Here is a 72,089-nt window from a genome sequence, read left to right on the forward strand (position 1 = left end):
GCAATCCTCTGATGAATGTAACACATGAAGGATTAAATTTGCCTATGAGATATACTTTGATGCTACAACATTATTACAACATGGATGATCGTAACCGGCCTATTAGGGAGCATGTTGTGACAACGCTAGACAACTTATATCCTGGCATCGTGAGACTTACTATCTAGGCTGCCAACTTTGAGTTGAAACTGATAATGCTAGCAAATATGCTCTTGGATCTTCAGTGAGTGAACTACCGACATCAAGTTTTTGCTGTAGAGCATCACGATTATGTCACTACAACCACCGACAAGCATAAGAGAGTATCATTTTACTAGGACCTAGGAGAAGTTGTTCTAAACTACTATTTCACTATGTGAAATCATTTTTTTTACTTGCTTTCAATAGGTCATTTATGACATTAGGTTAGATTTGTTTTTTCTTAGTTTTATTTCATACTTTTCTCTTTCGATTTTTTTATGTCAGGTTCCCACATCGATCATCGCACCATCATCCTTGATGTGTTGCTCTTACTTAATAGCATATTTCAATTTCCATATTGCCATTGTTGTGCAGCGTCTTCAACGTCATCATGGGAGTATTGTTGTCCCGTCTCCCATGTTTATTTAATTTCCATTTTTTTTATTTTTGTTTGCATGCATTGAGGGCAACACACATCTTAGGTTTGGAGGTGTGTTATTCATTTTTCATGTTTATGTTGCATTGGTGTTACTATATTTAGGATTAGGATGATGCTTTAGTTGTTGCTTTAGTTAATGAAATTTCTAAAACTCTTTTTGATGAAGTTTGATGATGTGAAATGTTAAGGGAATGTGTTAGATTCTTATTGGAGTTAAGATTTATGGAAAAAGTTTACACAATAGGTGTATGTTTTCAATACTTAAAGACATTAAAATAGTTGAACCCTGTAAATCTCATAGCATTAGTAGGTACTGTAGCTAAAATTGGAAATAAAAAATACTAAAGGTGCCCGAAACTGGTTCAAGTAAAAAAAAGATTTGAAAAAAGAAAAAAAAAACAAGGGATAAAAATGATGATTTTTCAATATGTTAGAGGTGCCCGTCACTAGCTCTAGTAAAAAAATGGAAAACACATTAACGTTAAAGGTGTCCACCACTGACTTCAACATTAGATAAGAAAATACTATAGGTGTCTAACACTGGATCTAACAATGAATAGAGTTAGAAGATGTTGCTACAACATTGAAAGTTTAAATAAGTGAGAATGATCAATTTTTTCTAATTTATCTAAGTATTGATTAGATACACCTTGCTTGCATACTACATCACTCTATGGATTCTGATTTTCGTGAGATAAAATGCATTCCTACTTTGAGATCAATTAATGCTACCACATCTGTGGAAGCAATGAAAAAGTCTGAGAAATGAAAAATGAGCTAAGAATTTGAATTGACTTGGCAACATTGGTCAACATATTTTTCATTCTTTGAATTGTAGTTTCTTGAGGACAAGCAAACATTTAGGTTTGAGGTATGATAACTATCCAAAAGAGTTATTATTTAGAGCCTTTTTACTTAGGTTAAGCTTGTACTTTAGCATGTTTAGGGTCACATTAAGAATAATTTTAGCATATTTTACATTATTTACATATTGAGAGATATTGTTGATACTTGGGCTGATTTGGATGATTTTGCTGTAAATTTGCTACTCTGATGTTGTAGGTGTTATTGTAAGCTGATACGAGAAAAAATTGTTGAGTCGTTGCTGTAGCAATCGACACATCACTAGGCAGTTAGAGAAATTTTAGAAATTGATAAACTGATGAAGAAAAGGCTAGAATTGAATTTATTAACTGCTAAAGATAAGGTTGGAATTTGAATTTTATTAGCTACTGAAGATAAGGTTGGAATTTAAATTTTAAACAAAATGAATTTTATATAAGAATTAAACTTTTCTATTGGTGAAAAGTTTAACCCTATGAGGCTATAAATACAACATTTTCTTCATCCCTTAGAACCCGAATTCTTCCACAACCCCCTTTTACTTTTCTATTTATCATCTTCCATGGAAGTTTAAACCCACCGTCGAGGAGTGCACAACAGGTGACCAATCAGGATTCAATCGAGTTTTGTAGTTCTTACTTAAGAATGGAATATACTATTAGATAAGATTAGATGTTTAAATTTACTGTTTTTATTTGGATTTGAACACAATGTTTGAAGAAAAGTTTTTCAATTTGATTTTGCTTTTATGATATGATTATGTTGCTGGGATTTCATGGAAATTGTTTTTAGAAATAAAAATAGTCTTATATGTGTTTAATTTTGGTTATTTTAGAGATAGAAATATTGAGATTGATGCTACTTATGACAACATCGACTATTATGAGATTAATGTTAATGCAAAGAGATTTGTATTGTCAATTTTTATGCTTTAATTGACAACTTAATTAATAGATTTGATGTGAGTTAATTATGTTGGTTAATTGATTAATATCTAAGAAGAATTAATGTGTTAATCATTGCATGAGGCACAATCGTATTTTGTAGGATTATTATGTTGAAAGCTACCAGATAATGACATCATTATTTGGTCCATTGGTCTCATTGTTCCACTGTTTGCTATAATATTCCCTTGCTTTATCATTATGAATCTATACTTTCTTTTTTCCCTCTTATTTCACTATTGTAACCATATATTTTCCTAACACTTTTATACAACTCTATTGTAATTTATTTTTCTCTCTCTATGGGTTCGACATTCGAAGCATCTTGAACTTCCACTTTATTATTTTGATTTGATAGTGTATGCTTCTACTTTGTTGTAACATTATTATTATCAGCCTCAGATTCTATATATACATCACAATGATCTAATATAAATGTCTTCGTCAAAGAAACTTATGTTAATATTTACATAATTCATTCATGTATATATACTAAACATAAAAAAACATGATATTGAAAACTAGAAATAATATTTAAATGAGCTTAAAGGTTAAGTACATAGTAGCATAAATAAGAGAATATCAATAATGATACCCAATAATGTCCATTCTTATAATGTGTTTTAGTTTACCGTTGTAGTCGTTAACTTTTATTGTAAATTTGTAATTTGGAATTTTTTTTCTATTTTTAATAAAACTAGTGACTTTTATATTGTCGCAAAAAAAAACTAATCGACATTTGGGTGATTTTTAAGTATTTTATTGCCAACAAACTTCAATATACTCAAGACAAAGAAATAACATCATGTTATCTCATTAATAACGTCAAATAATCATGAATAATTTAATTTTGTTTAATTTAATATCTATTAAAAAAATTCTAATTTGGCAGTCTTAATTACTAACAAATTATTCATACTATAGATATTAAGCTTCACGATCTCTATCAGTCTAAAGAAAAACCGTTCAAAACATCTAATGAAACTATAGAATTACTTTGATTGTAGTGAAAAATAGGTATAACCATATGAAACCTTACATATTTGAACATAAAGTCTCTTTTATTTATATCAACAAAATCACTTCTCAATTGATATCATTATTATAAGAGACAAACATAAAACATCTGTTTATAGAAAAATCACAAGTTCTTAACATGACTGTGATAACACATAATATCATTACTTAATTGATGTAAAATAACCATGCATACTAATTTTAGGATCTTAGAACATTATGATTTTCACAATTAAAAATAATAATAATAATAAATATATTGATCCATCAAATTTATTTTGGAGAAAATTTATGTTGAAAAGAATCGATTAGAAATGGATTGGTTTATCTCACTTAACGCCTTAATATTTAATAATTTTCTGATGGAAAAAAATTGTCATGCTTTATAGGTAGAGAGAGGACATTTTAAAGTACTTGTATATTGATTAATATTATTGTTATAATAGATAATTATATATAAGTTTATGGTAGAGATAGAGTTCTAATGTACATAAATAAATAGAGACATAATTATAAACAAATCATAGAGGTCCAATTAGATAAGATATATAAGAGGTATTAATTAATTAAAATTACTATTGCCGAGCAAAAAAAAATTAAAATTACTATTGACGTATCATAATTGGTTTTATCACATAACTAAATGTCTCAAAATAGTCTCAGTTAGTTTATTGAGAGTATACATAGACTAATAATCAAGCTTTGTATTGATAAACAAAACCACCAGGATGACGTTTCACTCGAACCACCTATTTACAATCAAATGAAAAATTTCTTGGTCCATAAAATAAGATCCCATGTGTGATTGTGAAATAGTGCAACAAATTCATCTTCTATATATTGCTTCCATAATGAGTTCTTTAAGGCTTGAACAACGACTTTAGGTTCTAATATGTAAGGTATATGATGACTTGTGATTGCATTCACAAACTAGAAAAAAAGTATTTTAGGTTTGAGTGACAAACACACAGTGGTTGAGGACTAAGTAAGGAGGAGATTACCTTAATCGAGGGAGTTATTGATAAGGACACAATGTAGTAAGTATTGATAGGGATTCAGATGTATTTAATAAGGTGGGTATGGATGATATTGAGGGGATGAAGACATGAACTGACGAGGAAGAATCAAAACCCTTGATGGAATGTAAGAGCATCCAACGGGTTGTGATAAAGTAGATGGCACAGTGGGTGCACGTCATGTAGCAAAAAAAAAAAATTTGTGAGAACAAAACAAACATGGTGAGAGATTTCATATGTGATTGGTAATTGGGTCGTGACATTAATATGTAGGCTGAGTAACAAAATACCCAATGAAGATACATTCAATATACTGTAGTTCAATCTTATGACTCATGTATGGCCGTATCCCAAAAAAAACGAAGGCAGCCATAAGATTGAAGCTTGAGATAATTGGTTGTTTGTTGGTAAAGGAAAAATATGGTGATATATAGTTTAGTAATGATATAGGTATTCAGTTGATTAGGTAGACAATCGTTTGAAATGCATAAGGCTAATAGGTTGTGGGGAGAGATGCATAATGTAGTAGAGATAAACTAGTTTTAACAAAATGACGATGATGCCTTTCAACCGACCCATCGTGTTAAAGAGTACGAGGCGAAGAAGTGAAGTGAAAAATTTCATCTAGACTTAGAGTAGGTAAAAGCTTAACAAACTCACCCTCATTATCAGAAAAGAGAGACACAATGATTTGGTTAAAGTAACATTCAACAAGCCTCTTGAAGTGGGGGAATATGGTAGCAACATTATATTTTCATTTCAATGGATATAACAAAATATATTTGATAAAACTATCAACAAAGGTGACATAATAAGAATATTCATCATAAGATGTTTACTAAGTGCTCCAAACATTAAAGTAAATTAATTCAAGAGGATGAGAATAAACAATTGTATTTGAACCAAAAGATAACTTGTGACTTTTATTAATGAGACAAGAAAAACAATAAAATTTGTTTAAAATAACTGAATCAAAAGGTATATTACAACTGTGTAATATACATGCTAAGACTTTATTAGAAGGATGACTAAAGTTGTGACGAAACTAAGCTACATACAAGTTAGTGGTTGACTGTACTTGAGGGAGCAATTACTGTGAAGCATAATAGATGCCGTCAACATTATTACCCCGAATAAGAGTTCTCATGGGTTGGTCCTTAACATGAAAATGAGAAGTAAAAACAATCAACAAATACCTAATTGATTTCAACCTGGTGTTGGGGTCAGCCTACTACCATACCTCCCCTTACCCCATTGCATATGAGAATCAGGGTTTTATTGTTGTTGTTGTTGTAAAGAACACATAGGACTTTATCAAGGGAGAGAGGTTTAAATGACGTGGAACTACCAATATGACATTAAAAGTGACTTACCGTTGCCTAGTTGAACAACATCATGACCATCATAAAGAGAGAAATCTTAAAGAGGTGCAGTGTTCATCGCAGTGTAATGCAATGCACCACTATCGAACATCTAGGGGTTTTGATCGGATGATGGACGAGCAACGGTAGTATTGATTATTGTTGTAGAGAAATCGAGCAAGTTTGCGATAATAACAAACTACATGTCTTAAGAAATTGAAAAACTTGTACATATCTTGTCGATTGGGATTTCCACATTGAGTTGAGGAATTGTGCCTACCAACGAATTAGTAATTATCATAACGAACACTTTTTCCTTAAGAGCCATGAGTGGTACGATAAGTGGAATAATCAAAAACGAAAGTAACCCGTTAAGTCGCGTTTGTTGCCTTGTAAAGAGAAGAGGTCTCAATCTCATTAAGTAAACGCTCATGATCAGTTAAGATAACAAATAACTCGAGCATTGTTGTTGGTATGTTACGAACACACACCGCAACAGCTATGGGTTGATAGTAATCGCATAGTTGATTAACAATATAGATCAACAAGATGTATCTGAAATATGACAACTAGCTAACGCTAGATATGATGTAATAACTTGTATGTCTTTCATGTATTCAGGTATAGATCTAAAACCACACGGATTGTGAGCCAGTTGTGATTTGAGGGCAATGATACCACAAAGGGATACACTGGCATAACTCGTGACTAGCGTATCCCATAAAGATTTAGCAGTGATAATGAACAATATAAGCGGTTAAATAATATTGTCACAACTGTCAAAAAGAGCATTTTGATGATTTGATCTCAACAATACCATAGAAGGTACTCAGAATTAGTCGTCATGGTCACAACATCGAAGAGTTAGGACAAAATATAGTGTGATCCATCGCTATAACCTATCAAACCAAAATCAATGAATATGGCCTCCACTTACTCGCGCCATACAGGGAAATTGACATACGTAAGCTTGATTAGGAAATTTATTGGTGCACTAAGAACACAAAATCGCTGGTGGCAGACAACGAAGTCATAGAAAATATGTAATAGAGGATTTTTTTTTTGGGTAGAATCTGATTACCATGTAACCATGTAAAGTATTTATATATTGATGAATATCGTTATTGCAATAGATGATTATATGTAAGACTTTGATACAGATAGAGTTTTACCGTACATAATCACATAGAGACCCAATTATAACAAGTCATAAAGTCCCCAATTATATAAGATATATAAGAGTCATTAATTAATTAAAATTACTATTGTTTATGACATAGCTTTTAGAAAATATTCACCTTTTCAAATTAACATTATTTCTCTTAATGTTAACATTACATCTCTGCATCTAAACATCATATCTCTTTATTTTTAACATCACATATCTTCAAATTAACATTATATCTTTCCATGACTCATCAAGTGATTTTAGTGATAGAAGAGTGTTGTTATTTCTAGAGGTCACGAGTTTGAGCAGTTGCGTCTTTATGGCTAATAATCAAGAGACTCAACAAAGCGACGATCTATAGTCAGCAAATCATTTTGTAATTTTTAATAGTTAAGGGACTCAATAAAATAATATCTTATAATTGGGGAAGTATTTGTATACTTTACTGTTACATTAATTAAAGCAGTTAGACATATATTTTAATATTTTTAAACACAAAATATTATTATTTACGAGTAAAACAAGATCTAACTGTTTTCGATATTGTTTTAAAAAAGGAAAGTAAATATATTAAAAATGTAAATTAATTAAAATATGTTCATAACATCAAAATTCATTTAAAATTATGCATTTAATAATTCCAATTTTTTAATATAATTAAATTATTTCTTATCATTATTTTAGACGTACTCAAAACAATGAGATACAATAATGTAGTTTCTATGAACTTTCATTTTAAAATAATGAAAAGGTGCTATTAATGTAATAGTAGTATCTTAAAGAATGAACAAACAAATCTTAGAGATAAATATAAAATTAGCTTCTCAACCACCTCTGATTCTTGATAATTTTAGTTTTTCATATTTGAACCGTTATGTCCGAATTCCTTGAGTGATTTCAATAGTAAAAGGATATGTTATTTTTTGTAGAGGATTCGGAATCGAATTACTGTGTCTGTATGGTGTGTATATGTCAATTAACTGAGAAAATTTTTGAACAAATAGTTCCTAATAATTTCTTTCAGTTATCCAGCTTTTTTTCAATTTATGATTACTGCTATATATCATTGTAAAGAATCCATACTAATAAATGATTATACCAATGCAAGGCAAGTGCAATTAAAAAGCCAAATTCTAGCCTGCATGGTAAATCAATGTGACATACGAATGGAGATGGACAGGCAACAAATATTAATGAATCAAATCATGCAATTCTCATTTAGCCCTGTATTATCCAAAACATGGGCATCAACCAACTGCTTAAACCAAATTCTATCCTGCATGGTAAATCAATGTGACATACGAATGGAGATGTACAGGCAACAAATATTAATGAATCAAATCATGCAATTCTCATTGAACCCTGTATTATCCCAAACATGTGCATCAGCCAACTGCTTAAAACCTAATTTTGTGGATTCTCTTTGATTGTTATTATACGTTGCTTTCTGGTTGTAATCTTTGATGAGCACGAATTCAGCTTTTATGGCGGCAACACATCTCATGTTTCAGCAATATCTTAATGTTTATGAGCTGGGTGCTCCCCTAGGCTACATACAACCAAACTGACCTGATGAACCGATAATGTCAACGAATGAGTAATATCACTAGCCATATGCCCATACATGTGTTTGGGAGCAGTAAACTTCTATGTGATTATCCTTTCAGAAATTCCAGGTAAATCTTGAAAACTAACCACATGAGAGATCCAAAATCTATAAAATAACTTTGCATAAAAGAAAAACAGAACAAGCAAAATGACACTAAGATGTTTTTTGTTTTCCACCAAGTAACTTCCAAACTCTTTACTTAAAGGCAACTCAAGTTCTTACTACAATTCCTGATTATATATGCTATATGCATAAACTCATAATATTGATCAAAGGGTCTCATTTCATACTATAAATATGAATCACAGCTGAAAACCAAGTGACCAACAGTTCAACAAACCTGGAGGCATGATTTATCCAAGGAAATTCATTATCACTAAATGGAGCACCAAATTGCAAAGAAAAAAAATCTGCAAAAGCTCGCTCGGGTGGGAGATCCTGCAATTGATGTGTGCATTCTCAAGTTAAGTATTTAACACGTTGAGTTAAAGATATATAAATACCCATCACCCAATGCCCACCTCAAGGAGACAATAAGTTATTTTCGGAGGTCGAAGGCAGTTCAAAAGCATTGGTTTTAAGTCAACAAAGTTTAGAAAGATTAGCAGTATCGATATCATTAGAATTCAGAAATATTATAAGAACATTCCATTTTGTATTTATACCTGTTAGTCGTAACTCATGTAGTAACACCGGATACACAAAAAACACGAACAACCTTACCTTGAATTCCTTGTTTTCTTTGTTCACTTGAATACGAAGACAAACTATATCAAGTGAAACCAAATCAGTGTCAGATGCTGTCATTTACCTAGCAAAGAGGTACGATAGAAAGTTGACTTAGCAGCAAAGACTGTTGTTCCAACACAAGAAAGCACACCAGAAAGAAATGTGTTGAAAGGAAATGATCCCACGATAGCCATGTAAACTACTGTGGTCCTCAAAATAGAGTACAAATTTTTGAACATATATGCAATTAAATTAAATATATTAGAATATTAGTATAAAACTAATTGAACAAAAAAGAGCGTTGCATTGTATCAATGGGTGTAGGCAGGGATGGACAGAGGGGGCTGGCGGCTCCTTGTAAATTTTAAATTCTCTTATAATTTAGATATTTTCTTTGAATTTTATCAACATGTTTATATAGTTTACATCTAAAGTAAAATCTTGCATCGTCTTATGTGCATGTAAGAAGAAATATAAAGTGTACGCGAGCAAGATCAAAAGATACATTTCCCTTAATCCAACAATTAAATGGTTCCAGGGAGCACTATATTATATTTTGATTCTCATGTAGTTTCAAAATACAATTCAGCATACACTTGCTTTTTCTAATTCGTTATAAAAAATTTCATTGTTTTTAAAAAATTAAAGTTTGAAAGGATGAAATATAGTACAAAAGCAAAGATTTACATAAAGCAATTCTGAAGGCGAGTGGAAAGTACCTGGATCAGAGCGGTGAAGATTGCGTTACCCGGATATAGATCAATGATCTGTAAATAGATAATTTTCCCGAAGACAAATAAAAAAAGGGTTAAAAATTGAAGATTTGGAACAAAAATTTGAGAGTTAAAAGGGAGAAGGGAGAAGGAAGAAGGAGGGAAACTTTGAGATTTAGAGGAGTTGCAGCATAGGCAGATCGAAGATAATGGAAGAGGGCTCCGGTGTTTTCCTCGTTCGATGATGTTCTCCCTATGTTTTTGCCCTAATTCAATTGCCCTCGATGGCATCTTCATTTGTACCGATAAACTTCCAATTTCATGCTTCATCAGGTTTTTTTTTTTCTTTTTTTAATAATTTTATTGTAAATTTTATTGGGGTAAATTATAAAAATAGTCAATAATATTTAAGTAAATTTTTAATTTTTTCATTTGTCACATCATCAACCACTATGGACCGTCATATCACCATCGTTAACTATCATGTTAGCAATGTAAACAGTCACGTCAACATCGTAATAATCAACGACGAAAATCGTTAGTCAAAAATCTACATTAAATTTTTTTTTCTGAGTTTGAGGACCACATTAAAAATAAAATTAGTTCGAAGACCACATTAGTCACATTAGAGCTAGGGTGTATACTATCTCATTTTGCATTCATCAGGCAACGGTCAAGGCATTGCATAGATTACCTCTTCTCTAAGTGAATTCATGGACTTGAAAGTCGACATCCATTAGAGCATTGTTGAATACAAACAAAGTCATTAAATAATTTGTTGCATCCTTTGTTGTTCGTACTTCCTCCGTGTCTATCTTCGTCCCTTAGGAAGTAATTAAAGTCTCCTCCTAAGATCCAAGATTCATCATTTTTTGGTTTTAGAGCTGAAAGCATATCCCATAAGTGTTTCCTGGTAGATATATGTGGACCGGCATAAACGACGGAGAAGTGATGCCAATTAGAGCCTTTATCTTCCTTGAATTTTCCATGTATGAATTGGTTTGCGACTTGTAAAACTTTAACTTTGATCAAAGTGTCCCATAGGATCCAGATATCTCTGCTGAATCCTTGAGCTTCTACTCGAAATGAACTTTCGAAACAGAAGGAACTAATAATTATATCGGCTTTGAGTCCACTAACATGAGTTTTTAAAAAGTGCCACGATTTTGGGTTTATGAGTCCTCACCACTTCTTTGAACTATCTTCGAAAAGTACGGTGAACAACACCTGGGTGTTCCAAAGAATTATATTCATCATAAGGTTATATTTAATGTGACAAGGAGGTGACCCTCTCGCCTTGAACCATGACTTCAACCATTTCATGTGTTGTTTTTATCAATCATTTCGTCTTGTGTATCGACATTAGTCATGCTCTCGGGCGGGGACATAACTTCTATTTGAGAGGAGAATGATTGGATCCAATTTGATAGTAGGATGCATTGGGGATTCTGAATTCCCTCAACTTATTGACTTTCATATTTTATCTTTAAGGATTGGGTTTGAAGGTTTGGTTTTACACCATCTTTGAATGTAGGTTGGATTCTCCCGTCTATTAATAGAGAGAGTTGCATGGTTGCCTTTCTCAATTGTTGGGTGGTGGTCTGTAATGCTCTTTTTTTTTTTAGCCAATATTTGGACTTCTCCTCTGTGTAGGGGTTTGTGATATATTCTCCTTCAACTTGCCAGTCATTATTGGGACATCCACCATTACATATTTTCCTTTATCTAATTCCACCACATTCTTCTCCTTGTGTTATTACGATGGTTGCTCTTTTTTTTTTGTATAACCTCCTATTAGCATCCTGATTATTTCTAATTCATCAGGTAGATCCAGATGATTTTTCCTGTCAGTAAACCACCTATTCAAGGAAAAAAATTTATTATACACTGGCTAAAATGATTAATATACGAAATCAGTTTTGTAATTACCTCAATAGTAACGGAAATACGAACGAGTTCTTCACAACAAGACATAAAAAGGGCAAGCGATACCATGTCCAAGACTGCAGCAGAAGGAGACATCCGCCGATAGCATTTTTCCTGTAGTATGTCGCTCGACACATCTCCCTATACAGGATGCCAAAATTGTCGAGCCCCAACTCAGTGATCCGACCAGATGAAAGACGCCAAGATGTCGCAACCACATACAATGAACTTAGTTGCGCGATTTGTTTGGCATCAGAACCCTCCTATTAACTGCAATATGCATGCTCGTGCATACATTTTAACTTGATCCTCTGAGGCATCCTCACTCAAATTCCAAAAATTGGCATCTAACCAATTTAACGGTATCCGACCACTGTTAAAATTTCGAGGAACACCTCCTAGGTAATCCTAGCACAAAGTAGTCCAATTACCGTGCGTCATCCCTGAAATCACATCTACATCCACCGGAAGCCCAAAGTGCATAGAAATATCCTCAAGCGTAATCGTGCACTCTCCGCACGGAAGATGGAATGTGTGGGTCTCCGGCCTCCACCGCTCCACTAACATAGAAAACAGGTTTGGTTCTATCTTACAATGGCCTTCATATCTAGCTATGTGACTGAATCCAACCTCGACTAAATACGACCAGACACGGGTAGATATCGCTAACTTAAGGTTCATAATAAAAGGATCTAATATACAATCGCTCTCCTAAAATATTAATAATTACAAAAATTAATTCATAAACTAATAATCATGCATTAAATAAATAAATTATTACTAATAATTTAAATTAAATTAAAATGTAAAAATGTTATCGTATCAACATAATGACTCGATATATGATTTCCATCCAAACGAAGCAGACCACCTTCCATTTTATAATTGCAAAAAAATTAATTAAATAAAATATTAGAATAATTAAATAATTAAATAAAATACTAATAAAATATAAAATAAAATAAAATATACCTTAAGTTGAGAGGATTTGAGAGAAGTTGAGAGAATTTTGTGTGATGAAAATGATTGAGAATGGAGGTATTATAAGGGTGGGAAAGGGGTGTGAACGGTCTGAAATTAAAGCAAAGGCGCGGCCCCTACACCGCGCCTTTCTGACGCGTGTTAGAATTAAAGCAAAGGCGTGGCCCCTGCACCGCGTTATACACCTACATGGCAGAAGGCGCGGCCCCTGCACCGCGCCTTACCCAGCGTGTTGCCATGTCAGCGTAATGCCCAGCCGCGCCTTACCACATGTGGTGCCACATCAGCGTAAGGCGTGGTGTAGGGGCTGTGCCTTCCTGCAAAGGGTGTTAGATCGGAAAATAAAATCTAAATGGTGTCTGACAGGAAAATAATGATTAAAAGGGTGATTTTTCAGAAATTCGCCAAAGTAAGTGACTAATTTGACGTTTATTTTAATAGGTCAAAATAGATTTTATTTAATAAAAATGTTACATCAGCATTTATTAGACGATGTAAAGGTAAGATAGTTAAAATAATAAATTTCTACAACAATGATGATTAATTTAAAAAAAAAACTATTTTTGGATAGAAAGTTATTACCCTTATAATTGAGTGACAATCTAGGTAGTTTGCCTAATTTTTTAAGATTATTATGATTTTAATTGGTTTTAAATTTATATTTTCAATTTAAATTGTCCTAAATTTTTGTCTCAGCTTGTTCTAAATTTTTTCTCTAATAATGATAACTAAATTCTAATAAAAAAAACTATTTTGGATAAAAAGTTAGTACCATGATAATTGAGTGACAAAAAAAGTTAGTACCATGATAATTGAGTGACAATATAAGGTAGTTTATGTTAGGAAATAAACGAGTAATTTCCCTATAACCAGATTAGTGAGGATGCGAAATAAAAGCGGAAAAATAATACCCGAAATTGATAACGGAGTTCGGCCAATTATACATACGTCTCTGGGCTGCTGCAGATCTTTTACTAAAGGGAGAAAATTTACAGGTGTTTACAAAAATACTTGTGAGAGACTAGAATGATTTGAGGATGATTTTGAAGCTAAATGAGTTAGTGTATTTATAGTTGAAGCTTAAGAACTAATCTTATAAATACCTTAAAGTCTAGGGACTAAAATTTATAATTTTCCCATACCTAAATTCAACAAAATCAACTACCTAATTTTTGAATTCCTATAGCCACCGACTGCCATCTAGAATGTCATGAAAAATTACAACAATTGTTGGTTGCCATCTAGAATGCCATGAAAAAATTCAACAATTGTTGCCATGCAATTGTCAACAATCTCTCACTTGAAGACTAATTTTAATATGTCTTCACACCTCGATCAATGCAGCAATATTTCTAGTCTTGTTACTAAAGCATGCCAACTGAAGCTGAACACAACTTCAGTTTGTCCGTAGTCACCGTCTTTGTTAACATGTCTGCTGGATTTTGAGCTCCACTAATCTTTTTAAGTTTCAAAATCCCATCTTCCAAAAGAGACCGGATAAAATGATATCACAATTGTATATGCTTCGTCCTGGAATAAAAAAGATGGATTCTTCGCTAGATGGATAACACTTTGACTATCGCAATAAAAGATATTTTTTCTTGTTTCTTGCCTAACTCTTCCAAGAAACTTTGGAGCCAAACCATCTTCTTGTTGGCTTCCGTAACAGCGACATATTCTGCTTCAGTTGTGGAGAGAGCAACTATCTTCTGTAGTTGAGAAACCCAACTCATTACAGTACCTCCTAGAGTATAGACATACCATGTAGTTCTCTTTCTGATGTCAACATTTCGGGCTAAGCCAGCATCTACATAGCTTGTCAATATCGTATCTCCACATTTGAAACAAAGTGTTTTGTTTTGTGGTACCCCGCAGATATCTGAGGATCCATTTGACTGCTTCCCAGTGTACCTTGCCTGGATTATTCATGTACCTGCTAACAACTCTCACTGCTTGAGCAATATCTAGTCTAGTACAAACCATGGCATACTCAAAATTGTGTTAGCCCTTCTTACTCCATTGTTGAGTTAATCGAATGACGAAATTGGCCAAGAGGGGGGTGAATTGGCAATAAAAATTTTGTGGAAGCTTTTGCAGAAAATTGAAAGCAATTGCACAGCGATTTACAGTGGTTCGACTTTCTCAAACAAAGTCTACGTCCACTACCTTAGCTATCCACACTAAGGATTTTCCAACAAATTCACTAATTTGTTCTTTCTTTTGAGGCCAAAGAGATAACCTTACAATTTCCTCAAGAGTATACCCCAACTCTTGAGAACACTCTTTTCTCAAAGAGAAGATTACAAATTTGCAAACTTACAAGAAAACCTCACAAGGTAAGATGTTTGCACAATTCTAGAACAAAGAAAAGAACACTCAAAAGATACAATTGAGCACAAAAAGTGTTCTTGAAAGCAAAATGAATATTGAATGAAAATGGGCTTGAAATGCTCAAACTTGAGGTTTGATGCTTTCTCTTTGATTCTCTCTTGATTCTAGTTGCTTGATGTTTCTGTTTTTGATCAATGGCTTCTAGCTTGCTTAAATACACCTTGGATCACTTCTAAACGTTGGGGATAATTAGAGAAGATATTATAGCCGTTTAGTGTGAAAACATTTAATAAAACAGCTTGGACAGTGGGGGGAATCGGTTCCCTCTCATAGGGAATCGGTTCCCTAAGTGTAAAATTCAAATATTTCGACCGTTGAACAAGGGGGAATCGGTACCCCTTGGGGGGAATCGGTTCCCTCCGAGCATTCTGGAAATCTCGGAGCCAAACATTCAGGGGGGAATCGGTTCCTCCTATGGGGGGGAATCGGTTCCCTCTGAGTAATCTGGAATTTTTGGCTTTGAATTGGTTCGAAATACTTTATAAAATATTTGAAATTGTTATGATTAAAACTTAATTTTACACTTAAGTAAGGATAAAAATGATTTTTGAAATATTTGGAGTAATTTTTGATATCGAATAGTTATATCGAATATACTTAGAAAATCATTTGGAAATCTTAAAATCCATTTAACTTAATTTGTTATATCGAAATATTAAAATGTTTCAACAATCTCCCCCTTTTTGATATAACAAAACATTTTAGTAATTTTAAGATTTTTGAAATCAAGTTTTGAAATTAGAAATTATTAGAAATTACTCCCCCTTACTTTAACACTTCTTCTCCCCCTTTTGTTAAATCAAAAAGTCATTGTAAAACAAGGTTTTGTAAATCATTTAGACATTGATTTTAATTATAAAGCTTAAGCTGCTAAGATCATAATCAAAAGAGAGGTTAGCCATTAGTTCATAAATCAATATTCATAAAATAATGTGATATGGCAAAATTGGTCATATTGCTAATGATAATGTAAATGATGCAAAATGAATAAAACAAACCAAACATATAAGTTCACACCATTCATATATCCAAAATCCAACAATCCACAAAAAAAATATCAAAATGTTGAAACAATATTCATTTTGTTCAAAGTTTTAAAGCTAAACATAAAATCAAGCATCCGGATCGGTAGGAGGAAAACGGGCTCGCATAGCGGCATCTCGTGTGTGAGTTCATTGATACGAGCGTTGGTTGATTCATTGTTTGCACGATCTCCCAAAGAATCTCTAATTGTTGAGCTCCCATTGTGGATAAATGAGACTCTATAGAGGAAAAAACGCGAGTCCATGGTAGCGTTCGGTAATCGAATGTCTCCATAAAGGATTGAAAATATGGAGGCATTTGATGCGTTTGTTGTGCTTGCTCCTCGGCTGCTCTTCGGGCTGATCAGGTTCTTCTTCAACTTCATCAAATCCCATTAATTGTTCAAACTCGGGATCTTCGTCAGCTTCGGGTGGAGCTTGTGAAGAACTAGCTCCCGGAGTAGAAGAACGAACCATTCACCGGTTTCTTTGTCCTTTACCCATCCCGCTCTCGTTAAGGAAAGAAGATTTATTTGTTTCTTAAGAGGAAAAAAGGCATCTAGACGACTCTAAGCCCAGCTTTGGAAAACAGATTACTCAAAAAGCAACCGTAAACTAGAGATGAACAGTGTTTCTTGTAGGAACAAGATTTTCGGTTTCAACAATTTCAGCAAAAATAATCTGAGGTAGGTTAATTTTAATACGGTTTTCAAAACAATGTAACCACAAAGATCCAAAGCTCTAAGAGTAGAATACGACCTCCGGATGGTCGAAACCACCAAGAATCATTAGATGAAGAAAACGCTCATGTAGGTCTAAGACACTCGCACTATCCTTCTTTTTAACGAGAACCTAAGATTTGTTTTTCATTCGAAATACCATCATTATCTAATCCAAAAGTATTGGCTATATATGCCGGGTCAATATATAAGAATGTCCTAGAAGGTAGGAACGAATTCCTATGGTTTCGGTTTCAGCTTGGTTTTTAACAATACGGCATTAGAGTAGAATATACGAACAAGTTGATGGTAAACGGGTTCAAGATCAAATAGTTTATCAAATTTCCATTCTTGTAAAATGGGAAGATATTTAAAATTGATAGCTAACATAGCTTGACGAGAAGGAATACGTTCTTCCGGATTTTGTAAGAATCGAAATACTGATAATACCAATATCGGTGATTTCTAGACCAGGATGATTGAAACACGAATTTGGATAGTCAAGTTAGGATCAGTGGATGGGATTAGAATTGGAATAGAAGGAGGATTTGAGGTGGATTTGGTGACGACTAGAACGACTAGATGAAGACCTAGGACGTTTAGGATTTGACATGGTGAAGAAAATCGGAATAGATATAATAACCTGCAATTTTAAAACAAGTGTATGCAATTCAATTAATCCCAAAACTCAATGAGTCCTCAATATTTCAAGATTCTCTAAAACAATCCTAATGGGCAAAAGTTTTTGAAAAACTTTTGAAAAATATGGTTTTGAGAAACAATATATGTATAGTTTTCATAATAACAATATAATTTGATCAAAACACAATAATTGAAAAATAACATTTTTTTTATTTCGAAAATTTTAAAAAAATTTGAAAATTCTTGTGTTTTTGATGAAATTGTTGTAACATCTAGTTTCTAACACTAAATAATCAATGCCCGATCACTATTTCAACCTAGAACTAATTGAAACTATCCTATGTTCAAAATAATGAAATAAAGAGTTTAGAAAAAAATTTACCTTGAAATATGAGATTGAGGGGATTTAGTTGATGTTTGCACGATTTTAATGATTCCAACAGGTTTGGAAGATGATTTATGAAGCAAATTCCTTAATATCGTTGATTTGATTAAATGGAGATTTGAGGGGTTTAGAGGGTGAAAAAATCTTAATTGATTTTTGAACATAAAATTAATTTCATTAAGAATCACAACTCCCCTAACTAATAGCAAGAATGCAATCAAAAATATAAGCATTTTTCAGATTTATTAAAAGTGCTAAAATTATTTTAAACACTAAGTGAAGATAGGTCAGTTAAACCTAATTCTCTAAGTGTCCAAAATCTTCCTTGTCTAAGGGTTTTGTAAAGATATCCTAATTGGTGCAAAGTATCAACAAATTCTAGAACTACATCTTCCTTAGTGACATGGTCTCTAATGAAGTGATGTCTTATTTCAATGTGCTAGTTCTAGAGTGTTGGATGGATTTTTAGTGAGACAAATAGCATAGTATTGTTTTTCAAGATTTATTAAAAGTGCTAAAATTATTTTAAACACTAAGTGAAGATAGGTCAGTTAAACCTAATTCTCTCCTAAGTGTCCAAAATCTTTCTTGTCTAAGGGTTTTGTAAAGATATCCGCTAATTGGTGCAAAGTATCAACAAATTCTAGAACTACATCTTCCTTAGTGACTGGTCTCTAATGAAGTGATGTCTTATTTCAATGTGCTTAGTTCTAGAGTGTTGGATGGGATTTTTAGTGAGACAAATAGCACTAGTATTGTCACACTTGATAGGAATAGTACCTACTTCAATTCCATAATCAAAAAGTTGTTGTTTCATCCATAAAACTTGTGCACAACAACTACCAGCTGAAATGTATTCAGCTTCAGTGGTATAATGCAACACAATTTTGTTTCTTTGAAAACCAAGAAATCAGCATATTTCCAAGGAATTGGCAAGTACCGGAGGTGCTTTTCCTATCTAATTTGCATCCTCCATAATCCGCATCAGAAAAAGCATGCAAGCTAAAACTAGAGTCTCTAGGATACCAAAGTCCTAAACTAGGAGTGTCCTTAAGGTATCTAAAGATTCTCTTAACAGCTAGTAAATGTGATTCCTTAGGACATGATTGAAATCTAGCACATAAGCAAACACTAAACATAATGTCCGGTCTACTTGCAGTTAGATAAAGCAAAGAGCCAATCATTGACCTATATAGTTTAACATCTACACATTACCTCCTTCATCTAAGTCAAGCTTTGTTGAAGAGCTCATTGGAGTGTTATGAGGTTTCCCATTTTCCAGTCCAAACTTCTTGAGCATATCTTTGACGTACTTAGCTTGATTAATGAAGATGCCATCTTTTCTTTGCTTGATTTGGAGTCCCAAGAAAAATGAGAGCTCCCCCATCATGCTCATCTCAAATTCACTTTGCATTAGCTTAGAAAATTCTTGACAAAGAACATCATTAGTAGAACCAAATATTATATCATCAACATAAATTTGAACTACTAATAAATCTTTACCTTTCTCTTTAAAAACAATGTAGTGTCAACCTTTCCTTTTAAAAAACCTTTTTCAATTAAAAAATTTGACAATCTTTCATACCAAGCTCTAGGAGCTTGTTTTAAACCATAAAGAGCTTTTGTCAATTTTAAAACATGATCCGGAAAATTTGAATCTTCAAAACCTGGAGGTTGTTCCACGTACACTTCTTCTTTATAAAACCATTTAAAAATGCACTTTTAACATCCATTTGATATAATTTAAATTCATTGAAACATGCAAATGCTAATAACATTCTAATTGCTTCCATCCTAGCTACGGGAGCGTATGTTTCATCATAGTCTATGCCTTCTTCTTGAGTATAGCCTTGAGCAACAAGTCTAGCCTTGTTCCTCACTATATTACCACTTTCATCAAGTTTATTTCTAAAAACCCATCTAGTACCTACAGTAGATTTATCACTAGGCCTTTCAACTAATGTCCATACTTACTTCTCTCAAATTGATTTAATTCTTGCATAGCCATAATCCAATGTTCATCTTTTAATGCTTCTTTGATGTTCTTAGGCTCTATGCATGAAATAAATGCAACATAATTACAGATATTTCTAAGAGAAGATCGAGTAGTTACCCCTTTTGATAGATCACCTATAATTTCACCATCCTTGACATAGTTGTACTCTCTTGGAAAAGATACTTCCCTTTCTTCAATGGTTGGATTCTCGAGGGGATCATGAGTTTCCTCATCTTTGTTTCTTCCTTTGATGATGATTCTCTAACGTAATGTCTAACGTCATTGCTTGTACAATACCTACATCATCATTAACAGAAGAATCCTTCCTCGGAAGGGGATTATCATCGAAAACAACATGTATAGACTCTTCTACAACTAAAGTTCTTTTATTAAATACACGATAAGCTTTAGAATTTAAGGAATAACCCAGAAAAATTCCTTCATCACTTTTAGCATCAAATTTACCAAGATTTTCTTTACCGTTGTTTAAAACAAAACATTTACATCCAAAAGGATGAAAATAGCTAATGTTAGGCTTTTTATTTTTGAGAATTTCATATGGAGTTTTCTTTAAAATTGGCCTAATCATTACTCGATTTACAACATAACAAGCGGTATTTGTGGCTTCCGCCCAAAAACTCAATAAATCCAAGATTTTCAAATTCAGTTCCATGATCACTTCTAACAGTGATAGAGTAACCTTCATTTGGATATTTTGAAAATGTGATGAAATTTTAATGCTTCATCTTTAGTACTTAAGAATAGAAACCCAGTGTATCTAGAATAGTCATCTACCAAGACAAATGCATATTGTTTTCCTCCCAAGCTAGTAGTTCTAGTTGGCCCAAAAAGATCTAAATGGATCAATTGTAATATCTACTAGTTGATACATCATAATAGATTTAAAAGAAACTCGTTTTTGTTTTCCTTTAGCACAAGCATCAGATTTTATCATTATCAAATTTAGCTTAGGCAACCCTCGAACTAAATCACTTGAATTAGCCGTTGCAAAACACTCATACTAGCATGACCTAGTCTCCTATGCCATAACCAACTATCATGCTCATCCTTAGCAACTAGGCATAAATTAGTCATATCAATAGAATCTAAATGCACCATGTAAATGTTTCCTATTCTATGACCAACAGCATAATCCGATTAGATGCAATGTCAATGACTTACAACCATAATTTCAAAATAAGACATTGAATCCTTTATCGCATAATTGACTAATACTCATAGATTATGCTTTAATCCATACATAAAACATTTTTAATTTGTATGGAAGAGGTATTACCTATTGTACCAATACCTTCAATGTGACCTTTTGAATTGTCTCCAAAAGTCACTTCTCTCCATTTTTGGCGTTAAGCTCAATGAACCGGCTTTTGTCTCCGGTCATATGTCTTGAGCATCCACTATCAAGGTACCATGAGTTTGAATTTGTTTCCCGTGCCTTGTAGCAATGCTCCTTTCCCTACAAACATAGATTAATTTTTGATTTTTGGTACCCAAATTCTTTTGGGTCCATATTCATTAGTTTCCAAAATCCTAGTTCCCTTAGGTATCCATTTTTGTAGGATATCTTTATCTTTAGTAGTAATAAGTCCTTTAGGAACCCATATACTTCTAAATATTTTACCATTTAAGGTTCGTTGAGGATTTCTATGATTGTAGTTTCTAAAATCTTTTCTAACAAAGTTGGATTTTGAATTTTCCTCCTTTTTCAAAACGTTTTGTTCCAACTTTTTCAAAAGAGATTTTAAGATCATCAATTTTCTTTTGATGATCATCATTGACCTTTGAAAGTAAATTTTGCAAATCTAAATTTTTCTTTTCAAACTCTTCTAGTTTGATTTGCAAATCTTTAATTTTACTTTCAAGATCATTGTTGGTTTTGGATATGAGTTTATTTTCATTTTTCAATTTTGAAACATCATTTTTATATTTAAAAATAATTTCTCATAATCCGAAGCCAACCCATTATATTCCTCTAATAGCTCATCATAAGATAAATCATCAAAATCAGATAGAGAGGTTACCTTAGAATCTTCCCCGAATGCCATCAAGCACAAGTTTGCTACTTCTTGTTCCTCTTCATCGGAACCTTCTTCATCGCTCCATGTAGCCACATGAGCCTTGTGCTTATTCTTTGATTGACCCTTTTTCTTCAATTGTGGGCAATCATATTTGACATGCCCGGCTTTTTGCATTCATAGCAAATGATTGGGTCCTTCTCTTTTGGTTCATTTTTGAGGCCTTCGTTTCGTTTGAATTTTCTTCCTTGGTAAGGTCTCATCATTTTTCTGAACCGTTTAGCAAACAATGCCATTTCCTCGTCATCATCATCATTAGAATCACTCTCATCTTTTGTGGATTTGAGAGCAACTCCAATGTTTTTCTTCTTCTCCTTCGGTCTCTTCAACTTTATCAAGGTCCACCTCATCTTCAAGCATCATCTCATGAGTGAGGAGTGAACCGATAAGTTCTTCAAGAGTTAAGGACGATAGGTCCTTAGACTCGATGATTGCCGTCTTCTTTGATTGCCATGATTTTGGGAGGGAGTAGACCAACTTCCTCACAAGCTTTTCATTTGAGATGATCTCTCCATATGATTTGAGACCATTGACAATCGTTGAAAATCTATCCGTCATAGCTTTGATGTCTTCATTTGGTTTCATCCTGAAATTTTCATAGCTATGCGTTAGAATACTAATTTTTGATTTCTTTACCTCATCTGTACCTTCATGTGTGACTTGAAGTTTGTCCCATATTTCTTTGGCGGTTGTACACGATGAAACTCTTCCGTATTCATCTGGTCCAAGAGCACAAAAAATAATATGGATGGCTTTGGAGTTGAGCTGGAACATTCTTGTCTCTCCTTCACTCCACAACCTTGGATGAGTGAGAGGTTTGATGTATCCTTCTTCTACAGCATTCCATGCTCCCATGTCACTTGCTTGAATGAAGTACATCATTCTATTCTTCCAATAGGCATAGTTAGCTCCATTGAAGAAAGGAGGCTTGTTGACGGGCATCGAATCAAGACCGGAGTCGAAGTTTGAAGTGGAGGCCATTGATGACTTGTAATCGATGTAACTCTTCCCGGATCGACTCAAGAGGCGATAAAACCTTCAAATGAGTTAGGCTCTGATGCCAATTGTTGAGTTAATCGAATGACGAAATTGGCCAAGAGGGGGGTGAATTGGCAATAAAAATTTTGTGGAAGCTTTTGCAGAAAATTGAAAGCAATTGCACAGCGATTTACAGTGGTTCGACTTTCTCAAACAAAGTCTACGTCCACTACCTTAGCTATCCACACTAAGGATTTTCCAACAAATTCACTAATTTGTTCTTTCTTTTGAGGCCAAAGAGATAACCTTACAATTTCCTCAAGAGTATACCCCAACTCTTGAGAACACTCTTTTCTCAAAGAGAAGATTACAAATTTGCAAACTTACAAGAAAACCTCACAAGGTAAGATGTTTGCACAATTCTAGAACAAAGAAAAGAACACTCAAAGATGAATACAATTGAGCACAAAAAGTGTTCTTGAAAGCAAAATGAATATTGAATGAAAATGGGCTTGAAATGCTCAAACTTGAGGTTTGATGCTTTCTCTTTGATTCTCTCTTGATTCTAGTTGCTTGATGTTTCTTGTTTTTGATCAATGGCTTCTAAGCTTGCTTAAATACACCTTGGATCACTTCTAAACGTTGGGGATAATTAGAGAAGATATTATAGCCGTTTTAGTGTGAAAACATTTAATAAAACAGCTTGGACAGTGGGGGGAATCGGTTCCCTCTCATAGGGAATCGGTTCCCTAAGTGTAAAATTCAAATATTTCGACCGTTGAACAAGGGGGAATCGGTACCCCCTTGGGGGGAATCGGTTCCCTCCGAGCATGGAAATCTCGGGGGGGGGAATCGGTTCCCCTGAGTAATCTGGAATTTTTGGCTTTGAATTGGTTCGAAATACTTTATAAAATATTTTGAAATTGTTTTATGATTAAAACTTAATTTTACACTTAAGTAAGGATAAAAATGATTTTTGAAATATTTGGAGTAATGTTTTGATATTCGAATAGTTATATCGAATATACTTAGAAAATCATTTGGAAAATCTTAAAATCCATTTAACTTAATTTGTTATATCGAAATATTAAAATGTTTCAACATCCATGAAGTCTGACACTCCTCGTATTGAACCCTTGTCATTGGAGTTCTTTGCGCCATCATGCATCGACACTTTCTCATGGCAAAGTCTGATGCCTCTTATTGCCTTCTCCCTTCTAACACGAAGGTTAGAGTTCACTTCCCCCCTTGCAAATGGGTAGTTTCTCCATGGTTGCCTTGTCCCTTAACATCTTGGCTCCCTTCGACTCTTGTCTACTAGTCTTTGAAGGATTGTTCCTCACTTGAACATCCTCGGCAAGCCCTTGCTTCGACCCTTCTCTTATGATGGTCTCTGAAGTCATGTTCTCTACTCGAACATGCTCGGTAAACTCCTTGGACATGGCTAACTCCTCATGCACTTGGCTTCTACTTGCCTTGGCAGAAATGAACCGTATTGAGCCAACACTCAACACCCCCTCGATCCTGGTTTGTCATTTTCTCTGGACAACTCGATCCTGGGATCATCTATCAAATTGGATGACTCGGCTCCCCTCAGGTAGTCTCGCAACACTTCTGGCATCTTAAGTTTGCACCCCCTCGTTTTCTCGACTCTTACCCTCGGCTTAGCTTCTTTGACACTTGAACTTGTGTCAAGACTACCCACCTCTTCTCCAGACTCACCATCTGGTTCATTATTGAGTGGAATTTCTCTACCAGTCGAGGAACATCATTCCTCATCCTTTGACTTGCCTTTATCATGGATTCGCTTGCCATTACCCTCGACTTTCAGCTTTGTTTTGGAAGTCTTATTTTTCTTGACTCCAAATTCTTTGATTGACTCGGCGGTTGTCAAAGCTTTAGACAACTCCTTGACTTTCCTTTGCTCCAACACTTTCTTCGCTCATGGCTTCAATCCGAACATGAAGGTGAAGAACTCATCTTCTTCTGTCAAACTTGGGACTTTGAGCATGAGTCTTCTGAATTGGCTCACATACTCCTTAAGTGTCCCTATATGCCTGAGATACCTCAACTTGGACCACGCCTCCATCCTGGCATATTGTGAGCGGACTTGCTCACTTTGCACCCTCGACTTGACGACTTTATCTCTTGCTATCGCACCGGGTCCTTTCCTGTGCTCGACTGCTTTGACACCTGCAGTCTCGCCACGCCTCGCTCCTCGATTTACTACTTGTGAACTTGTAGTCGCACCATTCTTGCCACTTGATTTGGCTACTTTGGAACATATAGCCTCATCAAGTCTTGCCCCTGCCTTGATTGCTTGAACACTCGCAATCGCATCAGGTTTTCTTTTGGGTTCGGTTGCCTCAACATCAACAGCCTTACCTCATCTCGATCCTTGCTTAGCCGCATTGACCCCCTCAATCGAACCAACTCTTTTCCCTGGCTTGGCAGCTTTAACACTTGCAACTGCGCCAATTCTCGCTACTTCTCCTTCTTCCATCCTCTTCATGATGCTTGGAAGGCGACGCTTCTCGGGACATCCTCTAATCAAATGAGGACCATCACAGAAGTAGCACTTTAACTTTTCTTTGCTCACATTTTTCTTCGCACCGGACTAGCCTTGTCATTCTTTCCCGATAGCTTTCTTTGGCTATTAACAGTCGATGGCTCACATTGGCCATTCGAAGAGCTTCCTTTACCATCTCCCCACTGCACCTTTTCTCGGTCTCCCCCATTATTGCCACTATCTCTGGGGCATGGGCCTGGACGACATATCGCTACTTGGCTTGACACCTGCAAGCTCAGTCAGCTTTCCTGCTACAACTATGGCATTCGAAAGTCTCTGGGCATCACCTTGCTCTCTCCCGAGCATTGCCCCCTGGTCTAAGTCCTTCCAAGAAGGTCTTGAGCGCACCATCCAACTTCTCAATTTTCACATTCCCTTCGTCTGCAGCCATCGCTCCCACTCGAATCTGGCTTCGTTTGGATTGTTTCTGACAATTTCTGTGAACCACCGTGTATTAGAACACCTCCGTCGACAAACTCGTATCACTGACCAAATTTCACTATTCATGAAATTCACTATTCACGTAAATAGTAACCTCGCAGAAAAATTGAAAAAATTCACAACCAAAAGCTCATGATACCAGTTGTTGGGAAATAAACGAGTAATTTTCCTATAACCAGATTAGTGAGAATACGAAATAAAAACGGAAAAATAATACCCGAAATTGATAAAGGAGTTCAGCCAATTATGCCTACATCTCCGGGCTGCTGTATATCTTTTACTAAAGGGAGAAAATTTACAGGTGTTTACAAAAACACTTAAGAGAGAGCTAGAATGATTTGGGGATGATTTTGAAGCTAAATGGGTTAGGGTATTTATAGTTGAAGCTTAAGGACTAATCTCATAAATACTCTAAAGTCTAGGGACTAAAATGTGCAATTTTCCCATACCTAAATTCAACAAAATCAACTACCTAATTTTTGAATTCCTATAGCCACCGGCTACCATCTATAATGCCATGCAAAATTTCAACAATTGCTGCCATGCAATTGTCAATAGTTTACCTAAAATTTGAAGATCATAAATGTCAATTACTTTTTAATTCAAATTTCAAATTCATATTCAACCCATCAATTGGTGTCGATGGTTAAGGAATATTATTCTCCTTATATGTTTTGGATTTAAACAGATTAGAAAAGATCATTATCTTGTATAATCACCCTAAACTATTAAAAGAATCAGATTCAAATTGTCCTCAATTTAAGGGTCAGGCCTTTTGGATGCATGTTCAAATCATCTCAATTGCAGTAACTTCAGATTCAGTTGAAACAGTTTGAGTTCAGATTAAGCTAATGATATTTTATTCATTTAATAAATTTGGATAGAATCTAAATTCAATTGCATCGAATTGAGATTCGGGTCAAAATTGAAACAATCGTAATCAGCATGCACTGGTATGGAGAAACGACGTGAAACGATTTGATATCTGAAAATAATCTCTCTAAACAAAGGTTTATCCTGACCTCAACTAGAAATTTTACAAGACGGGACAAATTACGTTGGCATATACATTCAATGAATATACCGACAGAAGCAGAAGCCAAATTCTAAATTTTCAACTTTGGCTCTCCAGCCAAAGACAGGAAAAACACCCCGGCCTGAGAACCCAATCCACTGCTAGTGAGTGCAATTTGCACAAAGAATATAATTTTTTCCTAAAATCTTCGCCTGCTACCAATATCAATCAACTTTCGGTATTGTTAGAATATAACTCCATTAGGTTAGAGGGGATGAAGTTAGCAAAGTCAGGCTCCCTCACACCCATCTATATCTATTACTTCACCTCAATCCAGTCTCCTTTCTGAATCTACGTACATCGGCCCCCTCCCTCACTTTGATGCGTTTCGGACCCATCTCTAATGGAGGAGGTTCCCTCATGCACTTTCCTAGCTCGTGTTTTAACCTCTCATTTCGGTGCTGCTCTTGCTGCCGAATCATTGCCTCGTCATTTTCCAACTTCCTGTACTTGATAGAAATGGGAAGGTGGCCTCTTCGAGCTTCTTTATAATCGGAAGTGCAACTAATGTTGTGATTCCGTTCATCATTTCTACAGCATTCAGATGGCACTGATTGTAGAGACCTTCCTTCATGTTGGAGTTTCTTTAATCGCTTGAGCCCCTTTAAAATAAATAAAACAACTAAGGCCTCTAAAGAATTGAAAGGACCGAAAAGTAAATAAGGCAAGAAACTATTGCAAAATGCCTAATGGAAAAGAAAATAATCAGATCAAAAATTAGTAAACCAAGTGATGAGATGCTTATTGTAAAGTAAATATACAACGGGGTGAAGCCATGAACGAATACCTTAAGACATTATTTCTCACATCCATGAACTTGCTGGAACAAAATTCATGTTTTTACACCTTTCGCATATATAATCATATTGCATTTCAACTAATTTATGCATTATACTTTTCTCAATTTATATAGAGAGAATGAAATCCAAATCTTCAAATTCATGTTCCCAAACATAGCATTAATGAATTTCAGCTTTTGATTCCAATAAATAGTTTTTCAATCGTTTTATGACAACAAAAGGCACCCTAAAAGTTGAATTGGCCATTTTATCATAAACATAAGAGATTAACTTTGGAATGCTATATTTATACCTGGTGTTCGGTGCTCTTCGATGACATGGTCTGATTCTCATTCCTTTTCTCAACCGAACGCCGTTTAACCCTAAATATCTCTGAATCCGAACTATCACTGTCATGGGCAACTATAGACCTACTCACTGGTTCATGACCATTATACTGATGGATACCTGGACGATCTTCAGGTGACAAACAAGATACAGATGATTCATATGTATTTTCTGAGACTTCTTCAGAGAACCTTATATCATTAGTGTTTCTTACATTAGCCAACTCCTGTACCTGCTTTGGAATTTTAAAAATAACAAAGTTTCACTTAGCATGGGATCAGCAGTCATAAACATTACAATACTAAATGTGGCACGCTAACCCTAAAATACTCAGCAGGTAGTAGGTGGATCTTACATTTTTTGGCGAGGATCCGACTTTCTCTACAAAAGAACATAGAGTTGATGCGGCAAGAGAAGAGAAAGCATCTGTCGGTTTAGGTCGAAAACTTCCAGTCTCATGGCTCATTGAAGGATGTCCATATTCTACTGGTTGACCAGTAGTTGAAGACATTGTAGCAATCTCCAGATTCATAACAACATTAATCTCACAGTATGGAAAATATCCATCCTCTACATTCTGGAACTTATTTGATAGTGGATACGAATACATGTCATCACCATTTTCAGCTTGTCGCTCAACCGCCTCTGATATGGCGTTGTCTTCCTCAAACTTCTTAGCAGCAGCTTCCATCTCTCCGACATCATCCCTCAAGAAAAGACCATGACAGCTCCCACATGGGAAGTCAAGTGACTTAATATCTGCAAAATTTTAATGGAGTATATCATAAGACGAAATTTCATAACAAAGGGAAATTACCAAAAATAGAGCAGTATCAGAGAAAGGTTACCATGTCGCAGGCAAACAGGATGAGAGTTACAACTGCAGTTAACAAAAGCTATGTAACAGTCGCGTTTGCATAAAGTGCAGACGATAGTTTGATAATAATTTGGAGACACACTGGTACATGCCCTAGCTTTCATGATAGACCAACGGGCCAGATGCAAGAAACGTATCAGCTTTACAAATGAAACCTTAATACAATGATGAGAAGTCAAGTCTGCTGGTGGAAAATTCAAATCTTCCAGTTCTAAACTTGTATTGAGAAGCATAGCTTCTTTGCACAAAAGTTCCTCATGAGGAAGGAGAGGCACCCTGTTGAGATGTGCATAACGCAAGCTTGCCACGGCGCCCAAAGGAAACCAATCTCCAATAGCAAAATTCACAGCCTCACCACAGTTGAAACCTAAAAGATTACAATAAGAAACATATTCTTTAATTCTGTAAGAGAAAAGAGAAAGAACAGCTTAAGTAAATAGGCCTTACCATGACTGAAGCCCGCATGATAGGCTCTTGGAAGGGTAATTACAAACTCTCCAGGATTCTGTACAACCTTGTAGACAGGGACATCATGTTCCAACAAAATATTTGGAGGAAATAAGGTCGTTTTACCCAAAAGAACATCAAATGCTCCATCTTCGCCATCCACTGATAGGATATCATTAGTGTACACATGTTCCTTGACAACCTTCTCAAATCTTAAAGCAGAATGACCAGGTATGCCATACCAAGTTTTTGCAGCCCCACAATGATGATAATTAATGCTGCCACAAACGAAGAAAAGGATTAATTTCAGAATATTGAGAAAGTAAATAACTTATAAAGAAATTAAGTGTTTGATAACATTTACCTATACAAATAATGATCCTCCACATGCCAAGCAAACATACTAAATAGCATTCCTATGTAAAGCATGGGGTCGCTTACTCCCTGAAACAAATCAGTTCAATATAATAGAACCATAAATGTAAGCAGATAATGATTTATATATGGAGAGAGACAATATGAGATTTGGATCAATTCAATACCGGAATTGCAGTTTCGAGAAGACGCAAAGTGGATTTTGGCAGCCGCGAGAGTTTCTGAAATCAACCAAAATGAAATACATAAAAACCAATTGAACCATAATCAGAAACAGGGATAGAGCCAATCATAATTAGGTTAGAATTAAATTGCTTCCTCAGTTTAAATCAACCTTGAAGTCATTAAAGTTCAATCAGCAATGAAATAAAATAGAAATTTTACTTTCTAAAATTTATTCTCATGGAAAAATTAAACAAGAAATCCTCTACCAAAAAAAGACACCAGAGATTATAGTACTGAATTCAACACCTTCAAATTCCATTTGCTCGTTCCAAGCGGGTCACTGGGAGAAGAAGAAAAGGCACTACCCTCAACATCACAAGCATATTCAACACTTTCCATCCTCCCACAAGCAATTTCATGCCAAAATTCTGTTTCCATGTAGGTTGCAGGAAGGCGACCAGCACTACAATATCTACGGGAAAACACCTTGTTTGCCATTTTCTCGAAATCACGAAATGTATAATTTCTGAAAAGCCAAGCTCAAATTCAAAACCAGAAAAATACACAAGGCTCAAAATAACTTGTTTCAAGTAAGAAAGCTCACCTTCCACTCATGAAAAAGGTGACTCTGTCATCAGAGTCCCACTCAGCAAGACGAAGTGGCTGTACTCTAGTTGTGAATTTGAATCCTGCTTTCTCCTTCATCAATACAGCTCCAGCAGGAACAGTAGCACTTACAGGGGAAATGATTTTACAGATTCCTGTGAATTACACAGCAAATATTTGAAACACCTTTAGCATTTATTTAATTAGGAAAAAAGACTAAAGAGATATTTTTTTAGAAAGTTTTCCTTCAAGACCCAAAGAAGTATATCCCTTCTTTGGCTGGTTTTTATTGAAGTGCCAAAGAAGTTAACTTGGTTTTATTGGTGTGCCAAAGAAGTTCATAATATTTCTTCCATAAATACTGTTAAAACATTTGAATCTGATAATTAATTTCACAACAGATTCATTTATTCCAATCTTTCAATTTATGCAACTATGAAAACAGGATCCTATTACTGCAACCACAATGAAAACCTTCACAAAAGATGTGTAGCAGTGAAGACAAGCAATACCGCATAGATGAAGCAGCAGTTGCGTCATTCAGTCACTAGAGAAACAATATTTAACAAAAAGCCTTCCAATAAGAGTTTATATGCATTGATGTCTCGTAGAAAATGCATTTAAAGACATATAAAACCAAGATGGGGACCATCATATGTCTCTATTTTCTATGTTTTACTTTTAGGTTGTATTTTCTCATCCTCCAACCAAGGTTGGAGTGGGAAGTGGGTGTTGGGATTTGGAGATGGAGATGGATATGGATATGAAAGGTGATGAAATTTATAGCGAGGCTAATAAAACACAGGTCTTACCATATTTGGAAGCTTCAGGAGCTATCTTCTGCAAATAAACCAAAGGATCTTCAAACTCTTCCTTTGTAGGGTAGAATACAGGACATTCTGGAATTTTCTCAGTCCATTCTAGATCGTTAGTGTAAAACTTATCAACCTTGTGCTTTGAAAAGACATCCTTCTCACTTGAAGAAACATTTGACCTAGAAAATGGTTCAGCTTTCCCATGCAGCCTCATTCCGCATGATGCTGAAACTCTCAATCCATCTCCCCCACTTCTAGACATCATATTTGTAACACCAGATGTCACAGAGACAGTTTCGGATTTTATTCGTTGAAGCCTTTTATGCTTCAATATCTCTAACCCGTTTCTTACCTCTTTGGATAAACACACCCTTCCTTCCACCTACCAAAAGAAGTAGATAAACAAGTTTAAAGAATCATACATCAATAAATTGAAACAATGAAAGAAGCAAACTTGAGAAGCATGTAACCACAATACAGAAGCAGCTCCAACATTCCCCACATATGAGGTTAAATGCTTCAACTTTTCAAACATATCAGTACCTAATTGCTATCCAACTGACCTACATACTTGCATGCAGCAACAACATTCATAACACACTAAATGCACACAGGCAACATCATTAGTTTAAAATGTTTTCAGTAAGTTACAGTTAAATATTAGTTCAACCTCTGCTGCAATTAGCTGCTAACACCTAAACTAAAAGCAGAGATTTCAACGAAGCTCTTAACAGAATAAATTGTCAGTAATTCAGGTTTTTTTGCACCATTCTCGGCCAAAAATAAAAAAAGAAAAGCCATATTCTAGTCTAACAATCTAATATCATTTCAAATCAGACCAAATCAGGTAACAAAATTATCAACAAAGGCCCAATACAGTCCTTACAATGCGTATAAGAACAAACCATAGCACAAAAAGATAATGTGAATGCATTAACATCCATGTTTCAATCACCATCACTGGACCAGACTCCCATCCAGTAACAATGTAAAAGGGATCAAAATTCATTCTGAAATGATAACAGTGAAAATTAGTGTGAAATCAAAAAGCCGACACCATCAAATTCAGAACCAAAATTTCTAAAGCATACAAGAAGACAGCCGGTTGACTGAGTCTAAATCAACTCAATAGCCCAAGTAGATTAAAATTGCAACCCCAAACTTTTCCATTATAATTGTGAGTTAAAGGTTTACGACAAGTTGAATTCATCGTACATAGCATATATGCCATAAATATAAAGTCAAAATTTGAGTAAATAACAGAACCCCATGTTGAATCGTCAGTCAAAACCAGACAACTTCAACAACAACAAAAACACGGTATTAAGAGAACAACTTTTAAAAAATAGTTAAACAAAATATGAAATTCATTAAATAACTTAATCTTATCCACAAAGCTTAAAACGTAGTCAAAATGAACTATACCTCAAGAAGGAAATTCAACAAACAAGCATGTAAATTAATTTATGCAAAACCATTTTTATTAATAGAAATATAGGAAAGCCGGTAAAATTTGAGTTGTAAATCTAAAATGAATTATCAGAAAAACTGATAAGCAAAATCCTCAGCGCATGAAGTTCTCATTGACGAATTTCTTTCCAGATTCAAAATTTTAGTTTCTATTTTCTGAAATGATGTAGAACAAATAAAAGAAACCAGAAAAAATCATGGAAAATTTAATAAACCGTTTCATAATGAAAATGCTTTGGATCCGTACAACGACGCACAGAGTAAATAAAAATAAAACTGTGGAACAACGACTAAAAATCTCAAAAAAGGAAAAATTAAATAAAACAACAGAAGAATAGACGCACCATCTCATTCCGCAATGGTTCTTTGCAGGCCACCGTTTTGTCGCAATTCATCAAAAGAAACAATCCAAAGAAAAATGAAAAAAAAGGAGCAAAATCCCCGAATACCAAACCCTAAATCACGATCTTCACCATTTGGAAACATTAGACGTCAACCAAACACGCCACATTCTGAAAACGCGCCGCGTACTCCACCGGAATGAATCAAACTCCGAGATCCGTATCCGAATCAAGAAAAGAAATGCTTAAAACATCAGAGGAAAATGATCAACACTGGAGAGATTAGCAATCTCCGAAAACCAGGAGATATCGCCTGAAATAAACGCGGTTTCCCGGCGGAAGGAGGCGGTTTTCCCAAAAAAAGTAAGAGAGAGAAAACGGAATGAGAAATGGAGAAAGGAAAAGTAAGGCTTAGGAAAGTGGAAAAGAATAAGGATACGATAATTTATACGTTTTATAGCCAAATTTTAATGCTTTAGATGAGCTTTAATATTTTTAATTAAATAAAAATAATTAATTAAGTAAATTTTTTTATATTTAAAAAAAGGAAATAATTGAAGAGGAGTTGTGAAGGAGAGTGGTGGTTGTTCGGTGGTTTAACGTAAACACCTTGCCGGCCAAAAATGCTTTTTTATTTTTCCTTCCTTCTCTTTTCAATTAAGGAACCTTCCTTGCATATTATCCCTTTTACCTCATTACCCCTTATAACAAAATTTTAATTATAAAGCAAAGGGTAAACTACGTATTTAGTATCTAAACTATTACTTTTGTTCTATTTTAGTATCCAAATTTTATTTTGTTTCAAAATCATACCTAACATTTAGTTTAGTTATCATTTTGATACTCGTCGTTAAAAACTTAACGGTGATATTGGCATGTCACTATAAGATAATGCCACATCACCATTTAAAAAATAAAAAATATCACATCAATATTTATGTTAATTTTTTAATAGCATGGTATCAAATTAAAACTTAAACTAAACGTTATATATGATTTTTAAATAAAATAAAACCTAAGTATCAAAACGGAATAAAAATAACAATTTATGTAATAAATATGTAGCAGTAGTAATTAAAAAGTTGGATTAGTAATGGAGTTAACTGCATTAAATACTCCAAAGTTATGATACGGGTTATAAATCATTCTTTCAACTTTAAAACTCCATAATTAATTCTCTAATCATTATATCTAATTGGTCAAGCTTTTTCATCATCCTCACCATTAATCTTGAATTTAATGATATTATTTAACTTATTAACACATTACATTTAAGTTGTTTATATTATACATATATATGTGGGAAAAATCACTTAAATATTAATGGGAAAAATATTTTCTTGTATATTGTTACGCCATAATTATTTTCTGAAATAGGTTGAAATGAATAGTATCTACAGAAGATGTATGAAGCACTTGACCTCTTCATGAAGAAGCATGGAAGACTCAACGTCTTCTGTTATTCTTTTATGCGTTATTCATGTCTATGCACACCCATACTATCCCTATATAGAGAGGAGACGTTGGATCTTCTATACGTCTTCATAAAGACGCCAAATACTCTGTGTCTTTCATTATGCGTTATACAAATCACCTTATTTGAAAAAAATAAATTCATAGTATCGTTAAATAAAAAAACTTTTTCCCAATTCATTATTACATTGATTTGCATATGTGTTTATAATTCAATTTACATGTTTGAGGATTTATATAAACTAACATTGTAAATTAAAAATTCATCTGAAATATGATCTGCTTGATACAATATTGAATCTTTGAGGATTTAATTATTTTGAAAGTGACTAATTTGAAACCTGTTATATAGTTTAGAAGCTTCCAGCCAAATTAACCCTCATATTCAATGCTCTATAGGGCTTTATTGTCAATTCATACGGACGGTGTTACCGAAGACTTCTGGCTTCTGGTTTTGGTCAGAGAAAAGAAAAGAGTCTGGAAGGATCACTTAATCACGTGTATGTAAAATGTATTTACTAATCAAATCTGACCGTACATTGAATTTAATCTGGAAATTTTAACGGTTAAAAGTAACGAACTCTATGGATTCGGCATCCTAATTGGCATTGTTGGTTCAAACAGCTGAGATGTACAGTAACATCTTCACCTACCTTCTAGTTAGTTAGGCCACCTAAGGAAAAGACAAGAGTCTCCTTAAGTAGTTGACCCTTTTGTACGCAAAACCGGGGTATTTTAGACCGTCTATAATTATCGAGTCTATTCAATTTGTAATGAGATCAAATAAATTCATAATATATTATATTAATAAATATTAAAATAGTGCACACGAGTGTTGATACAAGTTATTGGGATTCAAGAATTTAGGCTTATGAGGTCAAGTTTAAATTCTACCATTGTTACTCTTAGTGGACAATTTATAAATTCCTATATAAATCTCAATTTGATCTTAGATATATATTGGTCTGGATTAAGGGAGCCACGAAACCTAAATTTTTTATATACCAAAAAATAAATAAATATTAAAACAGTAACGTTACATACTTACATTTAGTATATGATTTTTTCAATTTACAATAAACTATTATTACTAGATAATTTTTAATCACTTGTTTAGTTAATTCTTATAAAGATAATAATTATATATATGCTTATTTTGATTAAGTATTGGTTCTTACATGAACTTTTATTATTATTTTTACTTTTAAGTTTAAATTTATATAATAATTAACTTTTTATTTATGTTATTATTTATATATCAAAATGACATAAGTGTTTCATGTAGTTAGGGTTGTGTAACGAAATCGAAAAAGTCGAGAAATTGATCTCAACTATATAATATAATTTTGGTTAACTTTTTATTTTGTGGTTTAATTTTGTTTTGGTTTAGATATACAATTTCATGGTTCGTTTTAGTTTCGATTTTTCTTATAAAGACCGTTTGTTTCAAATTAAACTAACTTAAAAATGATTTAAATTAAATTTATTTTGAATTTTTTACATGAGAAACTTAAATATATAAACTCCTAAAACTAATAATATTATTTTTATGAACCTAAACTTGAATGTTTGCACTCGACTCAAGCTTAAAGTTTGTTTTTTTTTAAGTTGAATTTGGAAATAGTGAACAGTTAAAAATCATAAAATTAATCTAAATCGAACAAAAAATGGTTTTAATGTCATTCAATTTTTGTTTCATTTAAAAAAGAGAAAATAACCTCAGTGACCGAAAATGCCTTATAATATATGATTTTGACCAATTTTTTTTCGATTTGCCAAAATGACCAACAAAACCGCAATGCGATCTCTAAATCGCAACGCGATCTCCAGTATCGCAAATCAGTTTCCAGATTCGCAACGCGATTTTGACTATCGCATTGCGATTTTGACATTCGCATTGCGATTTTGACATTCGCATTGCAATTTTCCAAATTCGCGTTGCGATTTTAGAAAATCGCAATGCGAATATGTAAATCGCAACGCGATTCTGACTATCGCAACGCGATAATACAAAATCGCAATACGATTTTCAAAGCGCCATTAGTATCGCAACGCATATTTTATTTTCAAATTCCAAACACGGATATTAATACATCTCGTAATCGTAACTCATAACCTAAAACCCTAAATCACAACTCAGTCTATCTCCATCTCTCACTATCTACGACGACATCCATCCCTATCTCCGACGAAATCTGTCCCCATCTCCGGCGAAATCTGTCTATCTCTATCTCTCAGAGCCACCCTCACAATCATTCACGGTCAGAAATGGAAAATCAACCAAATCAACCACCGAGGGTTAGTTTTTTTAATTATTTTTTTTTTGAAAATTTTGCATTATTATTAGGTTTTTCATATTGAAATTGATGATAAGTTTACTGGTAATTTCAATAATAGATTAACCATTTCACTTAGATTGCTTATTAAATTCATTCGATTGCTGCCAATACTGCTAAAATGTTTAGTCTTTAACCCTGTGAAGTTAGTATTTGTCTTTGTTTTGTCTTTTGGTTGAAGTAATGCAATTCATTCAAGTTTCAATTTTAGACAATGACTATTTGAAACCAAGAATCGCAACGCGAAATGAAAATCACAACGACAAAAGCACAACGCGATTTTAGTTTCGTGTTGCGATTTTCTCGTTGCGATTTTCATTTTGCGTTACGATAGTCAAATTCGCGTTGCGATAGTCATTTTCGTGTTGCGATTTTCATTTTCGTGTTGAGATTTTAAGTTTCAAAAACTATTCTTCTTCTGCAAATTGAAACTTGAATGAATTGCATCACTTCAACCAAAAAACAAAGACAAATACGAAATTCACAGTGTTGCAAATTTAAGTTTAAAGAATAAACTACTACTACTCTTTATGTTTATTATTGTTTTTGGTATATCTTCACAGTGTAGTTTTTGGTATATCTAACTTGGTATGTTTATTGTTTTTGTAGAACTTTTTTTCGGCTCAATTGACCTTAAGGAATAAAATAAACCTAGTCACTACAATTGCGTCGCAGCTTTCACCTGTACAAAGAAAATTGTTTGAGGATACTTGCTTCGGGCCATGGCTGAAAGTACAACATCCGGGTGGAGATGCTATGGTGACTCATTTGTGGCTTCAGACCATGACTAGCGATCTACCCGAGAGTATAAAATGTGGTAATGAAGAGATATGGTTTCATTTTCCACCGGCGTATACGTGTTTTGGGTGGGATTAGTTTTGCTTAATCACTGGTCTACGCTTCGGACACGATGATGTAGGTCGATACACTAGTCATATTACCCGCCCATCATGGTTATCCCGAGTTTTTCCTGAGCTGTCAATGGAGAATTCGAATTTACACGTCGATGACTTGACGAGATTATTTAATAAGAAAGATGGTTTTACTCGGATGGATGACGTCGATGTTGTCCGAGTATGCCTTTTACTTTAGCATGCCGGCTTTTTAGGCAGAGAGGCCAGACAACCTATTCCTAAGGACCTAATATTATTGGTAGAGGACCTAAATGCATGAAACCTGTTTCCGTGGGGTTCGTATCTATGGAAAGCTACCTGGAATAAGTTGTCGTCTGCCTTTGATGACCGAAAAAGTTTGCGTTGCGATGGTTTTAAATACACTTTGTCAGGCTTTATTTGGGCCTTTAAGGTAAGAATTTCTATATAATGTTTCCAAAATTATAATTAATTATTTAACAATTACTAATGTTTGTGTATTATATTGTTTGTAGATTTGGATATTTGAGGCTTTTCCCGGCATGCAGACATATGCATTAAAAACTTCAAATGATACTCCTAGGGCTATTTCCTGGAAGAGGAAACGACGGCTGTTGGATTGGGAAGAGTTACTACGGTATACAACAATAAATGATGTAAGTTAACACAAATACTATCATATATAAACAAGTTATTACTAGTACACATTTAACTTTGTTTGAGCTTTTATATTGTTAGGAGGCCAACACTTCATTACAGAGGCTGACACCCACGGAGGCTGAGCTTGGCACTGATTGGTGGCAAGCTAGTAAGCGTTTTTTTGATGGTACAGATGATGAGCAGCCTCCACTTCGAGAGCCATCACCTCACCCAGAGCCATCACCTGATCGACCACACTATACACCTCTACAACGAGAGCCATCACCTATTCCGTCACATCATCGAGCCTCTTCTCCACCATCATCTCATGATAGGCGACCGACAAAGATGCCACGATATTTATCTCCCTGTTCTCCACCTCCACCTCCACAGGATGAGTTAGGGGAGTTACGTGAACAGGTCAATGCCTTGCGTGAGGAGGTCGTTACTTTACGCGATGACAATGGTGCATGGCGTGATGAGGTATCTACTTTACGTGGTGAGGTAGCCGCTCTACGTGAGATGATAGCATCATTATAGAATGAGGTTCATACTCTACGCAATGAGGTAAGTTTAAGATTTTTCATATTTAACTTGATTTACTCGTAATTTCACTTAGATTAACCATTTCACTTAGATTGCTTAGTAAATTCATTCGGTTGCTGCCAATACTGCTAAACAGTTCTAAAATAACCCTGTGAAGTTTTCACCTGTACAAAGAAAATTGTTTGAGGATACTTGCTTCGGGCCATGGCTGAAAGTACAACATCCGGGTGGAGATGCTATGGTGACTCATTTGTGGCTTCAGACCATGACTAGCGATCTACCCGAGAGTATAAAATGTGGTAATGAAGAGATATGGTTTCATTTTCCACCGGCGTATACGTGTTTTGGGTGGGATTAGTTTTGCTTAATCACTGGTCTACGCTTCGGACACGATGATGTAGGTCGATACACTAGTCATATTACCCGCCCATCATGGTTATCCCGAGTTTTTCCTGAGCTGTCAATGGAGAATTCGAATTTACACGTCGATGACTTGACGAGATTATTTAATAAGAAAGATGGTTTTACTCGGATGGATGACGTCGATGTTGTCCGAGTATGCCTTTTACTTTAGCATGCCGGCTTTTTAGGCAGAGAGGCCAGACAACCTATTCCTAAGGACCTAATATTATTGGTAGAGGACCTAAATGCATGAAACCTGTTTCCGTGGGGTTCGTATCTATGGAAAGCTACCTGGAATAAGTTGTCGTCTGCCTTTGATGACCGAAAAAGTTTGCGTGGCGATGGTTTTAAATACACTTTGTCAGGCTTTATTTGGGCCTTTAAGGTAAGAATTTCTATATAATGTTTCCAAAATTATAATTAATTATTTAATAATTACTAATGTTTATGTATTATATTGTTTGTAGATTTGGATATTTGAGGCTTTTCCCGGCATGCAGACATATGCATTAAAAACTTCAAATGATACTCCTAGGGCTATTTCCTGGAAGAGGAAACGACGGCTGTTGGATTGGGAAGAGTTACTACGGTATACAACAATAAATGATGTAAGTTAACACAAATACTATCATATATAAACAAGTTATTACTAGTACACGTTTAACTTTGTTTGAGCTTTTATATTGCTAGGAGGCCAACACTTCATTACAGAGGCTGACACCCACGGAGGCTGAGCTTGGCACTGATTGGTGGCAAGCTAGTAAGCGTTTTTTTGATGGTACAGATGATGAGCAGCCTCCACTTCGAGAGCCATCACCTCACCCAGAGCCATCACCTGATCGACCACACTATACACCTCTACAACGAGAGCCATCACCTATTCCGTCACATCATCGAGCCTCTTCTCCACCATTATCTCATGATAGGCGACCGACAAAGATGCCACGATATTTATCTCCCTGTTCTCCACCTCCACCTCCACAGGATGAGTTAGGGGAGTTACGTGAACAGGTCAATGCCTTGCGTGAGGAGGTCGTTACTTTACGCGATGACAATGGTGCATGGCGTGATGAGGTATCTACTTTACGTGGTGAGGTAGCCGCTCTACGTGAGATGATAGCATCATTATAGAATGAGGTTCATACTCTACGCAATGAGGTAAGTTTAAGATTTTTCATATTTAACTTGATTTACTCATAATTTCACTTAGATTAACCATTTCACTTAGATTGCTTAGTAAATTCATTCGGTTGCTGCCAATACTGCTAAACAGTTCTAAAATAACCATGTGAAGTTAGTATTTGTCTTTGTTTTGTCTTTTGGTTGAAGTAATGCAATCCATTCAAGTTTCAATTTGCAGAAGAAGAATAGTCGCAACACGAAACTTAAAATCGCAACGCGAAAATGACTATCGCAACGCGAATTTGACTATCGCAACGGGATAATCACAATGCGAAATAAAAATCGCAACGTGAAAATTGCAATGCGAAAATGAAAATCGCAACGCGAATTTAGTTTCGCGTTGCGATTTTTATTTCGCATTGCGATTATCTTATTGCGATAGTCAAATTTGCGTTGCGATAGTCATTTCCGCGTTGCGATAGTCATTTTCGCGTTGCGATTATAAGTTTCGTGTTGCGATTTTAAGTTTCAGAAACTATTTTTCTTCTGCAAATTGAAACTTGAATGGATTGCATTACTTCAACCAAAAGACAAAGACAAATACTAACTTCACAGTGTTGTAAATTTAAGTTTCAAGAATAAACTACTACTCTTTATGTTGTCCTTGAACATGCACTAAACCTATATGTTGTCCTTTTAAATGTTTATATAAGTGCTTACTTCTGGAATGTTATCTGATGCGTTTTGTGAACTATGATAGAATAATGACTTGGGTGAATATCGTGCAAGTTTGAAACATATTTGTCTTTGTTTTCACTGTTTAATATCATGTCTGTTTATTTACTGATTTATGTATTAATTTATTTTTAGCGGCTCGATAAGGTGGATGCTTTACGTCGGGTTTTTCTTGCACGACGGGTTTCACGCATCAGACGGCGTGCACGTATCATTACGTCTCCATTTACCCCAATAGTGCAAAAACTCCGTAAGAAGAAGCCCGACTCACCTGTCATCGTTCAAGAGGCCTCTCCTATCGTTCAAGAGGCCCATATCATCCCTCAAGAGTCCCCTCCCACCGTTCAAGAGGCCCCTGTCATCGTTGAAGGAGTCACTCCCACCATTCAAGAGCCTGATTCACATGGCGTAATATGTTGAATTATTGAGAAACCCTCTCACGTACCAGACATGATGGATGAGTGTTGGCTTTCGTATGAGTTACCGGCCAGTACCATTCCGGCAAATGAAGTGGATAGGAGAAAACTACCGGAAATAATTCTGGATAATACCCTTTGGGCTAAGATCGCAGTTGATTTTTATATACATGAGCGGAGCCATGGGTGTTACGCTGACATATACAAACTCAACGATGATATGTATTTGTTGCTTGATCGGTCTTGGTGGGGTGGTTTATTAGGGGTTGAAGATAATGGCTATTTTGATGGGAGGATAAGTCTTATATTTTTCTTATATTTCATTTTGATTAATTTTTTTTAAAATTTATGTAATTCACTAATATATGTCTTTTTTTTGTAAAATAGCATATTGATGCATGGGTGTCACGTCTTCTAATAATAAGGAAAATGAGGAAAAATAAAAAAAAATACACAATATACAATTATGTCGACGTATTTTCACGTAGTTCACTTGAAGAATCAACGAGATGAATCATATGTGTTGGGTAATGGACAAGCTAAACTTTATCATGCATGGTGGGAGGTCGATAAGGTTAGTATTTATTTTTTAAATATTTTAAAGGTGTTCATAAATAAGTGTTCAATTGAATTATTACTTATGATTACAGGTGTTTATCCCTGTTTTGGAACATAATCATTGGTTTCTCGTCGAGCTTCAGCTCCCATCCCTGAAGACAATAGTATATGACAGCATGATAAATTAAATATCATTGTCTGATTTGAGAGATATTATTAAGGGATGGAGCTCTCATTTGGCTAAATTCTTGGATGCGATTAATTATTGGACTTATTTTGGAAACAAGAAGCCAGAGAAGTTCAATGTTACAGTTATCAGAGACGAGACCGCGCCACAACAAACACAGGGAGCCAGAGGGGATTGTGGTCCTCTCGTATGCATGTGCTTGGAGCGTTTGATGATAGGAAGTATACAGTTTCTACCTCCCACCGATAGAGATAGAGGTGCAGTAGGCTTGTGGTTTCGGCATTTTATGGCTAGAGCGATATATGTGAGACGCTGCCTACCTGTATTCGCGTTATGAAAGTGTCCATAAACAATTGGTAAGTCAAATGCAAGTGTTGTTAAGTACCTAGAATTCAATAATTTGTTGTTTGTTGGTTTTAGATGCGTAGAAAGTGTTGTTTGAGCAAATGTTTGGTTTCTGCAGGTTAATCCTGAAGTGAGCTGTGTGAAATTGATGTATGGGTGCATAAACAACTGTCTGCGGTACACTTTTTTTTATTGTTTAATTGATTCTTAAAAGTTGATTTGTTTAATTGATGAGGAAAATAAGAATTATTATTATTTTTTGCTTGTTTAATTGATTTGTAAAAGTTGATTTGTAAAAGTTGATTTGTTTAATTGATGTGTAAATAATTCTTATTTGTGCTTGTTTAATTGATTGAAATGTAAAAGTTGATTTGTTGATTTCAATCTGCATCATATTGAAGGCAAAAGACCTGTTGAAGGTACACTTTCGCAACGCTAAACTTAAAATCGCAATGCGAAAGCCAAAATCGCAACGCGAAAGTCAATTCGCGTTGCGATAATCAAATTCACGTTGCGATAGTCAAATTCGTGTTGCGATAGTCAAATTCGCGTTGCGATTTTTGCGTTGCGGTAGTCAAATTCGTGTTACGATAGTCAAATTCGCGTTGTGATATTCAAATGAATGTGTAATAAGTGATAACAACTGAACATATCATAGCAATGTTCAAACTCAAGTTACTAATACATGCCTAACTGAAAATGTTAAAAGTTTACACATAAAATACACATAATACAACGTTTGCATTTAAAAATCACCTAAGTTAATAGTCCCAAAAGGTGAAGCCGGTTGTGATTGGGATTTTGATTTTGATTGCGATTTTGATTGCCTTTTGCTTGACACCATATGAGCTTTGGATTTTGATGAGGGTCCATATTTTGGTAGAGGAAAAGATGATTGTGATGGCACTGGTGATCCACATGTCAACCTTGTATGACCACTTTTCTTGCACCGACTACATGTCGATCTCTTCTTCTCTTCACCCTTAGACGGTATACGATCTTGAATTTTTGGTCGTCCAGGTAGCCTTTTGTCCATGGCTGGTGGTAAAACTATTTGTAAGTCATCTGGTATGTCCCACTCAGAAGGATGTGGAATAGGGTAGATAATCTCGGCATAAGTCTTTCGATATACTTCTGTAGTGTAGCAATCCATAGTGTATGCGCTTGAATCATCTTGGTTTAGATGAAGAGCAACCTTTATAACATGGCCACACGAATAACCAGATGTTTTCCATTTCATACAACTACACGTCTTTGCATTTAGATCGACAAGCCCATTTAAGTTATTATCCAGTACTTCAAACAAAGTGTTTGAACATGGTTCAAATCTCCATGATGTTGACTTCACAACACGTTTCGTTATCTTTTTTTCAGTCCATGGTGTAACATGGTATTCCAATATTCATGTAAATTTAAATAAATAATACTTAGTAAAATATATGATAAGTTACGAATTTAAAGAAATAATATCTGCATGGTTTCTTTTCTTGTAGTACCACTGTTGAATAGAGGCTCGAAAAAACTCCATTAACATAGTAATGGGTAATTTCCGGGAATGACGACTTAGAGCGCTGATTGATTCTGCACTATTAGACGTCATGAAACCATATCTTGCTCCAAGTTGATGTACTCTTTACCATATTTCAAACCTGACATCTTCTAGTGTTTGAGCACACTGAGGCAAAACACGTCTTAAACAATTTATATGCTTATTAAAATCTACTTCCTGATAAGCTTTTACAGCCTTCCAGTATGTTCATTTGTGATTTTTTATACCAACAGACCTTGATTTTAGATTTCTATACAAATGAACACCACAAAGTCCATGAAAAGCATATGGGAAACACCTTCTAACAGCGTTGTCAATTGAGTTTTCCCTATCGGATATGATTACCAGATTGCTAATAGGACCTATACAATCCCTAAGATGCCCCATAAACCATATCCATGAATCAGAGGTTTCAGATTTGCCAACCCTGTAAGCTATTGGCAATATCCCATTGTTAGCATCCATGACTACTGCTAATAAGTTTACTCCAAGGTATCGACCTTTCAAATGTGCTCCGTCAACTATAATAACTGGGCGCATGCAAGTAATAAACGAACGAATCTACAAAATAATATACACAAGAAATATAATCATTTAAATGTGAAATGCATGTAACTAACAAACATGAGTCAACAAAATTATATTAATTTACTAACCGCACCACCAATGGCGATAAACAGCAACTCAAAGCGTCCATCTCTATCTATTTTGATATGAGTTACCGACCCAGAATTTTTCAACTTTAAATTGTGACAATAAGCCGACAGTTGGGCAAACGATGCTTCTGGCGACCCCCTCAACAATTCCAAGGCATAACATTTGGCTCTCCAAGCTTGAGAATATGAGATACTAATCTTGAACCGAGCATTCATGTCAGTCATAATTTCATGTCCCCGATATACCCTGTCATTCAAAAACATTAACTCAGCTAGAAAACCACCCAACACCTTTTTGTTTGCCTGTCTATGGTGAGGAAAAACTTGGGTTCTTGAACATGTATGTTTATCAATAAAAGTCCTAACTTGAAATATTTCGTAATCTTTTATCCTCTTTGCAATCATACGCCACATACAGTTTTTGTCAATCATACACATTGTTTCGAAACGATCTTTGCTTGATTTGTTAACTTTTAGTTGATAGCCATCTTCAACACATTTCGTATACAAAGCTATCTTCAAGTCTTCCTTTGTATCAAAACAATCATATTTCTTGATACGAATAATTTTTGTGTAACAATCAACTGCTATCTTTACCAACTCTTCTTCCGGTATCTGAAGTAATTCTAGCATATTCCAGTTATACTCCCGTGGCATTTTCTTTGGGGATTTCTTCTTCTTCTTTTTCTTCTTCAGGGTTATATGAATTACAGAATGGATGTTCAACATGTTCATTCACAGTCGTAACTTCCTCCTCATTATCATCAACAACATCTTCCTCGGCAGCGACTGTTTCATCATCAAAATTCGGGTATTGACCAATATCAAAATCATTACACGTAGGGTCTGTTTCTTCTTCTGAAACATCATCAAAATCCGAGTATTGACCAAGATCAAAGTCAGGGTATTGACCAATATCAAATTTCGAATACTGACTAGTACTCATAATTTTTTCTGTTGGCTCATCATTGTCTAACTGGTCAATACGAAACCCGGAATTTGGTGCTGAAAGTTGATTGGGATTTGGATTAGGGAAAGGTTGTGGGTTTTGAGATTGTGTTTGGTATTGGAAATGTGGTGAAACAAAATTTGCTCGGTGATGAAATTATGGTGGAACCATTAAATTTTGAGCACCATAAACTGAGGTTGAAAAACTTAGTTGATTACTACCCGCTACTGACCCAACTTCACTACTTCTAGGTTCAACAACGTACAATGTAACATCATTATGCGAAACACTAATGTAAGCAATGAATCGTTCAACATCTTCATTGTCGGTTAACAAATAAACTTTATCTTTTTTTTGATAAGATAACCTAAATCCACTTAGGGACTCTAAATTTAATTTATTTGCAACACGTAACATTAGAGTTTCATAAGTTAACTTTTTTAATGACAGTTTTAGTTGAAGATTCATGGGTAAAGGCATATATTGTAAAACACCATGAACATTCTCCCATGACCCTCCAAAACACAAATCTATCCAAACATGATCAACATTAGATGATTTCATTATTGTAAATTAATTTACTAAACAAACGAGCTGCGAAACTAAAACCTGTTGCCGGATGGGGAAGAATGTCGTTGGATATAGGAACAGATGTCGCCGGAGAGAGTGATAGATGGAGATGGAATGAGTTGCGATTTAGGGATTTAGGTTATGAGTTGTTGCTGTTTCGTAGTTATATACCCAAAACATTTGTGTTGCGAAACTAAAACCTGTTGCGAATTTGAAATTCAGTGTTGCGATAGTCAGAATCGCGTTGCGATGGTCAGAATCGCGTTGTGATTTTGTATTATTGCGTTGCGATAGTCAGAATCGCATTGCGATTTTTTATTATCGCGTTACGATAGTCAGAATCGCTTTGCGATTTTGTATTATCGCGTTGCGATAGTCAGAATCGCGTTGTGATTTTCTAAAATCGCAACGCGAATTTGGAAAATCGCAATGCGATAGTCAAAATCGCGTTGCGAATCTGGAAACTGATTTGCGATACTGGAGATCGCGTTGCGATTTAGAGATCGCATTGCGATTTTGTTGGTCATTTTGGCAAATCGAAAAAAAGTTGGTCAAAATCGTATATTATAAGGCATTTTCGGTCACTGAGGTTATTTTCTCTTTAAAAAAAACCACGTAGTGCTATTTTATTCATCTTTTGTTAAAAAAACCCAACCGAACGAACTAAATACACTCATAGGTGTAGTTACCAGACATTGTATTCCCAGCGAGATAACCTATGATAAATGTTGAATATTGCATATTTTTACTATTATTTACTCCACATTTTTCGCTTGGATATTACTAATTTATTTCCTTTTTGGGTTATTTTGGGCAAGAACTTCATTGGATTAATTAGCCCAAAACTACCAGATTTCGACGATCCAGTCTTCATCTTCTATAAGATGGGTAAACATTATCTTGAAGGTTAAAATTTGGAATTATCTTGTAGATAAATAATTGTGATAAAGTTGTCCAAAAGATGAAGTAGAATTCAACCAGAACTATAAGACTTAAATATTTTATTTTTTATCTTTTGTGATAAACCTTTTAAATTTAGGTTTTTTAGTTTGATTATTTTATCATTATCATTTATTTAGGATTTAGTTATTTATTTACTTAGAATTTTCAGTAGGATTTTAATTTAATTATTTTATTTTAATCATTATCTTTTATTTAGGGTTTTCATGATAATTAGTATATCTTAATAACATGTGCTTTCAATGTGTGATTAATGAATTCCTTGTTGAATTGTATGTTTAGCATCTTTTCGGTTGAATAAATTCATAACTGGAAGGAAGAAGAAATTTACATGATCTACTTAGTGATGCAAGGGTTTGGTGATTGTAGTTGCATGATTAATGTTGCAATGGTATCTTGATAAATTTCTATGATTGCATCATGAGCATATGTTCGTTGTTGAACTCAATTAGAGCAATGAAAGACAAAGTTCAACATTAAGATAAGTTCCTTTGAACTATGATTTATTTATATTGTGTGATACGATAAAGTTTAAGTAATCATATTTATAAGTTAAGTTCCAACATGCAATTATGAAACAAGTTAAAATACAATATATAAGCGTGAATAAGAATGTTATGACATGACAAGGAGTTAAGGCTCAACTATGTTACTTGGTAAGTCAGAATAAATTTTTTATGTGACAAGTTAAAATGAATATGCCCTTAGATGTTAAGTTAGTTTGGATACATTTAATATGTCACAGAGTCCATTTGAGCTCATGTCAAAGTTCAGATTACGATCCTTATTTGGCGATAGTATGTAGGATGTTGTTTTTTATCATTGGCAACAATAGAAGGGAAAAACATTCTATGTTATTTGGCGATAGTTTGATTGAGAATTTGTATATCTATAGTTACTTACTCTATTGGGTTAAGAAAAGAAATAATTAAATTAAAGTCAATGTGCAAAGCAAAATTCATACATGTTATAATATGATTATTCGGTACCCTCAGTTTTATAAATAAGCTAAATATGCGATTTAAGCTTGTGATTATTCTATTAGTAAGTTCATGCATATTTCAAGTTAATGATATGTTATTCTTAATTGCATAATAATCAACTACTTCACTAAGCTATATGCTTACTTTGTGAATTCTATGACTTGTAGGTATTAAGTATTTATAGATTGATTAGGATCGTATTTAAGAGTTACAAGTAATATTTAAAGCAATTCAGTGTAATTTCATGTTTATCTAAACTCATAGATGGTGGTATATGTCTTGTTGTGTAATTAATAAGTAGCAAAGGCCGTATATTAATTAGTTTAAGTTTGAAAGTCTTGTATTGGTTGTATATATATGTGTTGGTTATGAGGAAATCCTTTCAGTGGTTGTTGTTGAAGAACAAGTTGTTTCAAGCATGCTATGAAGTCCTAAGGTATGTGCAATGATTTATGTCATTTTAATAAGTTAAGTTGCATGAAAATTTGATAGCATGAGATATGTTTGAATAAGATAAATGGTATTGTTGTTTACAAATACAAGTTCATATAAGTTATGTGTTAAGTGTTTCCATGATGATTGATTATTGAATTTGATAAATGTTTAATAAGAACTTGAATTAAATCTTGCAAATAGATTAAATTGGTATGAAATCATACTTCTTGATTTTATGTTGGTTATCAAGTACATCCTGATTGAGCTTATAGGTGATTGGATATGTTTTGATTGTTATATATTATTTCTTGTTGATTAAGTAATTAAAAAAAGCTTGCTTGGGGTAATATGAAATATTGGGTTTCTAGGTTAGAAGTTTCAAACTTTTGGGGAAGTTTCCAAATTTTGCATTCCTGAAACTTTTGGACTTAAAATGTTTTATGCCAGTTTTGAAACTTTAGGTGTAAGTTTAGAAAATTTCACCCCTAGTTTTGAGGAATGTGAAAAATTGCTCTTTTAGCCTCTAGATTGATGGTACTTTGTTGATTGATATGTCGGTCACCACGAAAGCAAACAAAAGGAGCCTCGGGTAAAACCATTTTACCCCGTTCGTACGTACGTCACCAGCTATCGTCCGACGTGTCTCACTCTCCTCGGTCAAAGCACGAAAGCCGAAAAAAGCAAAAAGTAAAAACAAAACAAGATCGAAAATCGACAAGATCATTTCCCAAAAGATGCAATATCGAAAATGAAGAAAAATGAAGAAAGAGGAAAATACATCTCTTTTTTTTCGATGATATATAGCAACCATCAACACAACCAAAGGGGAGAGATTTTTCAAAAGTCAAAAATCGAAAAAAACAACATAAAAACATCATAAAAAAAGAACCGATAATGAGGAGAAAAAAAGAGACTTTTAGAAAGGGAGAAGAGATCGGAGAAGCTTATCTCCCTCTGTAGCGCACGAGAAGCCAAAAGTCACCGAAAACCTATTTTTCCCGAAGGTAAATCTCTAAATCTAGGTCGATTGACAAACTTTAGGCTTGAGGGGTTTGGATTTAGGTTTGGGAAGAGGAGGGGGTCCTTTTGGGGGCTTTGGTACGGATGACGACCACTGTGTACGACCGTCACCGGTGCCTGCTCGTGGTGGTCGAAGCTCGGGGCACCTCCCCGGCGAGGAGTAGAGAGGATAGAGGGAAGAGAAAAACTCTCTCCCCTTCTGAAGAGAGAGAGTGTGTGAGATTGATAAAATGAGTTGTTTTGCCCATTTTTGGGCCGATTTAGGGCTTATATACTAGGAACAAAACAACATCGTTTTAACAGCATGGACACACGTTTTGGGGGCAAGGGTAAATCACATGATAGCCCCCTGTAATTTCAATATGTCACATTATAGCCCTAAAGTCTTGTAACTTCACATTTTGGTCACTGAAATGAATGATTATTTTTTTTAATTTGTGTTTTAAGTTTTACCAGTGTTCTGTTTTAGTCTCATTATACTTGTTATTTTATTTTTATGCTTATTTTAATTTGAGTGCCTTATTTAAATAATTTCCATTTTAGTCCTGAATGTCGATGATCGTTTTATTACGATTACAGTACCTAGTTTGTGTGATATTTTTATTTACGACCATGTTTTTTGTTGGTTTTACAGTTTAATCCTCAAAGTTACTATCTTTTCACTCTGTTTATTCATTCATATTTGATTAATTTCCTATTATTTGCATTTAAGTTTCTTGTATTTATGGTATTTTGTTTAAGTCCCCGCTGGTTTCTCTTTACTGTAAATGCATATTGTATTGGGATAATATGTTGTACGAGGAATTTATGGAAGCATACCTTAACTAACAAGGAGTTCGTTTCCTAGAATTGTTCGTACAAAACAATATATATTTTCTTTTTTTACATCTCAATGACTATTTTTATATATATTTATTTAATGTATGCAATTCATTAAAAATTAGGGCAATATTATTTCGTATGGAGAATCCATGGAAATGCCCCTTAACTGACAAGGAAGATATTTGCGAGAATTATTCATACAAAATAATACCCCTTTTAATTTGTATAAAATAGGATCATAATTTAAATGTATATTCAAATTTTCCAAATTCAATATTCATATGACGTATAATCGTTTAGGTACCGATTTCGGGCGCTGTGGGGGTGCTAATCCTTCTCCACACGTAATCGACTCCCGAACCCTTTTCAAAACGAGCTTCTGGTTAAATGCATATAACTTTTTATCTTTTAAAATTATTTTTCTTAAAGTTATTTTAAAAGATATTTTTTAGGCATTCGATATACTTAACTCAAAGGTCGATGGCAACTCTAAATCTATTTATTTGTTCTTTATTTTAAAACCCAATATTTCCTAAAATTAAGTTGGATTGTTTCCCACCATAGCCCTAATAAAAAACTTAAGGACCGTTTCGACATAGAGCTTGGACTAAATTTTGAGTTTTCAAGTAGTGGTTTCCAAACCAGGTATATGGTTTCGAAAGCATTTTCCAAAGATAAAATGGGTATCGATTTCAAAATCGAAGGTTTAGGTTAAGCCCCAATTTGCTTGTTCCGAGCTTTATAAGCCAATTTTATCCTTTTTGAACCTCATTAGGTGACGTAATCCACCTTTACACAATCAAAATCTACATATGACTTCCACAATCAAAACTGACATAATTTACACAAGTAAAATCCAAACGTAAGATAAAAAAAAAATCTCCAAGACCTCAACTTAAGTGTTAAGTCAAATTCTCATTCTTAATTAATTATAGTCTTAAAAGAGATTAGTGGAGAGTTGTAAAGGGAAAATGGAAACCTTTTTGGTGAATATAGTGACTTGGAAAACTTTTAGCACGAATGGAATCAAATTGCAGTGTATGGGTTCTCAGGTTTACTCTCCAAAAATTGGTAGTTTTGTGGTGCGGCAGTCTAATCTAAGATTAAAAAATGAAGATTTTGAAGCGCAATCGAAAATATGATAAAAGTCATAACATTTTAGGTTGAACACAAACTAAAATGAATGTTACATTTTTGCTAATATTTTTTGATAATCTTAAAATGTTAGGAAGAATGTAACATTTTCAATTGCAACAGAAAATGTTAGAAAAATGTAACATTTTAGATTATAATTAACCTAAAATGTTATGATTTTTATCACATTTTCGATTACATCATAAAATCGTCGTTTTTAAACCTTAAATTAGACTGTTATACTTTCCAAAAAAGTGCAGTATTCACTTTTCAACAACTTCTGAAATTCTTAACTCGATTGGCTAATTTGAAATCCGAGTGCTTTTAATTGGCAATATACCGAAATTAATCAGAATCTCAAAAACAAAAATGTAAAGGGAAAATATTGTGGCAGAAAGAATATTAAAGTAGCAGTGTTCACACAATTTTCACATATATTTTTAATTTCTTTTTGGAAAAGGATAAATCAAGTATTTAGTCACTCGATTATTTTTGTAATTCTATTTTAATTACTCAACTAGTTTTTTAAAATCATATATAAAGTTATATTTTGGTTCTGTTGTGGTCACCCATTTTTAAAAATATAATTGTAATGCTGACGTGTTACCATAAGATAATGCGACATTATTATTAAAAAAATTACTATGTAAGCAGTTCTATTTTAAAAAATGATTGATGACCGAAATGGAACCAAAGAAATAGTTAGATGACTAAAACAGAACTGTAAAAAGAATTGGATACTAAATATGTAATTTGACCAAATATAATTGGGCAGGAAGTGACAAAACATGCCTTTTATTTTTATTAGTTGTACAAAGTAACTGCCGCGATAAAAGTGGTGGGTTTATGGAGCCCTCCAACCGCTGTGTTCAGCGTCTACGCTTTACGTTTTGCCAACTCTCTTTCCTTCACTCTACAGCTAAGTTTATGCTTTCTAGAACTATAGGTTTCCGCGTTGACGAAAATGCCTAATTCAACAATGGAAAGTCGCCTTTATGCCTAATGCCCTTCCACGTCTTTATAAATTTATTACTCCATTGAGTAATTTCCATAATAAGAATATTTATGTTACTGATTTATTCATGTAAAAATAAGATAATTTTTTTTTACAAACCAACTTATCTCAATAGTTAAAGAAATCGTTATTGTTCTTAGAGGTCATGAGTTCAAACACCAGCTACTGCAAATGTGATTGAACGTTTATTATCAAATGAATTAGAGCACTTATAATAGATATTATTTTGTAATCACATTTAGCTTAATAAAAATATATAATTTTACTATACAACGTCTAAATTTAAATTTAGTTTAAAATATTTAAAATGTCATCATGTTTAATCTAAAAAGTTATACAAATTTATAATATTTTAAGTTACAATTGAAAAGTTACATAATGAGGATTTAATATTTACAATCGAACATGTTATGAAGAAGTTTAAATTACAACCTGTCTAACCTAAAAAGTTATTTTATTCAACCTAAAAAGTTATAAACTTGATAAAATTTACGGTTGTAACTGATTTCTACAATTTTTTAACCTTTTATTAACAAATTATATTTTAGAATTCTCTCCAAAAATATCCTACCTTATGATCAAAACAGCCTGCATAATTAACTTTTTAGCCCCAAATTTTATTTTTAAAAATAGGATAAAGTACACAAATGATCCTTTGATTATAAGATATTTTTTGTTGTGTCCCATAACTATAGGGAGTTAATTTGTTAAGTCTCTCGACTATTACAAGTTACAAAATGGTCACCCGACTATTTCTTATGTTTCAAACTCTTCCTTTTCCATTAAAAAATTAACAACAATCTGAGTTGGACGTTAATCTGCTGACTGAGATATAATAAAGTCTGATCACATAATCTCAAACGACTATTATATCTTATTCAACATGTTAACGTTTAGCTCAGACGACCGTTAATTTTTTAATTGAAAAGGACGAGTCTGGAACATAATGAATAGTCGGGTGACCATTTTGCAACTTTTAATAGTCAAAGGACTATACAAAATAACTCTCTATAGTTTGGGGATCATTTGGTAACTTTTAATAGTTGGAGGACTCAACAAAATAACATCATATAGTCAAGGGACCGTTTGAATATTTTACCATGTTTTTCAATTTCCTTTATTGAACGTAACTTGCCAGGTCAACGGAAAATACTTGATTTTTGGATCCAAAAAATTAGAGAATGTCTCAGGAAAGGCGGGTTAATATACGGCTAATATACAGCATTACCGGATACATTAAAATGTATTTAATAAATTCGGTTTAGCGGTACCTATTATGTTGACAACTAATAATGTTTTAGGTAGAAAATATGAAAAACTATTAAAAAATTTGGTAACCGGTAAACTTTGGTTATCGGTAAGTATCTATCATTTTTATAAAAGTGTCCATACTTTTAACATATCAAGTAAATTTTACCGGTTTTGTCATAATGAATCTGGTTTTGTCATATTTTTACCTGTTATATTGTAAATTATCTATCCTTTTTATAAAAGTGTCCATACTTATTTCACTGTGAAAATATATTTATTATTATCTTTAGTTAATATTGTTAAATTTAAAATCTAAATAATATTTTATAAAATATCAAAACAATCAAATAATTTTTTGTGTAAATGAAATTATTAAATTAATATTGTAGGTGGAAAACATGAAACACTATTAAAAAAATTGAAACATAAATTACATAACTTTCAAAAAAGTATATATCATTTTTATAAAAGTGTCCATACTTATTTCACTGTTGAAAACATATTTATTATTATATTTGGTTAATATTGTTAAATTTAAATTCTAAATAATATTTTATAAAATATCAAAACAATCAAATAAAATTTTGTGTAAATTAAATTATTAAATTAATATTGTAGGTGGAAAACATGAAACACTATTAAATAAATTGAAACATAAATTACATAACTTTAAAAGCAGTTTTAAATCCTAAAAAGTGTCGATACTTTTAAAAAATATATCGATCCAAAACGATATACCAGGTAAAAATATGATAAAACCGGTAACAAAATGATAAAACCGGTAAATTTAAAAGTGTCGATACGTTATATAAGGATCGACACTTTGTGAATTTAAAAGAGAAGCAGTTATAGCGCCTATAATGTGTCGATACTTTAAAAAAATATATCGATCCACAACGATATAACATGTAAAAATATGATAAAACCGGTATCAAAATGATAAAACCGGTAAAATGATACCGGATATATTGAAAGTGTCGATACTTTCGTAAGTACGTGTAATAATTATCGACACTTTCAAAGAAATAGGTAATTATCCTTTCGAAAGTATCGACACCTGACATAAAAGTATCAACACTTTTGTATTTGTATCGATTAAATATAAATAACATATCCGATGAAAATATAAAGGCCATAGCTAAATATCCTCTGAAAAAGATAGAACGGACGAGTTTTTGAAATCGAAGAGTAATTGTTGCTGCATTTCAGAAGGCGTTTCTAAAGCGAAGTTTGTTTGTTTGTTCCTGCAGTCGAATCGAAAAGTATGTTGTCGAAACCCTAATTTTTTATTATTACAGTAATCGCGATAGGTTTTTTATGTGTTGTTTGGGGTTTTGGAGTAAGGAAGCATTTGGGACCGATTGCAGGTAGAAATAGATATTCAAGGAAAAATATAAATGTCGATACTTTTATTAAATATTATAGGTAGAAAATGATATTATAGGTTGTATAAATGTGCCGACACATTTTGGTGTGGCCATTCAAATTCTTTTGAAGAAAACCGTTTTACCACAAGAGTAGTTATCTATATTTGTATATTGAAAAGTGTATGTAACAAAATAATTTGATTTGCGTAAACTGATATATGAAGGAAAAATGGAGTCAATGGGTTGGAAAATTGTTGGTGGAGCAGATGACTTTGAAATTGAGGCCGAGACTCGAAAGCAACCAAAGGGTGGATATATGTACTTCTAGTATCAATGTCTTTTTGTTATTATTGTTGAAATGGTAATTGGATTAAAGTATCGATAAACTTTAAATTGATTACAAATTTTAAATGTTAACAGTATGGCCGAATGCAAAAGGATGAAGGGAGATGGCACACAGAGCGGTTCGGTATGTAAAATGAAATTGACATTGAGTAGTATTAGTATTTAGTGTTAATGTATTGATTAAGAAACGTTTATGTTTAATATTAGGTGAAAAAAGATGTGAGGTCCAAATGGAATTCAATGAGTGATGCTGAAAAGGAACCTTATATCACAGAGTCAAGGAATGATAGTAAAGAATACAAAGAACGGAGGAAAGCACATGAAAATAAGGTATTCATTAAACTTGTAAATACGTTGATACAAAATATATAAGAACTATAACATTATATATTGTTAAAAAATGTAGGAAGTGTCGACAAGATGCAGCATTAAAGGGTGAATTTATTAATTAAACACCTTAAGGAGAAGGGTCAGTTGAATGTGCTGGGAGAAATAGGTTTTGGATCGTTGATCGGAGTAAGGGATCGACCTATTCGGAGGGAATTGTGTCGATCCTTGATGGCACAATTTGACGTCAGTCAATGTATGGCTAAGTATGGTGATTATTCATTCCCCTGGGGGTATCGACTGCTGCAGCCGTATTGGGGGTACAAAACAAAGGCAAAAGTGTTATAGAAGTCTGTAGGAGTAAGAACTGGAAAGCACTTGCCTCCAAATATGGTTTGAATCATAAGGTGACATATGCTGAAGTTGAAGAGGATATCAAAAGTGGATCTTACTGGGGGGATGAGCTGAAGGCCCGAGTTCTATTGTACCTTGTCGGGATATTTCTTTGTCCAACGGGTGATACGTCAACGAACAAGGAATATATGAAGCTCATTTGCGATGAAGGCTTGAAGGGTGAATTCAATTGGGCTGAATATATCCATTCGAGATTGATTGAATCAATCATCACCTTTAAAAAGGGCAGCCAGAGATACCTCAAAGGGTGCATAGCAATCTTAGAGGTAAATGAGTTGAATCACTTTTTTGTGTTTTTATATAAAAATATAAATTTTATTATAAATGCAGGTTGCACTATTCGATTTTTGGTCGGGCTGTGAGGCAGTGCCGGCTTATGAAAGAACCGGAGTGGCACGCATCCGTGCATGGGGGAAGGAAGAGGTGGTTAGAGTGATGGTGAAGTTGAAGTTGGATAGAGGGAAGAAGCAAGAAATGGTAATAAATGTAATTAAAATATTAAGAATATAATCAATGTCTTACTATTGTAATTTAATTTTGAAGGTTATTGGCAAGGATGTAGAGGAGGCAGTGGAGGCAGAGGAGAAGAAAGGAGGGATGGTTGTATTGGGGGATGACGATGAGTGGGACGACGGTGAAGCAAAACAGTAACTTCGACATTTGATGTCTGAATTGGCTGATATCAAAAAAATCCAATTTGAAATCATGCAAAGACAATCAAGAGTCGAAGAGAAACTTGATCAAGTCGTAGAGAAACTCGAGAGAGTCGAAGATACACTCGAGAGGCATAAGGGGGTAGTGGAAGGAAAAATAGATGGAGTGGTGAAAGAAGTAGAGGTGTTGAGGGGTGAAGTGGTGAAAGAAGTTGGGGTGTTAAGGGGTGATATTAAGATGGTGACGGGAGAAAAATTTGAGGGAGTGGTGAAGGAGGTTGTGGATTTGAGGAGTGAACTTACGGGGTGAAGGGGTGGTTGATAATACTCGGATGAAGGAGCTCAATTGAAGGGTGACATAAAAGATGAAGAGCTATGTAGAAAAAAGTACGATGAACTGAAAAAATATGAAGAAAAAAGAGGGGAGGAAGAAGAAGAGATGGAAGAATGAGGAGGAAGGAAGTCGATGTCATTTATACACCGGAGAGTGTTATAGCAGCAGTTTTGGATTCAGAATGTCCTGCACCCCAGAAGAAGCAGAAGGTAAGTTTAATAAAAGAATACTTAATTTGATTTTTATTATGTTTGTTGTGACAAAAATTTGTATGCAAAATTGTAGGTTGAAAAAGCGGATATTCCAAGCGGAATAGATGACATCGAAGCTGTAATTTGTGATTATTTATGGAATAGCGAGTTAGAATCGGGGTAAGTGAAATATATTGTTTTGTGAGTGATATTTAAATATTTCATGACAACATATTAATCCTAATGATTCATACATATATTCTGTAATCTCAATGGGAAATCAATTCGCTACTGTATACGACGTTGCAACGTTGAAGCCTACGGAATGGGTTGGCGGTGTGGTAAGTAGAAAGTAGAAAATGTTAAAACTTATTGAATATGTTCTGATTGTGTAATTAATTTTGTTAGGTTCGATTTGCTCGCCTGGACCATATGCTACGATTCTCAAAAGTCACTCCGGAGGATTGGCTACCTTCCATACCTCTTAGTGGGGAGTTAAATTAATAAATATTGAAAAGTAGTGTTATAGACGGTAAATTAATAATGTTTGTTGTGTAATTACAGCAACAGGCGTTGGAAGCCAACAACAAAGAAAGTGTTGAGAGTATTTCTACCTTCTGGGGTGTCATATTGGATAACTATGTGAAATTCACTGACTATGAGAAGGTAAGACACCATACCAATTGCAAATGATGTTTTCGGATATAGAATGTTGAATTTTGTCAAATTGGGTGTGAAATTTGTTGCAGATCATGATCACAATAAACTACCATAATTCACATTGGTATCTGTTGGTGTTGGATATGGTAGATCATGTTGTAACAATATATGTTAGTATGTTTACAACTGAAGCAGCTAAACAGAGAGTGAAGGATGCTAAGAGATTGATATGTATGTATGTATGAAAGGACATTATGTAAATTATAATGCATAATTTTTTTGGTGCATAACTTCTTCTATTTTATGCAGATTAAATATTAGATTCTTATAATAAGAAACGCATTTGGGTTGAGTCCTGTGGATCTCTAGGAAAGTATCCCTTGAAAAATTTCAAATTTGTGAGCATAAGAAGAATAAGCAATTGAATGGTATGAGATGTTATCACAAATAGAAAGCTTAATTTATGCATATTCATCATAATGACATGTGTGGTTTTCAAATTTTGTAACAGATATGATTGCGGCATGTATGTGATGATGTGGATGGAATCGATCGGTTCTACAGGGGCAACTGGTGATTTTGTAAGTGGATAGAAAAAATCGTTTGTGGTAAAATTGTTAAAAGTCGTAGATTGAATGCTGTAGTTGACAATACTTAACGTTCTGACAATTTGAATATAGGTTGTTGGAGACTGGGATCGATCGCGAGTATTAAACGATCTCGTAAGCCACAATCAAAATGAACGAAGACACGAGATAACAAAAGCTGCAATATTACATAAGAATAACAAAAGAATGCAATGATGTAAATGTAGGGTTAATTTTGTATAAGATTTATAATTTTGTATACGATTTATATTTTTGTATGTGAATATAATGAGATGAAAAGTTAGCAGTATGTTGTTGTACATGTTTCTTATACACATTAAGGGTCATGTTGATACTTGGAAGTAAAAGGCAAATTACAATATGGCCAAAAGGATGTAATTTTTCAATCTAACCGGTACAATTATACCGGTTTGAGAGAGAATATGTCTAAATAATGTGTCGACACTAATATAGTTTGTGTCGATATTATTTCCAGAATGAATGGAAAACAGGTGCACCCATAAAGTGTCGATCCATATAAAAAGTGTCGATCCCAAAATCATCGAACCCAAAAGTATAATGTAATATGTAATTTTTCAATCTAACCGTACAATTATACCGGTTTTTATGTGAGAATATGTCTAAATAATGTGTCGACACTAATATAGTTTGTGTCGATATTTTTTTTTCAAGAATGAATGGAAAACAGGGTGCACCATAAAGTGTCGATCCATAATAAAGTGTTGATCCCAAAACATCGAACCCAAAAGTATAATGTAATATGTAATTTTTCAATCTAACCGTACAATTATACCGGTTTTATGTGAGAATATGTCTAAATAATGTTCGACACTATATATTTGTGGATATTTTTTCCAGAATGAATGGAAAACAGGTGCACCCATAAAGTGTCGATCCAATATATAAAGTGTCGATCCCAAAATCATCGAACCCAAAAGTATATTGTAATATGTAATTTTCAATCTACCGGTACAATTATACCGGTTTTATGTGAGAATATGTCTAAATAATGTGTCGACACTAATATAGTTTGTGTCGATATTTTTTTTCAAGAATGAATGGAAAACAGGGTGCACCCATAAAGTGTCGATCCATATATAAAAGTGTCGATCCCAAAATCATCGAACCCAAAGTATATGTAATATGTAATTTTTCAATCTAACCGGTACAATTATACTGGTTTTATGTGAGAATATGTCTAAATAATGTGTCGACACTAATATAGTTTGTGTCGATATTTTTTTTCCAGAATGAATGGAAACAGGGTGCACCCATAAAGTGTCGATCCATATATAAAAAGTGTCGATCCCAAAATCATCGAACCCAAAAGTATAATGTAATATGTAATTTTTCAATCTAACCGGTACAATTATACCGGTTTTATGAGAGAATATGTCTAAATAATGTGTCGACACTAATATAGTTTGTGTCGATATTTATTTCCAGAATGAATGGAAAACAGGGTGCACCATAAAGTGTCGATCCATATATAAAAAGTGTCGATCCCAAAATCATCGAACCCAAAAGTATAATGTAATATGTAATTTTTCAATCTAACCGGTACAATTATACCGGTTTATGAGAGAATATGTCTAAATAATATGTCGACACTAATATAGTTTGTGTCGATATTTATTTCCAGAATGAATGGAAAACAGGGTGCACCATAAAGTGTCGATCATATATAAAAAGTGTCGATCCCAAAATCATCGAACCCAAAAGTATAATGTAATATGTAATTTTTCAATCTAACTGGTACAATTATACCGGTTTTATGAGAGATGTCTAAATAATGTGTCAACACTAATATAGTTTGTGTCGATATTTATTCCAGAATGAATGGAAAACAGGGTGCACCATAAAGTGTCGATCCATATATAAAAAGTGTCGATCCCAAAATCATCGAACCCAAAAGTATAATGTAATATGTAATTTTTCAATCTAACCGGTACATTATACCGGTTTTATGTGAGAATATGTCTAAATAATGTGTCGACACTAATAGAGTTTGTGTCGATACTAATTTAAATATCAAGTGTTTTCCACCGTTTACGATATAGTACTCTTAATCGAGAAACCCTAAACATAAAGGCAAGCAGGCAGATCTTCCTCTTTCTTCTACGTTATCATAAGTGACGACCAGATATCAGGTAAATTTATCGATATTTTATGGGTTGATTGATTTCTATATTGGAGTTTTATCCTGAATGTGTTTGTGTTCCATTGTAATAGGGGTAGCATCCAACCAAAATGGCTCCAAAACGTCAGCGTCAGAAGCGAGGTCTTTCTCAAAGCTCTTCTCAACCCAGTTCTTCTCAACCACCCTTCTGTAACAAACGATTCTTCGAGGAATCAGGTCCTTCGAAACTCTGAACTTTAGATCCGACATGGAGAAACAAAGATGGCAGACGAGTTTTAAAGTAAGGAAGATTCGTCCTGAACGTGTCATTGACCTGGGTTTCTTGTTTGATGATAAATATGCATTTAGTTTTAAATCCACATTTACATCTTGGGTTGGCTGAATTCCTTGGTGTAGAACCAAGATATTATCCCAACCTAGTTAGATCTTCTACAACAATGATTCCTTACAGCACGAGCCTAATAAGACTAATATAATAGAATTAATACACATGTCATGGGGAAGGATATTATCTATATCTCAGAAACTATTGCGGAGGGTTTAAGTGTAGCGAATACAGGGGATTCAGATGAAAATGGTGTAGATTGGTCTACAATTAAACGGGTTACTAGAAATAACCCAATTCACCTCGATGTAGAGTCGAGAGTGTTTCACAAAATGCTACATGGTATATCCGGCCTAGTGGGGGAAAACATTCAACGCTTCGAGACAGCGATTATTGGTGGATAGCAAAGTATAAATCCAAAACGGCTCCAAACATTGCAAAACTCATATTTAATACAATGTATATATGGTCACAAAGGGAGCAACAATTTCAACTACACTACCATATGGATGTGTCATCACCCATGTGTTGAAGAAGAAGGAAGTTGATTTTCGCATGACGCCCCTGTTCGATTAACCGCAAGATTGACATGGTATTTATTAAAAAAGCGGGATATGATTTTGTTGAAAAACTCGGTTGGAAGCGTGTCAAGGAGGTCGGATTAGATCAAGAGAGGGAGGAAATGGACCCCGTTGGCCATGAAGAAGAGCAACCAAGTGGAGACGCAATGATGGAAGAAGCTCCGTTACAGAGTCACAATTAAGACCGTGATGGAATACATGGTCAATTTTCGGGAGCATATTGATTCCCTTGTGAGTGGAATGCGATTCGATATTTCATCATTGCAACGTGAAGTCTCCATGTTGCGTAACGAATACGTCAACATCAAACGAGTTAGGTAATTCATTATCTATGTTTCTTAACATTTACACGTTTGAACTTTATTTTATTTTTTTAACAGATGTGGACAACCAAGCGGTCGCAGAAGATGAAGCTGACGATGAAGATGACGATGATGATGATGATGAAGCTGGCGATGAAGATGACGATGATGATGATGAAGATGATGATCCAAACAAGTATATCGTGTCTGCAACGCCGCCTTCAAGAAAACTTTTAATTTTTGATCTCAATGGTGTCCTTGCCTACATCCCAAGACTGCCGGCAGGTTTTAATTCTATTCTTTCGCCGCTTCAAGAAAACTTTAATTTTGATCTCAATGGTGTCCTTGCCTACATCCCAAGACTGCCGGCAGGTTTTAATTCTATTCTTTTGTATCCATTATTTTAACATATAAGCGTAGAACTTTAATCTCATTTTCTTCATGTTGTAGATGTTGTCCTCAGAAGAGGATTATTTGAATTTATGCAATTTTGTGTCGACAATTTTGTTGTTGCCCTTTGGTCTTCAAAGATGAGGTTAGAACATGTTTGAGGCAATTGAATTACTGTAGTCAAATCGTTAATATACATTTGAATGTTAACATTCAAACTTGATTACAATCTCAGGCATAACGTCGACCGTGTACTTGAGAAACTACCTGTATTTTCCGAGCATTTTCTATTCGTGTGGGTAAGATGAATGTCATTACAGTTTGCTGACTTTTCGTTGTCTATGATTCCTACATATTTATGTTCGACTGTTTGTGAACAGGATCAAAAAAAATGCAAAACATACGATTCTGTTACCTACTGTAAAGATCTCAATGATGTTTGGAACGCGTGTCCAGATTTTAACGAGCTAAATACACTTTTGGTCGATGATTCGGAAAAATGATTTATAATCCGGTAAGTTGCATTTATGCAATATGTTTTTCCAGTTGAACAGGTGTTCAGACATTGATGATCCAAACAACTTATGTGTTTATATAGAAATACAATACATATGTCCACATACATTGACGCTGCTTCCCATTCGAACGACAAAGCTCTAGGTATGACACAAATTTATTCATGCTTATGCGAATTTAATTTATTGTTAGTAAAATTGCACCTCATTAGTTTGATAATTGAAATTATTTATGTATGTCCTCAGAAAAAGGCGGAAACATACGAGAGTATTTGGAAAATTTGTTGAGGCCTCTATGTTCCGGACTTCGTTAGAAACAACCATTTTCCATCGGATTATTTGTTTGTCGGTACATTATTTGAACATTCTTGTGTATTTATATTTTGGTGTGATTATATGGTGTGTATATTTTCATTAATTATTCCATATTTGCTTCTATGTGTACATATACATTGAGTGTCTATACTTTTTTAATATATTGTAAAGTATCTATCCTTTTTATAAAAGTGTCTACTTTTCCACTGTGGAAAACATTAATTTAAGGTTATCTTTTGAGTGAGTTTTAAGATATTAATTAGTAATTATAGGCGTCTAATGATTTATTTTTACGTTACGGTATATATTATTAAATTAAAAATTCTTAATATTATTTATAAAATATCAAAACAATCAACTAATTTTTTGTGCAAATGAAATTATTAAATTAATATTGTAGGTGGAAAACATGAAACATACTTAAAAAATATTGAAACATAAATTACATATCTTTAAAAAAAGTATCGATCCTTTTTTATAAAAAGTATGGACACTTTCAATATTATAATAAAATAGGTAAATTTGCAATATAACCGGATAAATATACCGGTTTTATGCGCGAATAGGTCTACAACCTATATCGACACTTTTTTAATATTGTGTCGGTACTTTATGTCCATATTGGAAGAAAAATGTGTCGATACGATTTAAAAAAGTGTCGACATTTACACATCGGAACCCATAATTATAATGTAATAGATAATTTTGTAATATAACCGGTATAAATATACGGTTTTATGCGCGAATAGGTCTACAACCTATATCGACACTTTTTAATATGTCGGTACTTTATGTCCATATTGGAAGAAAAATGTGTCGATACGATTTAAAAAAGTGTCGACATTTACACATCGGAACCCATAATTATAATGTATAGATAATTTTGTAATATAACCGGTATAAATATACCGGTTGTATGCGCGAATAGGTCTACAACCTATATCGACACTTTTAATATTGTGTCGGTACTTTATGTCCTATTGGAAGAAAAATGTGTCGATACGATTTAAAAAAAGTGTCGACATTTACACATCGGAACCCATAATTATAATGTAATAATTTGTAATATAACGGTATAAATATACCGGTTTTATGCGCGAAAAGGTCTACAACCTATATCGACACTTTTTAATATTGTGTCGGTACTTTATGTCTAAAATGTGTCGATACCATTTAAAAAGTGTCGGTAATTTTAAGTAACGCGGTTTTTCTTCCTTCATTCAAAATATTTATATGTACATACAATAGGAGTCATGTTGATACTTACGATATATTATAGGAGATCGTTGTCATTCCATTCCGTCTTCGAAAAAATCAGTTGATGTAGGCTGTGTGCTTGTACTCAAACTGAGCTTGACTTGAGGACATGTTAGTTTGTTATGCCCCTCACCGTTGCAGTACCCATCGCCTAATTTTCTTCTCGACCTTGTTCTTCGGCACTTCTTTTCGCTTGCGTTGTTTTCGTTGAGGGTCACGAACATTGTTTACTACAATGCTCTGGTTGACTGAATGATTCAAACCAAACGAGTTTTCTAATTCTTCTATTAGTTTTTTCATCTCATCTCTGCGGTTTTGAAAGACTGTCTGTCTTTGATGCAATGTAGCATAACCTACTTGACGTTGAACGTAGAGCAGCGAACCTTGCCATTTGCATCACTTCTGGAGACACATTCAAATCAACATAGCTGGGTGCAGAAGCCTTCGCATCATTAGTCCACCTACTTTGATCAAAGTCCCGGGCAAATATGTGTAGTCCAATTGCTTCAAAATGTGAAGTTGATGGCGACACGGAAGTCCAACGGTCTCGAATTTTTTGCAGGAGCAAATTAGAGTTTTCGTACGAGAATCAAAACTAATTTCAAATTTCCTATTTTTTTCTGCGTACTTTGAAAAAATATAATGTTGACATTCATCTGATAAGGACTTAATCTCTGCCTCAATCCGGTACAATGTCTCCCGTATAAGTTCATCTTGGAACAGACGAAAAGATTCGCGGGTAAAAATCGCAGCGGCATGGCTTTCAAGGTCGACCAGTTTTGTGATCTGGAAGGGCTTCGTATGGGAACTTAAGTAATCCGCTTTCAACTCGTTCATACGCATTCTACTAATTCCATCTTCAATTGCACGAACAACATCTAAATATGTCTTCTTGTGTTTCAGTGCAATAGCTAGTGAAGCATTCATAGACTCGCACCTTTGTGTTGAGCGAATATTGGCAAAGAAATGACCGGTTAGATATGCTTGTGCCCATAAGTGTCGTGTATTTCCCTTCTCAATCACCCATGGATGCTTTTGGACGTTTGAATTCTGAAACAATCGAACGCCATTGAATATCAAATTCCTTGGTTGTCCACCAGGAAGCCATGCATTTTGAGAATGCTGCTGTAAACTTTGGGTCACCATGTTAGCTTGTGCATTGCGAGAAAGATGCCAAGAACATAATCTGTGCTTAGCATAAGGATAACAGATTTGATAGCCCTCTGCATTGCCCTATCCCCATCGTTACAACAGAAATAGGTGATTTATTCATCATGGCTTCTAAAAATTCTGTAGCACCCCACTCGAAAGATTGAGACGTCTCGTCAGCGATTATGGCAGTGGCAAACACAATTGTGTTATGGTGATGATTGACACCAAATAGGCATTGGTCGACCATACAAATTATCTTTGTACTTGTGTCGAACGCAATTACATCACCGAAGCATGTGTAATCCGATCTCGATGAGAATCCGACCAAATAAGATTATACAATGCCCCCGATTCGTCTACCGAGTATGTCATAAAAAACCCGGGATCATCATGTTTCTTATAATCAAAGTAGGCAATAAGCATTCACATCCCCATCGACGATTCCTTTGCTTTACCTCTTTGAAGTGCATTGTAGAGGTCTTTATGTGTAAATCCAACATTATGATAGCCCTGCCTGCTGCGTTAAATAGTTCATTACTTGTGACGCCAACACCGACCTCTTTCAATGTTGTTGCCTCATCGATATCAGCTTACTTACGCTCTATTAGAACGATAAATGGTGTCATAGCAGATGTGCACAATGCATGATTATGTTTCTGATCAGACTTACTTATAAACCCACTGATCGTTTGTATTTGTTGCTGTAACTACGACTCTAGCCTTACTCCTGTTCTTGTGACTGGCGTATGAGCACGTGACGATCAACAATATTGACTTTGATACTCGAAACCCTTCTTGGAACAACAAAATTCTTGTGTCTTCACATTCCCTTCCACGTCAAGCCTGTTGTTCCCTTACGTGCACTAAACCCATGTTCCCGTGCGAATCCCTTGTAAAGTGCCAAGCTTGATCACGTGAACAGAAGAGCGACCAACCAATCTGTCAGATTCATCAACATTATGTACTTCATGGCATTCCTCGGTTGGCTTAACATTGTCTACATCAGTATTATCCATGGCAAAAATTTTGTTGTGCAAGTCAGTGCTCCAGGAGTTGATGGAGATGTAAACAAAGGTCATTTTGAACATGTTTTGTCGTGCTGCTTTCAATAGGATGTGGCATTGGTAGTGGTAGTTAAAGGGTGGGTACAACATTAAATTCGCAGTACATATTTAGGTATGTACAATAACTACAAGTATATTATCATTAAATTTAGGTATGTACAATAACTACATATTTAGGTATGTTTGTTAACTACATATTTAGGTTATATCATCTTTTGAGTGAGTTTAAGATATAATTTAGTAATTATAGGCGTCTAAATGATTTATTTTTTACGTTACGGTATATATTATTATTAAATTAAAAACAATAAACATATATTACATATTTATTATTATCTTTGGTTAATGTTGTTAAATTTAAATTCTAAATAATATTTTTATAAAATATCAAAACAATCAAATAATTTTTTGTGTAATGAAATTATAAATTAATATTGTAGGTGGAAAACATGAAACACTGTTAAAAAAATTGAAACATAACTTACATAACTTTTAAAAAAAAGTATCGATCCTTTTTAAAAAAAGTATGGACTTTCAATATATAGGTAAACATATATGTAATAGGTAGCCCTTATATAATGTAATAGGTATCGTTTATATAATGTAATAGGTAGTGGTTATATTGTAAAGTGTTTATCTATAAAAGTGTCCATATTTTTCACTGTGGAAAACATTATTTAAGGTTATCAACAATCAAATAATTTTTTGTGCAAATGAAATTATTAAATTAATATTGTAGGTGGAAAACATGAAACACTATTAAAAAAATTGAAACATAAATTACATAACTTAAAAGAAGTATCGATCCTTTTTATAAAAAGTATGGACACTTTCAATATAATATAATGTAATAGGTAAATTTGCAATGCTCACTGTGGAAACATTAATTTAAGGTTATCTTTTGAGTGAGTTTTAAATATTAATTTAGTAATTATAGGCGTCTAATGATTATTTTTTACGTACGATATATATTATATTAAATTAAAAATTCTAAATATATTTTATAAAATATCAAAACAATCAAATAATTTTTTGTGCAAATGAAATTATTAAATTAATATTGTAGGTGGAAAACATGAAACACTATTAAAAAAAATTGAAACATAAATTACATAACTTTAAAAGAAATATCGATCATTTTTATAAAAAGTATGGACACTTTCAATATAATATAATGTAATAGGTAAATTTGCAATGCTATCGGTATAAATATACCGGTTTACTTATAAAATAGGTAAATAAGCGCTACCTATTACATTATATAAGCGCTACCTAGTATGTTATTGGACTTTATAATATTTCTGGTTAAATAATATAACATAACCGGTCTAAATTTTAACCGGTCACTTGTTTAACCGGTCACGCCGTATATTAGCCGTTTTTTAGGCGCCGCACCGCAGAACTACCCAAAAAATTATCTTGAAATCCAACTTAAGAAAAAAAGAAGCCTTGCTAATAAAGATTTGCTTAATTGCTCCCTCTCTCTCACTTGTGCGCGCGCGTCACATTGTCAATGGCCGGTTCCTTAAGGAATCTTATTTAAAGAACCAATTGCATTAAGCCCACAACAATAAACAATAAATATTAATCAATTATTGTTAGATAAGAGGTTAAAAAGTTTAATTATTTCAAATCTTATAAGTGAAAAATAAAATAAAATTTTACAATTCATTTAGATTTTTAATATGATTAATTTATTATCACATTTTTATTTTTCTTTTATTTTTTAGTTTCTAATATCTTTATCTTTATGGCACGCTTTCTTCCGTCTTTACGACACACTTTCTCCTGTCTTTATGACATATTTTCTTTTATTTTTTGACATATTTTTTTGTCTTTTTTATTAGTCCTTTAACCATTCTTTTTCATTTAATTTTCTTAGTGGTGAATTTGACTTTGTCTAACTTATTAATATATCACTTATTTGTTATCTAGTTGATCTTCCTTATTTGGACCCTTAGATTGGATTTGGATATGTGATTTGAATTCATATATAGTTTTCTCACGATGCTCGACTCTAATCTACGGTTATTGTTGGTCTTTCAGTAGGTAAATCTCCTGTTTTGGTTAGGTTATCGATGCAGTCAGATCTCTTCGTAGATATCTTTTGTTCGAGTTTTTTAGATGAATTTTTAATATTTTCCTTGTATGTTCTCAAGTGACTAGTTTCTTATTAAAAATATTTAATTATATGTTTAATTTATGATTATGATTGTAAACCTTCAATATTTCTTCATTGTAATTATGATTATAGCTTCTATTTACATAAAATAAATTAAAATATAATCATATCTCTATAACGACTTAACATTAAAAATTAAAAAAAATTCCTCTATTCAATCATGCAACCTTATCGTATTATAAATACATCACCATCTCTATATCCACAACATTATCTGCAAAAATAATTGTATTGTTTATTGGTCACAAATAATTCTAACAAAAAATTAACACTAATTTAATCAAGGAATCCGGTTGATGTTAGGTATCTTAAAGGATGGAGTTCAGCACTTATTTACATAAACTAACTAATATTATACTCCAAAAGGGTGAGTAACCAGCACCCACCACCAATCATTAAAACCATAATTAAAAGGCGAAAAAAAGAAAGAGAAAAGTTAGCTATCATCCAAATCATTACGTTACATCATTAATTTTGAATTAGAGGTGTCCTAATCAGCTAAAATTTAGCGCCTCGTCGGTCGTGTTGAACGACGGTTGATGACAGTGGTGGAAATAAAATGTACTGTGAAAAAAATTGAATGGACTTAGGGAAGAAGGAAAATTTTGTTGCTTCTGGTTAGGGTAAAACGCATATATATATATATATAATATAGACGTAGTTATTTGGATTTAAAAATTTAAAAGAGAATAATATTTTTTTTAATTACTAAGATCACTTATAAATTTACTAATTTCATGTATTTATCCAATAGGAACTCTACGTATTTACATTATATTAAAGGGTAAACCACATGTTTAATATTTAAATTATTATTTTTATTTCGCTTTGGCACTTAATTTTTTTTTCCTAAAATCATACCTAATATTTAATTTAAGTTTCATTTTAATAGTCCGTCTTTAAAAACTAAATGACACACGAATAATTTGGAAGATAAATTCAGTTGGTGGAAGATGCCCTTTTAATTCGCATTAAAACGTCCCGTAGAGGAATTCAATTCTGAAGAATAAATTGTCTATTTTGCCCTCGAATTTCATGTTGGTTCTTAAACTTTTGTCGTCACCGTTTTCGCTCGGGCAAAAAAAGACCGATACGACTTTAAGTTTTTTCTTTGAAAATAATTTTGAAATGTGAGGACTCACCACCAATCATTTAAGATGTGTTTGGGACACCATAAAAACCGGGTGATTTTAATAAAACATTTTTATTTTTAATTACTATGTATTTAGAATCAAAAATTTTGAGTTCGAACTTTATTTAATTTAAAAATCATTACGGATGCAAAGTTAAAAAGTATATTCATTTATTAATGCCAATGGCATTCACCCCCTGACATAAATGCGGGAGATCAGCTATTGAGCCTAATAATCGAACATTGTCTTAATTTTAGAAATCATGATGCGGTATTGAAAATGATGTTGACCTATTTCGGGAATCACCAGTAGTCACCTCCTGAGCATGCTTGCGGGAGATATACCATTAATTCCCTAATAAGTGAACATTGCCTTAGGTTTAAAAATAAAATGAAATCAAACAAATTTTTATTCATCCTAATTAAGCTAAGGGTAAATTAAGGCTTTTCTAGCTTTAAAAGTCGAATTATGAAAATTAGAGAACCTAAAGGCTCAAGCCTAAAGTGTAGGTTCTAATATTAACCCTAATTAATTTTAATTAGTTATTGAATCAAATAAACGAGACGGTCCCTTGAACATTTAAGCAATGGCCGACTCGAATTATTCCCTAAATTATGAGGATTATATTGAAATCTAGCTAAAAGTGGAGGCTTTATTTAACCTAATTGATTATGTCAATCTTAAAGGTCTAATTGAAGTTCGGGGACTAAAAGGGTTAAAGATCTAAAATTCTGTGTTCTGAGAGACTAGAAGTTTAAGGATCTAAATCAATAATTCCTAAAGTTTGTGGACTAATTAATAAACCAAAATTCTAAGTATTATCTAAATTAACCTATTAAAAAGGAACTAAGCCTACAGTTTTTTTTAAGAAAATATTGATGATTAATAAATTTTAAAAAGTCGAGCAATTGATTCGAGTAATCGGGCATCTTATGCGAAAACTCGACTCAAATTGCTCTCTAATTAATAACTAGGGTGTTGTGTCCTAATTTCTAAGTCTGATTTGAGTGTTAACCTAATCTAAGAGAGAAATCTAAATCTTAAAACTATGAAGTATCGAAACGTTTAATAAGCCTAATTAAAATAAATAAATAATAGAATACATAACATAAAAAATAAAAATAAAATAAGCATAAATACAAGGACCAAATTGCATGAATATCAAATTACTAAGCTAAAAAGGAATAAATTAGACATATAACAGGGGCTAAATTAAAACAAATTGAAATTAAATGGCTAAATCTAAACAAAATAAAAAAATAGTTTAGGGACTAAAATGAAAAAACACACGAAAACTATAGGGACCTAAAGATAATTATCCATTTTATTTAGGCCTAAAATAACATGTTAAACTAAAAATGGAAAAAAATTAAAAACCAGTCCACACGAATTAAAA

The 72,089-nt window shown here is 33.8% G+C and overlaps 2 pseudogenes; both read right to left on the minus strand.

Annotated features, from left to right (window-relative positions):
* Window positions 1-8,708: 8,708 nt before the first annotated feature.
* LOC120144843 lies at window positions 8,709-12,041 on the minus strand (annotated as a pseudogene).
* A 15,331-nt stretch (window positions 12,042-27,372) lies between these two features.
* On the minus strand, window positions 27,373-33,955 carry LOC120145075 (annotated as a pseudogene).
* Window positions 33,956-72,089: the final 38,134 nt, after the last annotated feature.

The sequence above is a fragment of the Hibiscus syriacus genome, unplaced genomic scaffold (assembly GCF_006381635.1).
Source record: "Hibiscus syriacus cultivar Baekdansim isolate YM2019G1 unplaced genomic scaffold, ASM638163v2 tig00002338_pilon, whole genome shotgun sequence".
NCBI classification, from domain to species: domain Eukaryota; kingdom Viridiplantae; phylum Streptophyta; class Magnoliopsida; order Malvales; family Malvaceae; genus Hibiscus; species Hibiscus syriacus.